The sequence below is a fragment of the Somniosus microcephalus genome, chromosome 13 (assembly GCF_052327205.1).
Source record: "Somniosus microcephalus isolate GS21.2 chromosome 13, FLI_Smic_1.0, whole genome shotgun sequence".
Lineage (NCBI taxonomy): Eukaryota > Metazoa > Chordata > Chondrichthyes > Squaliformes > Somniosidae > Somniosus > Somniosus microcephalus.
The window spans coordinates 120403517-120475605 of record NC_140999.1 but is presented as its reverse complement, the minus strand read 5'-3'; the positions used below and the strand labels follow the sequence as shown (position 1 = coordinate 120475605).

At 44.6% G+C, this 72089-nt stretch overlaps 2 protein-coding genes across 8 annotated transcripts in view; one reads left to right on the top strand and one right to left on the bottom strand.

The window, feature by feature from the left end:
- Positions 1 to 30517, top strand: part of snx21 (sorting nexin family member 21) — a 74262-nt gene extending 43745 nt beyond the window's left edge. For 2 of the 7 annotated variants that reach the window (XM_086005242.1, XM_086005238.1), the window contains exons 4-5: positions 20777 to 24397; positions 24738 to 30517. In XM_086005242.1, the coding sequence (XP_085861368.1) occupies positions 20777 to 21448 (672 nt within the window). In that variant the 3' untranslated portion in view covers positions 21449 to 24397; positions 24738 to 30517. The remainder of the gene's footprint in view (positions 1 to 20776; positions 24398 to 24737) is intronic. The other 5 variants (XM_086005243.1, XM_086005244.1, XM_086005241.1 and 2 more) reach the window with 5 other exon arrangements.
- A 4961-nt stretch (positions 30518 to 35478) lies between these two features.
- On the bottom strand, positions 35479 to 62426 carry acot8 (acyl-CoA thioesterase 8). Its single transcript, XM_086005237.1, has 6 exons — positions 61993 to 62426; positions 52279 to 52415; positions 47920 to 48145; positions 44249 to 44406; positions 36516 to 36707; positions 35479 to 35838 (listed from the first exon to the last, which is right to left on the bottom strand). The coding sequence occupies exons 1-6, from the start codon at positions 62385 to 62387 to the stop codon at positions 35720 to 35722; spliced, it is 1227 nt and encodes a 408-aa protein (XP_085861363.1). The 5' UTR covers positions 62388 to 62426; the 3' UTR covers positions 35479 to 35719.
- Positions 62427 to 72089: the final 9663 nt, after the last annotated feature.

Genomic DNA, 72089 nt, shown 5'->3' with positions numbered 1-72089 from the left:
AGTATCTGATCCACATGTCTGCATACTACCTGACCAGTTCCCAACAACAAAACTCTGTCCTTTGGAGCTGCACGGATAGGTGTACCTGGCAGTGGAAGACGGCTCAAGGCATCTGCGTTCCCATGGTACTTGCCCGCTTTGTAAAGGATGACATACTCATATGCCCTCAATGTCACTGCCCATCTCTGGATTCGGGGTGACACCATCTGTGGTACTGCTTGCATCTCATTAAAAAGAGATAGAAGAGGTTTATGATCTGTGCATATGGTGAATTTCCTGCCATATATGTACTTATGAAACCTCTGTAACCCAAACATTACTGCTAATCCCTCTTTGTCTAACTGGGAATAGTTTTTTCCGCTGGGGTCAGAATTCGAGACATAAACCCAATCGGTCGCTCTGTTCCATCTTCCATACAGTGTGAAAGAACTGCCCCCACCCCGTAAGGTGAAGCATCACAAGAGAGAATGATGTCTTTCTCTGCATTGTAGTGAACCAGCACATCCGAGGACAGCATCAGTTTCTTGGATTGTTCAAATGAAACCCTCTGTTCCTCTTCCCACTGCCACTGTGTCTCCTTGCGCAGTAGTTTGTGAAGAGGTGCTAACACTGTTGACAAGTTTGGCAAAAACCTGTTATAATAGTTTAGCAGTCCCAGGTAAGCTTTTAACTCAGTCACATTTGTAGGATCTGGTGCCTCCTGCAGTGCTTTTACGTTCTCCTTGATTGGATGGAGCCCGGTGGCGTCCACTCTGTGTCCCAGGAACATGGCCTCATTCCCCATGAAAGTATACTTACTCCTCTTGAGCTGTAACCTAGCCTTATCCAATCTTTGAAGTACCTCTCTCAGAGTGCTCATATGCTCCTGGTCGGTTCTTCCCGTCACCAGAATATCATCCAGATAGATGGAAACATGTGGAATCCCTTGCAGTACACCCTCGATTGTTCTCTGGAAGATAGCTGGACTAGATGAGACACCAAATGGCAAGCGGTTATAGGTAAACAAACCCTTGTGTGTGTTTATGGTTACATACTTCTTGGATTCCTCATCTAGCATAATCTGCAAGTATGCATGACTCATATCCAGCTTTGTGAATTTCTTCCCTCCAGCCAGGTTTGCAAAAAGATCCTCAGTTTTAGGAATAGGATACTGTTCTAGTTTAGACACCCTATTTACAGTCAATTTATAATCTCCACAGATTCTTACCGAATTGTCTGGTTTTAAAACAGGTACAATTGGAGCTGCCCATTCTGAACATTTCACGGGTTCCAGAATGTTCTCCCTCAAAAGACGATCAAGCTCAGCCTCTACCTTCGGTTTCATGGCATAAGGCACAGGTCGTTGTTTAAAAAATCTTGGCAGTGCCTCCTTGTCGACATAAATCTTAGCTGGGGGGCCATTAAATGTTCCAAGTTCTTCCTTGAACACGTTCTCATGTTCAATCAACACTTCTTGCAAAGACAACTGTTTGCCTCCCTCCATTTGATTTATTGCTCCCCAATCTAATTTAAGTTCTCGTATCCAGCCCCGACCTAACCAATTTGGTCCAGAACCCGATACTACAACTACAGGTAGCTGTTCCACGGTGTCCCTGTGTTTCACAGTTACAATAGCTGTACCCAATGTTGTCACTCGTTCACCAGTATAGGTTTTAAGCTTCATAGAGCAAGACTTCAACTCTGGAACTTTTGCACGGTTCCACAATTTTGAGTACTCTTCCCTGTTCATTATGGTAACACCACATCCAGTATCCACCTCAAAGTTGACAGTGTCATTTACTATCAGTTGCAAAGTGATAGGATCCACTTTTGGAATGTCCTCTACCATACTATGCATTATGAACACGTCGTCTTCTTCCTCAGCTTCTCCACTGATGTGATGTGCTCCCTGTTTTTTCTCTTCTCTTACCAGGTTTTGCTTTTCTCCCCCTTTAGGTTTGTATACCTCCAGGGTAGCTTTTGCTCTGCATGCATGTTTTATATGACCTTTTTTCCCACACTTGTGGCACTTTTCCTCCAGAAACCTGCATTCCCTTGCCAGGTGATCTCCATTGCATCTATAACATGCTTTTAAATGCGCACGTTGTGGTGTACGACTCATATTTAACTTGTGCAACATAAACTGACTTCCAACTTGCTTTGTAGTAGACCAGTCTGAACCTTGTATTTCTTTCACAACACGGTTAGCCGTCTCTCTGGCTTGAGCAAGTTCCAACGCTTTTTCATACGTAAGCCCAGTCTCGGACAATAATCTCCTCTGCATTCGAGCATCCATTATTCCGCAAACCAGCCTATCTCTCAGCATGTCTTTCAAGCTGTTCCCGTAATTGCAATCATGTGCCAGTTTTCTCAACACCGCTACATAATCCAACACAGTTTCTCCCGGTATCCTGTTCCGTGAATTAAATTTGAAACACTGTACAATCTCACTCGGTCTGGGATTGAAATGTTCCTTTAGCAAGTCCACTAATTCAGTAAATGATTTATCTCCAGGCTTTGCAGGACTGCATAAGTTTCTCAGTAAACTATACGTCAGACTTCCCACCGAAGTTAGCAAAATAGCCCTCCTTTTTCCAACATCGACAATATCATTTGCTACAAAGAAATGCTCCAATAACTCACAGTACTCTATCCATGTTTGATTTTGAACATCAAAAGCAGAAATCTCTCCTACTCGAGTAGCCATGATTCAGATGCAGTGATCTTGTATTTTCCCTTCAAGTTGAAACAGTTAATCCTCATCGCCAAATGTTATAACCGAGTAGTAAGGTCCAATTAATTGATATAAGTGAGACTTCAGGAACTCAAAACTTTACTTTTAATTTACACAGAATAAGGAGCGAACAGAGCTCTTACAAGCTACAGGCATTCACTCTGTATTTCTACTGCACGATGCATCCAAGATGGATGATCTTATGATGTCATTCTACCCATAATGCAACATTACCTGAAGACTAGTAATTATAATCCCTTTGCATTTGTCTCCCTCTGGTGGATAACTTAAGCATTACATCCGAGATTACTATAGGAATAGAAGGCGATGTTGATGGGGTGAGATGAAGTAAGGTGGGAGGAAGCTTGTGTGGAGCATAAACACCAGCACAGACCTGCTGGGCCAAATGGCCTGTTCCTATTCTGTAAAAAAAAAATTGTAATTCTACTTCCTCTTTAACTCTTCCAAAAAAAACCTTAAATCTGACATCACCACAACTCTGCTGATATTCAATCTAGAATCCACCAATGAAAGGCCTCTGAATTTGTTTTTTTTTAACTTGATAAGGTGGCAAACAGATGCATCGCACCCTCCGCCCAGGCATGTTGGAGCATGTATTAGGCAGCTGGGAATTGTTTTACAGATCTGTCCAGCTCAAACCAATTGATTCTTGACTTGATTGGATAGTAAATCTGCAACATGTTGTTGCAGACTCATTTGGGATTCAGTCTGAATCTAAATGAATGGAAGCGTCTGGACATTTTTAAAAGAGCACCAAAAGTCAGACTCGTTCTTTAAATTTCATCCATGTACTTGTTCCTGAACAGCAAAAACTGCAAGATAATCACATTTTACACCTTTTGATTGACTGATATCCATGAGCGGAAGTATTTTTGCAGCAGATTAAAGATTTAATGATTTTTCCAAGCAAATTTTCTTGGAGTCCATTTTATTCTTTTTAACATTCAGATTACATGCGCCTTCTTATAAACAATTGGACTCTTTTATAAAAAAAACAAAAAAAAAACAACAAAAAAAACTTGTATAAGTATATGTTCAAACAAGCATCAACTGTAGGGGATGTGTGTGAGCAAATATGTTTTCCCCCATGAGTCACCCAGTAACCTCGCAGTTGGCTTGTTGTAAAGAATCAGTTCAATCACAGAATCCTACACTTAACTTGTGATCCGTAATTACATATGGAGCTCCTGTCGACAGTTCTCTGAGCAGTTTCTTGTGCCAAAGTATAGGTCATGTTCTTTAGCGATCTAAACAACAGTACTAATTGTTGGTTGGGTCATGAATGGCACGTTACGTAATGCTGCATCAATTTATCCTCCCTTTTAAAAACACAAACAAGCTTCCTGCAGTTTCTGACAGTGCTAGATTTGCTCACTGAGGCAGGAAGAAAAACCACAGGAAGTGACTATACAGTGTTACTTTAATTGATCCACTGCCATTCAGCAGTACTGAGTCAGGAGCAGCTTAAAGTAGGATGCCTGCCAGTGCTACCAGTCATTCGGTTACTAAGATTCTAGATTTAGGTAAGGCTGACTTCAGCAGGATGAGACAGAGACTGCCCACAGTAAACTCGACAAATCTATTCATGGGTAAAAACGGCAGATCAGTGGGAGGTGTTCAAATTTTTTTTTAATGTGATACAGAACCACTTTATACCCCTAAGGGGCAAGAGCTTTACTTGCCAAAAAAACAGCCATGGATGACAAAAGAGGTAAGGGACAACATAAAACTAAAAGAAAAAGCATACATAAATGCAAAAAGGAGCACAGATCCTGGCAAATGGGAAAGATACAAAGAACAGTAAAGGATGACAAAACAGATAGAGCTACAAAAAGGGAGTATGAAAAGAAACTTGCAAGGGATATCAAAATCAACACACAATGTTTTGACAATTATATTAGGAAAACTGAAAGCGGTGATATTGTAAATGAAATTAAGGAAAGGGCAGACATGTTCATTAATTACTTTGCGTCGGTATTTACAGTAGAGGAAGAGGATAGCATGCCAGAAACCTCAAGGAAACTAATTTTGAATTAAGGACGGGGACTTACCATAATTAACGTAAGCAAAATAACAATAGTGAAGAAAATAATGGCACTGAAGAGTGACAAATCCCCAGGACCAGATGGTTTCCATCCCAGGGTTTTAAAGGAAGTAGGTGAGAACATTGCAGATGCCCGAACTATGATCTTCCAAAGTTCTCTCAATTCAGAACCTTTCCTTTAGATTGGAAAATTGCGCATGTCACTCCGCTATTTAAGAAAGGTGAAAGAGAGAAACCAGGGAATTATAGACCAGTTAGCCTAACATCTGTTGTCAGGAAATTACTAGAGTCTATAATTAAGGATAGAGTGACTGAACACCTTGAAATTTTCAGCAGGTCAGAGAGCCAGCATGGATTTGTGAAAGGTAGGCTATGCCTGAAAAACCTGATTTAATTTTTTGAAGAGATGACTGAAGTAGTGGACAGGGGAATGTCTATGGATGCTATTTATATGGACTTCTAGAAGCATTTAATAAAGTACCACATAAGAGACTGTTACCTAAGGTAGAAGCCCACGGAATTGAAGGCAAATTATTGACCTGGTTAGAAGATTGGTTGAGTGGCAGGAGACAGAGAGTAGGGATAATAGGCAGGTAGTCAACATGGCAGGATATGACTAGTGGTGTCCCACAGGGGTCTGTGTTGGGGCCTCTATTCACCGTATTTATTAACAAACTACGTCGCCTCCAGTCCAGATTCAAGGTTGTCCCATCCTCTGTCGTCGAGTTACAGTATGCAGAGGACGCTTGCGTCTGCGCTCACTCGTAGGTCGAACTCCAAACCATCGTCTACACCTTCACCGAAGTGTGCGAGAGCACGGGCCTTACACTAAACATCCATAAGACAAAGGTCCTCTACCAACCTGCCCCCACCACATAGTACTGCCCACTGATTATCAAAATCCACGACAAGGCCTTGGACAACGTGGACCACTTTCCATACCTCAGGAGCCTACTATCAACAAGGGCAGACGTCGACGATGAAGTCCAACACCACCTTCAGTGTGCCAGTGCAGCCTTCGCTCACCTGAGGAAGAGTGTGTTTGAAGACCAGGACCTCAAACCCAGCACCAAGCTCATGGTCTACAAAGCCGCAGTGATACCCGCCCTGCTGAATGCCTCAAAGACATGGACCATGTACAGCAGGCACGTCAAAGCACTGGAGAGGTACCACCAACGCTGCCTTCACAAGATCCTGCAAATCCATTGGCAGGATAGGTGCACCAACGTCAGTGTTCTCGCTCATGCCAACATCCCCAGCATCGAAGCTTTGACCACGCTCGATCAGCTCCGATGGACGGGCCACATCGTCCGCATGCCCGATACGAGACTCCCAAAACAAGCGCTCTACTCGGAGCTCCAACATGGCAAGAGAGCCCCAGGTGGTCAGAGGAAACGCTTCAAGGACACCCTCAGTCCTTGAAAAAGTGCAACGTCCCCACCGACACCTGGGAATCCCTGGCCCAAGACCGCACAAAGTGGAGGAGAATCATCCGGGACGGCGCCAAACACCTCGAGTCTCTTCACTGGGAGCAAGCGGAAGCCAAGCGCAAGCAGCGGAAGGAGCGCCTGTCAACCCAAGCACCCCACCCAACCGCCCCTTCAACCACCGTCTGTCCCACCTGTGACAGAGACTGTAGGTCTCGCATCGGACTCATTTTTAATGTGGAAGCAAGTCATCCTCAGTTCCGAGAGACTGCCTAAGAGAGAGAGAGATGACAGGATAGAGAGCCTCATATCCAAGTTTGCTGATGACACAAAGATAGGTGGCATTGCAAGCAGCATTGATGGAAGCATAAAATTACAAAGAAATATTAATAGAATAAGTGAATGGGCAAAACTGTGGCAAATGGATTTCAATGTAGGCAAGTGTGTGGTCGTCCACTTTGGACCAAAAAAGGATAGAACAGAGTACTTTTTAAATGATAAATCTAGGAGCAGTGGAGGTCCAAAGAGACTTGGGGGTCCATGTACATAGATCATTAAAATGTCATGGACAGGTACAAACAATAATCAAAATGTCTAACTGAATGCTGGCTTTCATATCTAGAGGACTAGAATACAAGGGGGTAGAAGTCATGCTACAGCCCTGGTTAGAACACACCTAGAGTAATATGTTCAGTTCTGGGCACCACAACTTAAGAAGGATAAATTGACCTTGGAGGGAGTGCAGCGTAGTTTTATTAGAATGATACCTGGACACAAAGGGTTAAATTATGAGGAGAGGTTACACAAATTAGGGTTGTATCATGGAATTCAGAAGATTAAGGGGTGATTTGATCAAATTTTTCAAAACATTAAGGAGAACTGAGAGAGAGAAACTATTTCAGCTGGTTCGGGATTCTAGGACTAGGGCAAATAGTCTAAAATCAGGACTAGGCTTTTCAGGAGTGAAGTCAGGAAACACTTCTACGCACAAAGGGTGGTAGAAGTTTGGAACTCTCTTCCACAAATGGCAGTTGATGCTGGGTCAATTGTTAATTTTAAATCTGAGATTTATAGATTTTTGTTAACCAAAGGTGTAAAGGGATTTGGGCCCAAGGCGGGTATATGGAGTTAGGCCACAGATCAGCCCTGATCTCATTGAATGGCAGCACAAGCTTGAGGGGCTAAATGGCCGCCTCCTGTGCCTATCAGGAGAACAAGGCAGTTCCTAAACTAGGCAGATAGAACGCTCCTCTGTTCCTTATTGCTATGTAGTCATTAACCTTTTGGTGGATTCAAAGGTCATTCATCCTTTCATCCTCCCAAATAAACTTTGGCAGATATTGTGGAAAAATATTTTCCCAATACCTGTATTAGATGATCTTTTGGTTGAATGTCTGTTTTCATCCATAATTAGTGAGCTGCTAACAAATTATATCCTCATACATTTCAAAGGCTGAAATTTCCTTCTTGAGCTGTACAACTTGCATTTATATAGCACCTTTAATGTATTAAATCGTCCCAAGGCGCTTCACATGAGCGTTGTCAGACAAAAACATGTTTTTGACACTGAGCTAAAGAAGGAGATACTGGGGCAGATGACCAAAAGCTTGGTCAAAGAGGTAGGTTCTGAATTTGGATGATCAGCCATGATCTCATTGAATGGCGGAGCAGGCTCGAGGGGCCGAATGGCCTGCTCCTGCTCCTATCTTCTATGTTTCTATGTTTAAAGGTGGAGAGAGAGGCGGAGGGAATTCCAGAGCTTAGGGCCTAGACAACTGAAGGCGTGGCCGCCAGTGGTGGGGTCAAGGAAGTCGGGGATGCAGAAAAGGCCAGAATTGGAGGAACGCAGAGGTCATGGAGGGTTGTAGGGCTATGTAGGGTTATAAAGGGAAAAGAACATCCTTTCATTTTTTTATTGAAAGAGGAATTTCATTCTTTTTAAAATTCTACCTAATTTTAGAGCACATGCAGTTTCTTGGACAAAGGCACAAATAGGCAACCCACTACTTTCCATTTGTTACAATGACTCTGTAAACAGGCTCTGAGAGGCGCTTGGGAGCCTGCCCGAGGTGGCCCATCTGCCAATATTTAGTCTTTTCTCCCTTCGGAGAAGTGCTTCCCCTGACAGCACAAGTTGAACTAATCTGAAGTGTTTGAGAATCTAGGGTCAGACTATCTCAACATTACTGCTGTTGAAGGTTCTGAGTATACTACATTCTTGGGATCAGAATTCTGGACTCTAATGGATAACAGCGCATTGCACAGATTGAGATGACCCTAATGTACACAGCAGTTCTGTTTGCTCTCTGGAGACTCCTGAACTGAATTGCACTGGACAGCCATGATCATATTGAATGGCGGAGCAGGCTCGAAGGGCCGAATGGCCTACTCCTGCTCCTATTTTTCTGTTTCTAACTTGTGTTGGTGGATATATAGAAGCCCAGTTCATGAACAGCACAGTCTGTGTGAAATCTGTTCCAAACACTTCACACTGATGCCAGGTATTTATTTTTTCTGTCTTTTGTCCTTAAATTCTTTTTCTTCCATCTGAATTTCCTGCAGGAAGTACAGGGGAGCGGCCAGTAGAATTCCCCTTAGCTTTGAATCACTGCCTTGTATAGATCAAGGGGTGAGAAGCACACTATTGAGCGCAAAATGTGTAGGGGGTGGCGTGTGTGGTGCCCAGTCAGCTTCGCCTCTGACTGTCCCTTGAGTGGTTCGAATCGCTCCCACACCCCTGGGTTCTAGACACCGGACTTAGGTACAGGCGGCGATGCAGAAAATCGAGTAGACAAGTGGTTTGGTGTAAGAAAACCAAGATTTTATTAAAAGCAGAATACAGTAATCTTATGAAAAATTACTGGTATGAAAATACAGGCAAAAACAATAATTATACTTATATGGGAATGGGGAACACACGGCACATCGAGGGAAAAACAACTACATTAACAATCCCCTTATCCTTATCCCACCCCTATACCTAACTAGATTAAGCTATGAGGGGCCAGGAATTCATGCTCACCAATCCAAAACCTGTTGCTTTAACGGTTGTGAGTTTTGAGGTTTGGTCCTGCTGTCCTTTGGGGTACCCAGTCGCCACGTAGTCTCAGGGCACAGCGCTGAAGTTGTTGCTGCGAAGCACCCTCCTTTCCTCAGCTACCGTTGTCGTCTCGTTGCGATGGGTTTTCTTCTTCTTCTCCCTCGGGCGGTCGTCGGCGGTAATATTGCGGTTGGGGGTCAGTTGGCGGTCCTCACCGCTTATTCGATTTTACTACCCATCCTTTGAACGCCAGTATATTCATTGCGGCGTGGACACCCGCGTCTAATGCCAGCTTATTCGCAGTGTTCAAAACGCCAACTTATTCTTGTGGTAAACCACTTTTATCGTTCACTATCGTTACACTATGGTTATCACTGTTATACCGTTACACTATGGTTATCACTGTTTACACTGTTGTATCACTACACGAGGTCGCCTCTTGTCACGCTGTTATACCTGGGCTGACCACTGCTGACTCCGCCCATGGCTCCACCTACCTGCCCAGGTATAAAGGTGGTCGACTGGCTGGTATTCCTCCTTGTTGGATCCGATCACCCACGAGGGTGGGCTCTGTTATTTAGCCAATAAAAACCTATAGTTACTTTCTTAACTCGTCGCTTTTCATTGGATGAATTGATAGGTATATCAATTTTATTGGCTAAATTTTAAAATGTCTAACGAACCGTCAGACCAGTCAGACACCCAGCTACAACAGCCACAGCAGCCGGCCTGGCTGCGAGCCCTCCGACCGCCGTACCTGGATCTAAACCCACAGGCAGCAAACTCAGCCCTCGACTTCAAACACTGGCTGAGCTGTTTCGAATCCTACCTGGGAGAATCCGGCGTGCCTCAGAGATCCAAACTAAGAGTTCTGACCGCCCAAGTGAGCCCTAAAGTATTCGCACTCATACAGGACCTTACTACATACGAGGCCGCCATCAACCTGCTGAAACAGCAGTACCGGAGCCCGGTAAATTCTATGTATGCCAGACATCTCCTAAGATCCCGCCCGCAACAGCCAGGAGAGTCTGTAGATGAATTTTTACGGGCGCTACAAACACTCGGCAGGGACTGTGACTTTAAAGCGGTAACGGCTGCAGAAAATACTGAAGAGAATATCCGCGATGCCTTCGTGAAAGGCCTTCGGTCCGACTACTCACGGCAAAGACTGCTCGAATCAAAGGACCTCGACCTGAACACAACTGCAGCCCTCGCTCGCTCTCTGGAAGTGGCCCATCGGGACCTCGAGGCGTATTTCAGGTACTGTACTGCGCGACCCTGGGACTCGGGCCCGACCCCGACCGCAATACGCCTCGCACCGCCGCCTCTGGGACCTACCTCAGCGTCGGCGTCCAGGACCCGATCGGGACTGCCACCCCCGGTACCGGCTGCGATATCGGAGCCCCGCGATCGGGCCGCCGGCTGCTTTTTCTGTGGCCAGGCGAAACACCCGAGGGCGCGCTGCACTGCAAGAAACGCGACCTGCTCCGACTGCCATAAGAAAGGCCACTTCGCGAAGGCCTGCAGGGGGAGAGCCACAGACGCAAGCAGTGCCTCATGTGAGTTGTGGGGGCGGCCATCTTTCATCAAGGCCACAGATGCCAGTATCCCCTCGTGTGAGTCGTGGGGGCGGCCATCTTTGATCAAGGCCACCGACGCCAGCAGTGCCTCGTGAGTTGTGGGGGCGGCCATCTTCTCCGCCATTTTATTCAACCTCGTGGGCGCCGCCATTTTGTCCACCACACTCGACCGCCACCTTGTCGCCAGACCCGACCACCGCCTCACCCGCAGACTACAGCAGCTCGCTCAACCATACACTAGCCTCCGTCACACTGGACCAAGCTCGCCCGCATCACCTGTCCAAGTCCATGATGGACATCAAAGTAAACGGCCACGCCACGACCTGCCTGTTCGACAGCGGAAGCACGGAGAGTTTCATACATCCAGACACGGTGAGCCACTACTCCCTCACTGTCCGGCCAACGCGCAACCGGATCTCGATGGCGTCGAGGTCCCACGCTACAGACATCAGCGGCTACTGTGTTGTGACCCTGTCGGTTAGGGGCACGGAGTATAAAGATTTTAAACTCCTCGTCCTGCCCCAGCTCTGCGCTGCCGTCCTACTAGGGCTGGACTTCCAATCCCACCTGCAAAGTGTCACTTTGGCATACGGTGGACCCCTCCCCCCCACTCACAGTCGACAACCAGCAGCCTTTAAACCGCCCACCGCATACCACCTGCGGCCTATCCACCCTCAAGGTCCCGCCCCCCTCCCTGTTCGCCAACCTCACCCACGACTGTAAACCCGTCGCCACCAAGAGCAGGCGGTACAGCACCGGGGACAGAGCTTTTATTAGCTCTGAGGTGCAGCGTCTCCTGAAGGAGGGCATCATCGAGAGGAGCAACAGCCCCTGGCGTGCCCAGGTCGTAGTCGTTAAGACCGGCGATAAAAACCGCCTAGTCATCGACTACAGCCAAACCATAAACCGGTACACCCAGCTGGACGCATACCCCCTCCCCCGCATATCTGATATGGTCAATCAGATTGCACAGTACCGGGTATTCTCCACCATCGACCTTAAGTCGGCCTATCACCAACTCCCTATCCGCCCTGAGGACCACCAGTATACAGCCTTCGAGGCGAATGGCCGCCTCTACCACTTCCTTAGGGTTCCCTTCGGCGTCACCAACGGGGTTTCGGTCTTCCAAAGGGAGATGGACCGGATGGTTGACCAGAACGGGCTGCACGCCACGTTCCCCTACCTAGATAACGTCACCATCTGCGGCTGCGACCGGCAGGACCACGATGTTAACCTGGAAAGATTCCTCCGTACGGCCCAACGGCTGAACCTTACCTACAATAAGGAGAAATGTGTGTTTAACACCTTGCGCCTTGCCATCCTCGGCTGCATAGTAGAGAACGGAGTCATCGGCCCCGACCCCGAAAGAATGCGCCCCCCTCATGGAGCTTCCCCTCCCCCACTGTCCAAAGGCGCTAAAGAGAACCCTGGGGCTCTTCGCCTACTATGCCCAATGGGTGCCAAATTATGCGGACAAAGCCAGACCCCTCATGAAGTCCACCTCCTTCCCCCTGACGGCAGAAGCGTGCGCAGCCTTCTCCCTCATTAAGGGAGACATTGCTAAGGCCACAATGCACGCGGTGGATGAGTCTATCCCTTTCCAAGTGGAGAGCGATGCATCCGACTTCGCCCTAGCTGCAACCCTCAACCAGGAGGGGAGACCAGTGGCCGCCTTCTCAAGGACCCTCCAGGGCCCTGAGATCCGACACTCTTCGGTCGAGAAGGAGGCCCAGGCGATCGTGGAGGCTGTACGACGCTGGAGGCATTACCTGGCAGGCAAACGATTTACCCTCCTCACCGACCAGCGTTCGGTCGCTTTTATGTTTAATAACAAACTGAGGGGCAAAATCAAGAATGACAAGATCTTGAGGTGGAGAATCGAGCTCTCCACCTATGATTATGATATCTTGTACCGGCCTGGTAAGCTGAACGAACCCCCAGATGCTCTATCACGAAGTACATGCGCCAACGTGCAAACTGATAGACTGCAGACCCTCCACAACGACCTCTGCCACCCCGGGATCACCAGACTTTACCACTTCATTAAAGCCCGCAACCTGCCCTACTCCATCGAGGAGGTCAGGACCATGACCAGGAACTGCCAAACCTGTGCCGAATGCAAACCGCATTTCTTTAGGCCGGACAGAGCAAGCCTGATCAAGGCCACCCGCCCCTTCGAGCGCTTGAGCATCGATTTTAAGGGGCCCCTCCCGTCCTCTGACCGTAATGTGTACTTCCTCAACATTATTGATGAGTATTCCCGTTTCCCCTTTGCCTTCCCCTGCCCAGACATGACCAGCACCACGGTCATCAAATGCCTGAACGACCTCTTCGCCTTGTTCGGGTTCCCGAACTATATGCATAGCGACCGGGGCTCCTCCTTCATGAGCGAGGAACTTCGCCAGTTCCTATTAGCGAGAGGTATCGCTGCAAGCAGGACCACCAGCTACAACCCCCGAGGGAACGGCCAGGTGGAAAGAGAGAACGCGACTGCCTGGAAGGCCGTTCTCTTAGCCTTAAAGTCTAAGGGCCTCCCAACCTCTCGCTGGCAGGAAGTCCTCCCGGCGGCGCTGCATTCCATCCGGTCACTGCTTTGCACTGCCATTAACGCCACCCCCCATGAACGAATGTTTGTTTTCCCCAGGAAGTCGACTACGGGAACCACGCTGCCAACTTGGCTGACTTCTCCGGGGCCCGTCTTGCTGCGAAAGCACATGAGGGCCCATAAAATGGACCCCCTGGTCGAGAGGGTGGACCTCCTGCACGTCAACCCCCAGTACGCCTATGTGGCATACCCAGACGGGCGGGAGGACACAGTCACCTTACGAGACCTTGCACCCTCGGGCACCCCTGAGACACCACCGTTACCCCCCACCACCCCCCCCAAATCCAGCCCAGGTAGACGGCATGCTGGAACCCCACGAGCCTTCGTCGACCACGCAGACACCAGCATTAACACCGGATACTGCACCACCGCCGCCGCTGCTGCGCCGATCAGAAAGACTTACGAGGCCTCCAGACAGACTGACATACCCGAACTGGTAGTACACTTCACCCCGCCGGACTCAAATCTAAACAAGGGGTGAATGTGGTAAACCACTTTTATCGTTCACTATCGTTACACTATGGTTATCACTGTTATACCGTTACACTATGGTTATCACTGTTTACACTGTTGTATCACTACACGAGGTCGCCTCTTGTCACGCTGTTATACCTGGGCTGACCACTGCTGACTCCGCCCATGGCTCCACCTACCTGCCCAGGTATAAAGGTGGTCGACTGGCTGGTATTCCTCCTTGTTGGATCCGATCACCCACGAGGGTGGGCTCTGTTATTTAGCCAATAAAAACCTATAGTTACTTTCTTAACTCGTCGCTTTTCATTGGATGAATTGATAGGTATATCAATTCTCACTGTCCATACATGCGTCACCACTTTTCTTCACCAAACGCCAGCTTATAACTAGGCATTTGGTTTTTACCAATGCGTCTTTCGCTGCCCTTCTCTGCTTTTATCGGTTACCTTCTTCTTTGCCTCGTCTCGTCTCGCCCCTTTGTGGCCTGTGTGTCCGGTGTGGTATTGAACTCGGGTCTCGTTCTCCTCCTGCGTTTGGCCCCGGTATAATGGGCGTCCTCGGTTGTTGAGCGGTGCGGGGAGCGAGAAGAGAGCCCACCACGAGGCCAGGGCGCGAGTACGAGCAGCAGCAGCCCAAGGCCACAGACAAAAGTCAAAGTCAAGAGCAAGAGAGCGATTGCTACTGATGGGCCTCCAATTATACCTGTTTCTTCAACTCCTTATCTGTGCGCCAAATCAGGTCAGTCCATTGTTTAACTTTTGGCGGGCTGTTTTAAATGATTACAACCATTTAATTTAACTACTTTTGGAGTGGTTGTCTCCGGGTCTAATGGCCCCGATGTCCTGGTTGTTTTGTCATGGATAAGACCTAATTGTCCCCATCCTGACTTAATGGCCACTGTGAGCTGTTACCCATTAAACATGCAGAAACTTAATGGCCACAATTATAGGCCCATTCTACTTTGATTCGATTCGAGTCGAATAAATGCGTATTCCTTGTTTACGTTGTCTGGCTGGCTCCACAGAGTCTCTGTTCACAGATTCCTGCATTTTAATGTTTCGTCTCCGGGCCTGCTTGTTGGCAGAGCCTTGCTTTTAACAATCCTGTCAGTATTGGTCACGAGGTTTACAGAAGCCATTTTGGGTACCCTGTTTTCAATAACTTGTCCAAAACAGGGTCTCTTGATCCATAACTTGGGGAGTGCGGGAATTTTGAGAACCCTGCACCTTACAGATGATTAAACTATTTACTTCCCCTCTGAGATGGGCTGTTCCACCCTTGATTTGTACCTGGTGACCTGACTCTAAACTGGAGCAACTTCCACAGTGTCAAGTGGCTGGAGGACTAAAGAATGGATACGAAGGGTGGTGCAATGGCATGGTGCATCAAGAGCTCCAACATTCTACTGGAATGGTAGAACATCCACTTTGACCCTCTGCTTCCTCCATGGTCAGTTCCTGATCTTCGCTGTGCTGTTGGAGGAGATGCTGAGTGGAAACCAGACAGTACTTCATGGAGTTAAAGAGAAACAATGGGAAGGTGATTCATCCTTGCACGCTTACAAGTGACATCCAATGATATTAGTAGCGGCCTGGGAGCTGGTTTGCTTCACGTACTCTTGACTGCGATCTTTCTATGAGACCCTAAGAGATCTAAACAAAAGGAAAATACAAGGTCACAGGTCACCAATATCTGGCACGGCCTGTCCCTGTGTTAAGTGGAAGAGCTGTTATTTGACAGGAGTACAAGCTGAACCAGTGACAGAGTCTGGTTATTTTTATCAGATGAGTGCAGCAGCCACATAAATGGCACGTACCCCTGTACAAACTGTACATCTCTAATACAGTCGAGGTAAAACTCAAAAGATAACAGTCCTACCATTGATACTTTCTATACAGTGCGTACTTTACCAGCACTATCAGGACATTGGACCTTGAACATTCAGAACAGCATTGTTTGACCCTGTCGTGCTTTGGGATTTCTCACCAAAAGAATCGTGGTATGATTTTTATTAACCGGTTACTGTTAAGTTAAAATTTAGCTCACAATGGAGTTAAATTCACAGAAACAGGCTGGAGCCATTGGGACAAAGAGTGGAGGTAGGTATGTTAATGAGCTCTGCCCATGGCTCTTCTCTGCACTGTCTTCAGTGCTTGGATTACATAGGATATACAGCACAGAAACAGGCCATTTGGCCCAACCAGTCCATGCCGGCGTTTATGCTCCACTCGAGCCTCCTTCTGTCTTTCCTCATCTAACTCTATCAGCATAACCCTCTATTCCCTTCTCCCTCATATGCTTGTTTAGCCTCCCCTTAAATGCATCTAAACTTTTTGCTTCAACCACTCCCTATGGTAGCGAGTTCCACATTCTCACCATTCTTTGGGTAAAGAAGCTTCTTCTGAATTCCCTATTTGATTTCTTGGTGACAATCTTATATTGATGGCTTCTAGTTTTGCTCTTCCCCACAAGTGGAAGCACTCCCTCTGTATCTACTCTAACAAAACCGTACATAATTTTAAAGACCTCTATTAGGTCACTGCTCAGCCTTCTCTTTTCAAGAGAAAAGAGACCCAGCTTGTTCATCCTTCCCTGATAGGTATTTCTGGTATCATCCTTGTACAGGAAACTTTTTTTTATCCGGCACGACGGGACCGACGTGGTGCTGGTTCATCATCAATTCCGGATAACCGAAAGCTATAGTAAAAGATATGGAGCTGAGAACTCCGTATAAAGCAACAAACCCTGTTGCTTAGCAACAGGTTCAGAACAATAGCCACAAGTTCCAAGCGTCTCTGTAGCTTAGCAACAGCTGCAGCCACGCCCTTGCACAGCAACAGATCGAGGAAGGCAAGTAATAAAACTTACCTGAACCTACTCCTGAATTTTGCCGGTTAACCGAGATTTCCGGTTATTTAGGTGTCAGTAAATCGAAAGTTTCCTGTAAATCTTTTTTACACCCTCTCCAGTGCCTCTATATACTTTTCATAATATGGCGACCAGAATTATACGCAGTGTATACCAAGTGTGGTCTAACCAAGGTTCAATACAGGTCTAGCATAACTTCTCTACTTTTCAATTCAGTCCCTCTAGAAATAAACCTTAGTGCTTGGTTTGCTTTTTTTATGGGCTTGTTAACCTGTGTCACTACTTTTCATGATTTGTGTATTTGTACACCAAGATCCCTTTGCTCCTCTACCCCATTTAGACTCTTATTTTCCAAGTAATATGTGACCTCCTTATTTTTCTTACCAAAATGTAATACCTCACATTTATATGCCCATTCTGCAAGTTTATTAATGCCTTGTAATTTGTTGCAGTCCCCCTCCGTATTTGGTACCATCTGCAAATTTAGAACTTGTGTTTTTGAGTCTAAAGTCTAAATCGTTAATATAAATTGTGAACAATAGTGGTCCCAGCACCAATCCCTGTGGAACACCACTTCCCACCGTCTGCCATTCTGAATAGCTAGCCTTTACCCCTATTCTCTGCTTTCTGTCTTGAAGCCAGCTAATTTTCCATTCTGCTACTTGTCCCCTGTTTCTGCATTCTCTGATCTTATTCATTAGTCTATTATGTGGTACCTTATCGAAGGCCTTTTGAAAATCTAGATAAATTACATCTTCTGCATTACCCTTGTCTACTCTCTCTGTTATCTCTTCATAAAATTCAGTGAGGTTGGTCAAGCAAGACTTTCCCTTTTGAAATCCATGCTGACTATTCAATATATTATTTTTGGTTTCTAGATGTTTTTCTATTAGTAGGAATTCTTTAGTAAGGATTCAATTATTTTTCCTACCACTGATGTTAAACTGACTGGTCTATAATTCTCTGGACATATTTTATCTCCCTCTTTCTCGGTGACCAGAACTGGACACAGTACTCGGGGTGTGGTTCAACCAAAGCAGTGAACATTTTGATTAAGACTTCCTCTGACTTATTTTCTATGGTTTTGACTGTGTAGTTCAATGTTCTATTGCCTTTGTTGATTGCTGCTCTTGGTTAAGCGTTGAGTCTACTAAGACTCCAAGGTCTTTCTCAACCTCATCCTCAGCTATTTCAACATATTCTCCATTTGTCACCCATTTTTCTTTCCTATCTGCTATACTTTACATTTGTTGCATTAAATTTAATTTCCCACTGTTCTGCCCATATTTTGTCCAACTCGTTCTGTAATTTCTGAGCTATCCTTCCATTTCACTTTCCCTCCTAGTTTGGCATCGTCTCCAAATTGGACTAATTTTTGTTGAGTTTCTGAATCCAAGTCATTGATGTAAATTGAAAGCAGTAGTGGTTCCAACTCTAATCCTGGGACATCCCATTCAGCATGCCCCCCCCCTCAATCTGACATTAGTCTTCTAACCAGTACCCATTATTTTCCATTCTTCAGCAAAGCTTTTTTTAGCTGAATTAGTAACCTTTTTCGTGGAAGTTGATGAAATGTCTTTTGGAAGTCTAAGTCCACAATGTTGTAGGGTTTACCACAGTTGACTTGGGTTGTCACTTCGTCAATAATATCAGAGGTTGGTCAAACTGAAGGGATAATTACCACTCCTAGCCCCTTTAGGGCTACCCCGGATCAGGCGTATTCCCCAGACGTTCACTTTCAACTAAAGTTTGAGATAGCCAAATCCTAAAGATGCTTAATTGGGTCTAAAGGTCTAGACTATCTCTCCCTAAAGGAAAGGAACAAGCTGAAGATGCTACCGTCCTCCAGATAGCACTTTTAATAAGTTTAGCTAGACTCTAACGTTCTGGATATTGTGAGGGTTCGGAAACCCCCCAGAATTCTGCAACTCCTCACCAAAGAGCGTACAGAGATTGAGTTTGTGAGTTTGATACAGAAGTATTATGTGAGACAATTCTAAAAATATATAGATTTATTAAAGAACCAACATGTAATTACAGTAGGTGTTTCAATCGTAACAGTAACAGTTCCAAAAAGAGAAAGCTTACAATTCTTATCAGATCTTAACTTCGCTACATTTTTACAGTTCTTAGTCTTTATTCCAGGATATCCACCAAAATCAAATACAGTACAATACCTTGATCCCCAAGGTACAAAGAGTTGTAGACTTACAGAGCTGCCTCTGAAGCCTGAGAATCGCTTTGCCCCTTTACAGTGAGACTATCATCCCATTTGAAAGTTCAATATTTATATCCTTTTTCAGTGGTATTTCCTTTGAGGTTTTCTGCTGATGTAAGCTAATTATCTCTGGTCATTTTTCTGCTGACCCCTGCTATTCTTACAGTCACCTCAGCTGGTAGCAATGCAGAATTATGTCTTTACCCCAGGTGTCCCAAGCCCACCATAAAAAATGGTATAACAGCAGGTGTATCTATTTGATGTCATTTTTACCAAGGTCTTCTCTTTGTGTCTTTTTATGAAGTGTAAATTAAAACGCCTCAACCAAGGGTGATCTATGCAATTCTTAGTCACCTCAGCTGGTTGTAACAGAATTATGTCTCTCTAGGTGTTCCAAGTTCAACACAAAAAACGATTTGACGGCAGGTGTTTCTTTTACTTGATGTAATTTTTACGAAGGCATATGTTTCTTAATTTTATGTGCCTGTTTACGAAGTGTAACTTAGAACACCTTAACAGGGTGTACCATTGTGTTCTTTCCAAAGCTTCAGACTTCAGGAGCCTCCAACCTCCTGTTTCAATAAGGTTATTGATTCAGTGTCAACAACTTATCTTATCCCAATAGCCTGAATACTGTTAACAATACAGCTTCTCCATTGTTAGGTTTTTAGATTTTCAAGCCCAGTTTGTCATGTTTTAATAAGGCCAGAATTCTTTCATAGAATGGTGTATTTTTCTGAATATGGCTTATTCCTTCACAAAGCAGAATCCTTCCTTGCAGAAACTATGCTGCTCACTAGGTTGCTGTTTAATCCTGATAATCAATTCCATTATTTTACATGGAATGCAGTTAAATCTAATGGGTCTGTGGTTGCCTATATCTGTTTTTTCCCTCTTTTTGAATATGGCACCACACTGTTTCCAGTCTACTGGTACCTCCCCCCACTGTCTATTAACTCCCATCTAACAATAATTTTTGTCTTGTTTTGTGTGAAAGTGGACAATTTGGAGCAGTGTCCGTTGATGGCTGGAAAACAGCATAAACTGCTCTTCTCTGGAGCGAAACAGTGACAGAACTCCAGAATCAATGGCGATCCACACTCTGAATCACATTAAAAAGCACATTTAAAATGTATTAGGCCATGCCCTATTTTTCACCATAGCCTATCAGGCCCAATGTGCCATAAGTGCCTGGTGCCACTTCATGGTACCAAATACTCGAGGGAAAAGAAAGAAAGGCTTGCGTTTATAAAGCACCTTTCATGATGCTCCAATGTGCTATACAGCCAATGAAGTACTTTTGAGGTGTGGCATGTTTGGTGTGAAATCTGGCAGCCAATTTGCACACATTGTCCTACGAACAGCAATGCAATATCGGCCAGATAAACTGTTTTAGGTGTTGATTGAGGGATAAAAGTTGGCCAAGACACCAGGGAGAAACTCACCTGCTCGTCTTCGAAATAGTGCCATGGGATCTTTTACATCCAATTGAGAGGGCAGAAGGTTTAACACCTCATTTGGAAGATGGCACCTCCGATAGTGCAGCACTCACTCAGTACTGCACTGGAGTGTCAGCCTAGATTTTGTGCTCAAGTTCCTGGAGAGGGACTTCAACCTACAATCTTCTGACTCAGATGCGAGAGTGCTACCAATAGTAATGAGGAGTGGTCATAGTTGCCTGTGTGCTGAGGTCAGGGGTCATCGCAAACGTACCTTATGCAGTGTTAAAGATTGCAGTGAGTGTCTTTTAGGAATCCAGTTAACCGGTTTCCTCCCTTTCCCACAGGCTTATACCATACATGTAATAAAGTCGGGCAGCTTCGATGATGACAAGGCACTGATTATTCGGCGTTACACCGATTTTGCAAAATTGAATGAAGCACTCCACAAACATTTCAGAGAGGACATGGGCAATGTGGTGTTTCCAAAAAAGAAAATCCGGAAAAACTTCACACACGAAACCATAGCCAAACGCAGCCGGGCTTTTGAACAGTATCTGCAGCACATTCACTCGATCGCGAACATTCGCAGGTCCAAAGTATTCCTGGAGTTCTTTTATCTCCGAGGTTTGAAAGCGGGTCAGGGATTATTGCGGGGTGGAATGTGTGAGGACGCTATGGAGGCACTGATCAATGCTCTTCACTTGCAACAGAAGCTGTGCTCCTGGGATATGGAGCACTTACTTTTCACCCTAGCTTCTATTTCTCTGTGTTACAATGAACTGGATCGCTTGGAAGAGGCCCAGGCCTACTGCGAGCGGGCCTTACAGACAATAGCCAACCAGGAAAATCATCCGCTACTCGTGCCTTTACTTCAGTCCAACATCAGGCTGTCCTGGAAAATAGCTAAAGACAAACGTCAGTCCGAAGCCAAACTCCAGCAAGTCCAAGAAGCAGGAATAGATGTTTTAAATCAACCTAGTCTTAAAGAACATCTTATTAAAGAGCTTTTAGAGTGAATTAGACACAGCTTGATACTACATGAGGGCTGGAGGGGGTTTCTCTGGACAAATTTCAGTAGTTTCATTAAAATGTATAGTTTTATATCTGTAAGAACCTTAAAATGGACCAAAGTTTAGTAAAACAAGCTTCACTTTCCTGTGTATTGTATTCAGCATCTCTGAACCGTATCATTGCAAATAATTGTGTCTTTCCTAGTATCAGAAGAGCAAAGATTTACGAGAGTCATGACATAATGTGTGTAATACAAAACTGGGCAGTGCGTGCGTGGGCCTACAGAGAAGATTTACTGGTGACTCACCATATAGTATTGTGATTCTAAACTTAAATCTCTCCTGCTTCAAAAGACATATTTTACACTGCACCCCAGGCTGATGTAGACATGATGTCTGTGTTCTTTAGAAACCAATCAGGTTACAGTTGCAATACTGGGTGAATTCCTGGTACAATAGCTTTAGAATTATTGCAAGATTGTCCTTGGGAGCTGTCCAGTAACATATATTGCACCTTTTTTACAGTGACTTTGGAGGTCAGAGTCCATCTGTTGATGTGCCTTCTGTCTAAACTTTGCCTCCAGTTCTCAGAGCAGTTGCTGTACATTCTTTGCTCCTCGCAGTAAGCAAAAGTACCCCAGGGTAACACTTGAACAAAGTCTAATTTGGCTGGCTGGGCAGTGGGGAGAGTAGAGTGCAATGTGCTCGGATACTGGCGCATTTGCAGCTATAGAGGGAAGTAAACACTAGTTCTGGTACTGAGCTATACTGACCAGGATGGCACAGGGTTTGATCTTTCACCTGTATGGAAGTAGCTGATCTCAGCTGGGGCCATAATTGGCCTCGGTGACATTGGGCAAGGGCAGGATTGGACTCTGGTGATACCCTCGTTGCTGAATAGCCTGTCAACACTCAATGTCAAGGCTCAGACATGAAAAATTTCCCCTTGAGTGAGGTAGAAGAGCTGTTGGCCTATGGGACTATACCCCAGCATGAGATGTTGGCCTTCAGGGCAAGAAAAAAGGCAAGTGCTTTTGGAGCTTGTTTCAGTTGACCCTGACAAATGTGAGTTACGATCTGCTAAGTGCAGTAAAAAGGCACCCTCATGCATGTTTAAATGTGAGTAGCTCTGCAGTCAGAAAGAAAAGGGACAAGCTCTTCACCATGGAAGGGCCAACAGTGACCGTAAATAGGAGCAGCTCCACTCCGACATCACGCATTCGACTGCTGAACCTGAACTTTCTGTCAACAGGGTAACAGAAAGAGGATGTTTTCTTTGAGGGCAATCAACGTATGGTGTTTTTATATTGGAGGCCATGGTACAGTATATCAAAGTGTTTATAGTGAGAGGCCAGTGAATTGAATGATGGACAAGCACTTATAAATATTTACGTGTTGAGTATTACTATGTATATATTAGCTTCTTCCATTCACTGCTGATGCACCATAAAGCTGTAGTGGTCCCCACGTTTGTTGCATTTTTTGAATGTACACGTATTGCTAAAGAGTTAAAAATTATTATTCCTGATGCCATCTGTTGGTGGTTTTAGCAATGCAGGCTGGATTCAGGAACACAGACTGGTACAAATGGACTTTCTTCACCACTTCCTGATTGGTGGGAACCAAGAGGGTGGGCAGGCAAGCTATTCTCAGCCCTGTGCCAGTGTTGCTTGTCAGCCAAGTGTATGAAACAGCAACTTCAGGCCTACTCATTCTCTGCTACTCTTTTCTTCTCCCTCAATATTCTCCCCTCCTGTCTGAAAGATGTTGACTTGTGCTGAGATATGACTCCACTTATACTGGCCACTTTCTCACCCAATTGGCTATAATTCAGTGACTGTCGGAAGGCTATTTAACAATGGGTGGCATCAGAACCAAGTCTGATTCTGTCCTCCATTCATGATGCTTTTCAACAGGAGCCACTAGGTAGCGATCAGTAGTAGGGACCCGAGCTGATTTTATTCTTTAACTCTTTCCCCAGCCTGAGAGAATGTGTTCAATTTGCAGTATCCCAACAACTGCAGAACTGATTGAATTCAGCAAAGTCAGTACAGAGCAGCGACTGAGCTGGGATCCTCCTGGCCTATATGTTTCAGTACTGCATCAGGCCATTCATTTGCATAGAGCAATTTGGGAAGCCACTTTCTGATCATCTTTCCCTTCCTAGTGCTGAAGTGCTTGGCTCTGATCTGTACCTTCCATTGATGACAAAGCTGCAATCTGGAGATCGCTGTGTGGGAAATCTTTGGATATTGTGCTCCATTCATCAGCAACAGGTTGTGCATTTCTGAAATTGACTTTCTTCGTGAAACTGAATATATTCAAAATTTGGGGCATTGCTTAATAAATTGCTGTTAAACTCCCAGTAGAAATACTATCAGCCAACTGTATAAATAGTATTTACTTCCAGGATATTCAAAACAATATAAGGTCAGTTTAGAAGTTATAAACCATTCTGTTGTTATATCAAATTCTCACTAGAAAAAGTTCTTGAAATCATGAAACCCTGAGTTAAGATTGTTAAACTACAGTAGTGTTTATGCAGTGTTAAAGGGGATTGGTATTAATTGAGATCTGGGGTCTGAGCCACAAGTGCACATGGCATAAATCTGGCTCTTGCACAGGGAGTTGGATTTAATGAGAAAATAATGTAAATGTTTGGCATTAAAACAGTAACTTAAAGGCAGCTGGCCATTACATTTCAAAAAATTGTCATCGATTCAAATCCTTTGTTTTTGGGGGGAGATTTTTCACTTTCCCCACCCAAAAGACTTCCAACATCTGCACTAGTTTTGTTGTGGAGACTGGATGGTGTACGATGAAGAACGTGCCATAAACACCTAGTTCTTTATCTCTGCAATGTTCTGTTTTTGTACTCAAATTCAGGGATGTTAGTACTGGGAAATGGAACTCTTCTGATTTAAAGCAGCCAATGCCAGCATCACTCACTCCCAGGTTAGTAAACACAGCTTAGGTGTAGCGTTAAGTCTATTGTTTGGCAAATAGGTGAGCTCTGGCCCGTGCTCCTTTTTGACCAACTCACTGCCTCCACAGTGCTCTGCTAATTTTATCTTTCTGCTCAGACAGGAGCCACATCCACTTAAATTCTGAGACACTGCCCATCATTGTAGCCAACTCGGCACTTAAGTGTTCCATGGATCTCAGGATGAACTATAATATTAAATTCTTTGGTGTAGCAAGCTCATACTAGTAACTTATTTCAATTGTTTGAGGTATGATTGCTCTACCATGCTGCTTATTATATTTAGAGGGATTTTTTTCTTGCTTCCTCCAGTTTTCATCCTTTTGCTGATGCTGAGATGCCTTCGGTGCTGCGAGCCCTCTGACTTCTGCGTGTGAAACTCTACAGCGAGCTCAATATGACTGGGTGGGGGTCATTACAGTTGAGCAGATCATGGCCCTGGCTACTGCCCGTGGACAGGCATTTCCAGCAGCGGTGACTAGAAGGTGATTAGAATCAGGAACCTTGGCTGCTTTCCCTTGTCCCAATTATAGAGCTTGCACTCCTGCCATTGCTGAGATTAGCTTAATTCACTACAGACCAGAGATTGAAGTCCAGACTTATTTAAGTCTGTAGTCCATTGGTGGGAGAAGGGAGGGAAGCTTTTTTTGACCGTATCAATTTTTGGTTTTGCTCCTGGAAATGTTTGAGGTGCCTGAAAAATATAAGGGGTGGGGCTGATAACTTTTCAGAAGCAAAGTGTTGGCTACCAGAAGCCTTTGGTTTATTACACTTGACAACAGCACCGCGCCCCCCCCCCCCCCCCACCCCAACATTTCACTGTTGTGGCGAGTAAAATTGCTCAGTGCAAAATAGCTGCAGGTGGCAATAAGGCAACATGTGAAGTAGTGACCTAACCCCGGCATGACTGCAGGGAACCCAAACCTAAACACTGCAGGTCCAAAACTGACCATTATCATGAAATATACAGTACAACCAGTCTAAAACTGTAGCTCATTTATTAATTATTAAAACTAGTGACTCCAATGTATGTGAAGATTGTAACTGCACTTTATTTCAGGGCCATTTCATGATTCTTGTCTGTATGTCTATCTGTGGAAAGATGCTTTTACAGACTAAACTTTAAATGGCTATCCTTTGAAATGAATCATATTTGTCAGTCAGAAAATACCAAATGCATGTGCCGTGAGAAGTGAATATTAGAATGTGAAATGATTGTGCATCAGTGAGAGTAGTTAAGGAGTATAAGCAGTGACATATTGAGATCACAGATTCACAATTGGCATTGTCACACATGCTCAGTTACCTCTACACATTGAGGACTGACGGTTATAGTCTGAACAACCTGTTTGTATGTTTAGTTAAACCCTTTCACTTTTTTTAAGAAAAGGAGAGTGGAGAACTAGACAACAGGAGAGAATCAAATTCTGTGGATGAATTGCATAGCAACAATCAGTGGTTGGGATCATGCAATACTAAATAATTGGGTGGGACTTTTGATAATATGGTGCTGTGCTGGTCAACGCCTTTGTGATACTGAGGGTAATAGACTTCTCTGTTGTGTTGTCCACTGAGGTCAGTCACTATTTTACAAATTACTCTGCTCCTCAGACCAGTCCAGTCCAGTGTAAAGGATAAATAAATGCTCATGTGAATGTGTGACGGTTCAACCCTTCAGTGCCTAAACACCACTGCCCATCTTCTGCTTGAAACAGTGTTTGGCCCCAATTGCTGCATTCAGTATTTATTACTAGCTTTGCTTTAGTTAAAACCCCTTTATAATGAATAGTTTTAAAACGACTGATGCAGTTCCAGTCTCTCAGATAGCTCCTGACATTGTAAAAACCCTGTTATAATGAAAATGTGACCTGAAAAATCATTTGAGGCAATTCTATTGTACTAAAAAGCCAAATTGGATTTCAGAGTAAGAGATGATCTTAATATAAAACACCAAACTCCTTGAATGAAATATGGTCACATTCGAGGCCTTCCAAGCACGCATCATTCCACGTTCTTAATTCAACTATAAAGTTAGGACTGCCATCCTAACAAGCTTTTATGTGCAATTCAGAGAACCTCCTGTCTCCTTTTCATTTAAAGAAACAGACATATATCACTGTGATACATTCTTGGGGTGGGGGCAGAAGAAAGTTGTATTTTGGCAGTTGAATTTTTTGTTGAGAATTGCCAATTTTTTTTTTTAAATTTAAGTTTCTGATACTGACACCGAAGCCCAAGATTAGCAGGCAGTCAGAGCTAGTTAAACGTATCCTGAAAGAAGGAAGTGCAATAAGGCTTTAAAAGGCAAATTTAGTGGTTTTCCACTGCACCATATTATCAGACTGACTTGTTCAAGGGGTCCGATTACGGCCTGGAGCCACCGTGAAGTTGAGTGGCAGAGGTCAAGCTGTGACTGCACTGAACTGAATGGCTGATTTGTGCGGATCTATCATAAGCCAGGGTATATTACTTTCTAGTGAAATACTACATTTTCTATTGAAGTCCCTTAGTTTGTCATTCTGATTTTGTGTTTTTTTATTTTTAAACTTGCATAAAGCCACAAGAGAACACCCTCCCTTAATGGCAGTAACAATGTACTGTCTGCAATTGTAAAAACTTAACAGTAAAGTTGGATCTTGCAGTATATACCAACACTAAACCCTTGTCTTACTGCCTTGTAACACAGACCCAGCCATCTATTCCAAACAAGAGTTTCTAATGAGCTATAGTTTTAAAGTGATTTTGGATTTTCACTTTCTTGTCACCATTATTCCAATAGCCTGGGTGATCAACTGATGAAAATCATCAAAGGGGGTCAGTGGGATGAGTTTTAAAATGCATCAAGACTGGGAATTAACCCCTTTGCGTAGGGGTCCAGTGATCTGCCTGCCAGTAGGGTTAACTTCAGAACTGCACTTGATTTGATTTCTTAACCCTTTTACAACGTTCCCTTTCTTGTATTTCAGCTACATTAGGTTCAATAAATGTACCAGAGGCAGGTTACCTCGCTTTTAAAGCCAAAGTCCTTAAGGTGACATGCTGAAATAGTCAATTATTAAAGAACATACTTTTTAAATGCACGGCCAGTAGTCATTTACTTCAAAATATGTTAAAGCAAAGTTATTTCTGTTGTTATTTCAGATTTCCAGCGTCCGCAGTATTTTGCTATTGTTATACTGCAGCTACTTGTCTCTAACATTATTTGAGGAATGTGATACTCATAAGCAGACGAGTTATACTAACTGGGCATTGTTTCAGGTCACACTGAGGTCAGTGACAATGCATCTCTTAATAATATACATGTTTAGATGAGTGTGCAACATTCCACACCCCAAGTGGCTAACTTTTCATGCCAGATGTGCACAGGTGAAGTTCTAAATGATTATAAACGTGCTTTTCAAACTTCCCACAAGGTGCAACAAACCACCTGGGCACTTTTTAAATGTGGCTTTGGACTGAGTTGGAATTATTGCTATAGTTAATGCGAACTCAAAGTGCTGTGAGTTAGCCTCTTGGAGAGGGCCTCTCAATTATTGGCTATAGTGCTTTCATAAATCAGATCAGGACTTGGCAGCCACTTTTGCTTTGATGTGCACCCACACCACTTTTCATTAATGCAAAACTAGCAGAACTACACTCAGAATATACAGGCCCATCAAATATCCACCCTGCTAATTGAAAATAGGTCTCCAAATTTTCATAACTTGTTGCATTACTTGATGTAATACACAGTAATTGCTATTTTACTGACCTTTAAAATAAAAAAGATGGCAACAGGAGTGTAGAGCAGTGTTCTACTTTTCTGTCCATTGTTTAGATCATTTGATTCATTTTTATTTTGAACTTTGTCTTCCCACCTTTACTGTTTCTTTTAAAGAATTGTTGGCACACACTTTTTTCTCTTTCCTATATTCCACTTCATGTTCTATCTACATTTTCTGTGCTATCAATTTTATGTCACCTGGATGCATTGCCCTGTTTAAGACTCTATTCCAAGTGTATAATGCTAGTGTTAAACTGTATATAAAGTACAATAGGCTTTTAATTTATTCTAGCTGAAAATACTTGTTCTTGTAACATTAGATGTTGAATGTTTCTCCATAATCACATTCACTAGTTTTTCTTTTAATGGCAAAAAGCCAAATTTGTCTTGTTTATCAGTTTAGTAACTAAGAAACCAGTTTGCTTTGGATGAAACGCTTGCTTCAGTCCAATAATGAAGTTAATATTCCGTGAAAACATGTGGGTTTCTGATGACAACGTGATTGTGAGTAGTTACACAACTTTCTTCAGAAGTAGGAACAACTACTGGGATTTTCTTATAGGAACAGGAGTCGGCCATTCCTCGAGCCTGTCCCACCATTCAATTAGATCATGGCTGATTTGTATCTTAACTCCATCTACCTGCCTTGGTTCCATATCCATTAATACCCTTGTCTGACAAAAATCTATCAATCTCAGTTGTGAAATTTTCAATTGACCCCCCAGCCTCAACAGCTTTTTGGGGGACAGAGTTCCAGATTTCCATTACCCTTTGTGTGAAGACGTGCTTCCTAACATCACCCCTGAATGGCCTAGCTCTAATTTTAAGGTTATGCCCCTCGTTATATACTCCCCCACCAGAACAAATAGTTTCTATCTGCCCAACAAATCTTGTTATTCTTCTCATTGAAACCATACACTTCCTTACATAATCAGATGAAAGATGAGCCCTGTATTGACTGATGCATCATTTGTTTTTAAATCATTAAAATAAATGTGACCTACTGGAAGATTAAGGATTCATAGCTGAATTGACCATCATTTGGAATATCTATTGTTCCCTGATCAAACAAAGCTCAGTTATACTGAATGAATTGTGTGCAAGTTTACATAGTATTTGTACTCACATTGAGCTGTTGTTGCACCTTTTCTTAATTTAAGGTTTTCATGATTATATTGTCCCAATAGGAGTTAAAACTCATCTCCAGAAATGTCGTCTTCCTAACATAACTATATAACCTGTTGCCGTATGGTTGCTACGTGACACTTGTGATCCGGATATTTTGGTTTAGTGGCCAGCTGGCCATTTGGAGCCGAGACACTTTTTCAGCATAGCCAACGTTTGTAGATTGTGGATCCAAGGATAAATATCATTCCCAGCAATCATAAAAGGAATCGGACTTATTAACAGCAGCTATGATCTTTGTGTTCCTTAAAACTCTCTGCTGGTTCAAAAAATGCAACACTCCAGCTTGCTGCTGGAGGTGGACATAAAAGGTCCCATCGCACTATTCGAAGAGGAGCAGGGGAGGTGTCCTAGCCAACATTTATCCCTCAATCAAAAAATAGATGATTTGGTCATTTATATCATTGCAGTTTGTGGGATTTGCTGCGTTTCCCTACAATTTGTAAAGCATTTGGGACATTCTGAGGGGGTAAGAGACAATCTATATATAAATGCAAGTTCTTTCTTTCTATACTTAGACATACTTTGGGGTGCCCTGGTGAGTGACTTTTAAACACCTGTGTATTCTACTCCTGTCTGCCTTTAGCTTTTTCCAGACATTTTACCCAAAATCTGATCAGGTCTATCCTATGTTAAGGGAAAATTATATAATACTGAAAACTATTTTTGAAGGGCACTTTGATGAAAGTTTAGATTGTCTCAAAAGTATGATAGCAGATTTGAATGCTTTATACCAAGGATCTCTTAAAATGAAATATTTTGCTATATTACATTAGATATCAAATAACCCTATGTTTTTTATCAGTCATTGTTAGTGATAATTACAGTTCACTTATGAAATATAAGGAATTGCATGCGTCTGGGAGCTTAGCAAAACACCTAGAAAACTTTAGAAGCAGAGCTGAACTGAGATACAAATCGGAAATACCTCAGAAAGCAGTGCATGTTGATCTTCTGTTCTTCAGTGTAAATTATGTTTGGTCTCTTTGACTAAGTACCATGTATCCAGCATTTGCTGTGTGTCCAGTTAGCAGTTGTTGGTCTACTTGGAGTTTTACTTTTCTACAACCCATTAGTGTCTCTCTGATGTATCTTCATTTTGTATAAATAGATTTATGTACTATTAAATATTCTTTGTGCTTTACTTTATTTTTTGCTACCTTTATACATTAATGTGGAGGAAGAAAAGTTCTAGGTAGTTATTTGATACATGAATGAACATTTAGTTTAAATTTGGTTGGTTGTTCTGCGCTTTAGAGCCAATCAAGATCAAGTCAGATCATTTTGTGCCAGCTGAATATTTTTCCATTTGTTAATGCTGAATTTGGTTATCTACAGCATAGCAATTATTAAAAACTTGTCCCGTCACAATTTTAAAACACCTCTAGCCAATCACCCTGTAATCTCTGATCTAAATGAAAACCGCCTCATTTTTTCCAAGCCTTTTTTTCCATTTATGCTTCCTCATACAAAGGATAGCAAAGGGAGAGGAAAATGTAAATATTGACTTTTTGGGTTAGAGAGTAGAGGCACAGAAAATAAACACTACAGTACAGAAATTCAATTTTCCAGCCCCAATGGAAAACAAAATGGTGGGGAAGAAGCAGATTTGTCAACAGCAAAAAAAAATCAGCAAAAAGTTGTGCCAGAACTGGAATATAACCATAGAAGATGGGTGTTGAGCATGAAACCACCCTGAACAAATAGTATAGTAGAACTAAAAGAAAAACAGTGGTGGAAGCAGATTAGTTAGTAATTTTCAAAAGAGAATTGGATATATACTTAAAAGGAAGCATGTGCATGGCTGGGGGTAAAGAGCGGCGAAGTGGGACTGGGACTAATTGGATAGCTCTTACAAAGAGCTGGCACGATGGGCCGAATGGCCTCCTTCTGTGCTGTATGATTCTCTGATAATGGAATGGAGGATAATGTTTAGACAAGTTTCTCTTCCCCTTCCCCCCCCCCCACCATGGAACACAGGTTAAAGAGGGGAGAATTTAATAGTAAATATCCAAACACTTAACGTGCTCCTACAAGATACACTTAAAAATCCTAGTGCCATGGAAAATATGAATGAGAGGCTTTAGTTAAAGCTAAAAATAAATGTGTCCCCACAACACAGAAGGTTAAGGACAGGAAAATTTAATAGAAGTTTTCAGAATTCTGAAAGGTTTTGAGAGGGTAAACAGCAAAAGCTTGCTTCCACTGGTTGGCAAATTGGTAACAAGGGAGCATAGACTGAGCATTATCACAAGAGCAAAAGGAGAAGGCAGAAGAATTATCCCTCTCCCCCAATTATTTGAAGTGGAATTGGATAATTATTTTAAAGTAATATAAAAGGATATAGGAAAATAGTTTGTTAAAGAGCTAGCATATACAAGATGGGCTGAATGCCCTTCTGTGCTGTAATTTCAAAACACATAGCGCTAAAACAGCAATGTATTTCATGCTAAAAACAAGTTTGTGAAAGGAATCCCATTTAATTTTTTTTTATATCTTACACATCACTTGCACAAAACGGTTTGTGTGGAAAACAGGAATTGTTCTGTACCAACAACTGATTACCCTGTAGTAGGAACTACACACAGCCAGAAACAGGCTGTATACTAGATTTGAAAGGTTTAGATCATTTATGACAATGGACATTGTTTTTGTAAATCAATGCAATAAAAGCACAGCAGCAACCACAGGTATGACTAACGGAGAAATATATTACTTATGAAAATCAGTTGCATTTTGTCTTGCAGTGGGATTCTTTACACTGGGCAGCATGTACATTCCAAACGATTTAATGAGACTTGGCACTATGCACTTGAATTCATATGCTAGATTTAACATTTGTTGCTGAATTCTTTTTGAAAGAACCCTTGAACCAGAGCCAAACCTTGACCATCACTGCATTAACGTGAAATAAATATTCTATAAAATAGAGTACCTCAGTAGCGTAGTGGGTGAAGGCCTTTGGTGCATTACTAAGTTATGCAGACTGAGGTTCAAGATTCAATTCTTGGCCTGTGTAAAATTAGCTGATCTCAGCCAAGGCCAGTTTGGGCGTTACCGTGTCAATGGTCCTGGTCATAGGAGGCAGCATGAAGAAACAACTGATGCAGGATTCCTACTCCGTCTTGTGACTCTGGCTGGAAAGTGTGTGTGTTGACATTGCAAACAGGATTGGGTTTGGACATGACATTCTCCACAGTCAAATAGCCTGCAGACACTCACTGCCCAAGCGCACACTGGTCATTTAAGAGAGCTACTGGAGGACAGCTGTGGCCCAGCACCTTCAAGAGAGGATGGAAGTGTAGGAGGAATTTGACTGGCTATGATTTCACACAACACTTTGTATATTAACTATATAATAAAAACAGAAACTTCTGGAAATACTCAGGTCAGGCAGCATCTGTGGAGAGAAACAGGGTTAACGTTTCAGGTCGATGACCTTTCGTCAGAACTGAAAAAAGTTAAGAGATGTAACAGGTTTTATCAAGTACAGAGGCAGAGAAAGGAGGGGAGGAAAGAACATAAGGGAAGGTCTGCAATAGGGTGGAAGGCAGGAGAGATTAAAAGACAAGAGGTGGCAATGGGGACATGTAAAGGAACAAAAGATGGGTCGAGAAGAGGTGTAAATGGGAACTGCAGAATCATCAACAGCTGCCATCTGAAAAAATAGTTATGATCTGAAATTGTTGAACTCAATGTTCAGCCCGGAAGGCTGTAAAGTGCCTAATTGAAAGAGGAGGTGCTGTTCCTAAAGCTTACATTGCGATTCATTGGAACAGTGTAGGAGGCTGACGACAGAGAGGTCAGTGGGAGTGGAGCAGAGAATTAAAGTGACAGGTGACCGGAAGCTTGGGTCACACTTGCGGACTGAACGGAAGTGTTCCACAAAGCGGTTACCCTATCTACGTTTTGGTCTCCCCAATGTAGAGGAGACAGTGAATACAGTATACTAAATTGAAAGTAGTACAAGTAAATCGCTGTTTCACCTGGAAGTGTTTGGGGCCCAGGACGGTAGGAAGTAAAAGGGCAGGCGTTGTATATCCTACGCTTGCACGAGGTGGTGATGATTGAGGAGTGTCGCAGAGGGAACGGTCCCTTCGGAATGCTGGGAGGGGAGAAGATGTGTTTGGTGGTGGGATCACACTGGAGGTGGCAGAAATGGCAGAGGCTGGTGGGGTGGAAGGTGAGGACAAGGGGAACCCTGTGGTTCTGGGAGAGAAAGTGGAGGGGTGCGGGAAATGGAACAGACACGGTTGAGGGCCCTGTCACCAGGGTGGAAGGGAGTCCTCCGTTGAGGAAAAAGGAAGGGGGCAGCACGGTGGCATAGTGGTTAGCACTGTTGCCTCACAGCGCCAGGGACCCGGGTTCGAATCCGGCCTCGGGTGACTGTCTGTGTGGAGTTTGCACATTCTCCCCGTGTTTGCGTGGGTTTTCTCCGGGTGCTCCGGTTTCCTCCCACAGTCCAAAGATGTGCGGGTTAGGTTGATTGGCTATGATAAATTGACCCTTAGTGTTAGGGGATTAAATACGTGGGGTTACGGGGATAGGGTGGGACATGTGTTGGTGTAGGGGTTACGGGGATCGGGTGGGATATGTGTCGGTGCAGGCTCGATGGGCCAAAATGGCCTCTATCTGCACTGTGGGGTTTCTGTGATTTTGGAAGCACTAGTGAGGAAGGTGGCATCGTTTGAACAGATGCGATGCAGACTGAGAAACTGGGAGGATGGAATAGAGTCCTTACAGGAAGGGTGGGAGGAAGTGGGCTTTTAGTGACTATTGGTCAATAGCCTCGCCCCAGAAATAGAGACAGAGAAGTCAGGGAAGGGAAGGGAAGAGTCAGAGATGCACCATGTGAAGGCGAGGAAAGGGTGAAAATTGGAAGCAAAGTGATTGAAATTTTCCAGTTCAGGGCGAGAGCAGGAAATGGCACCGATAGTCATCAATGTACCAGGAAAAAAAAGGGAGGGGGCCGGAGTAGGACTGGAACAAAGAATGTTCCACATATCCCACAAAAAGGCAGGCATAGCTAGGGCCCATGTGGGTTCCCACTGTAACAACTTTTATTAACTAGTTGACTTTTCATGACAATGCATGTGGGGAATCACAGCCAAGTGTAGCCTGCAGGTGATGTGGGAAGGGAGGGATGGGTTTGCACAGATATAATTAGTATTTTATTTTAAAGTCATATTAAAATCTGCATATCTTTGATCCCAGAGTAAATGCTGGAAGTGCGGTCAGGGGAAGGGTCCCCAATTTATACAACATTGGTGCCCGAGCCACTATGGGCCCATTTTAGTGTTTCTTACATTACAACAGTGACTACACTTCAAAAGTACTTCATTGGATGTAAAATGCTTTGATGCGTCCCGAGGTCATGAAAGGCACTATATAAATGCAAGTCTTTTTCTTTCAGTCTCCCGCAAGAGCAAAGTGTGGGAGAAGTGGCAGTGACCAGCCACTTGTGGAGTCTGCGGAAGCTCCAGCTGCAATTACATATTGGAGGGGCTGATTGCCCCCTTGGAACAGGGCCTGATTGGACAGGACAACAGGCACAAGTCTTCAGGGGGCTACGGCAAGATCCCAAGTGGACCCTGCATGTCAGCTGAGAAGTCGGTTTGCCATAATTTTACAGTGTACTGACCACCTGCGGAACACAGGCTTGAGCCAAAGAAATTCTAGTCATCCCCTCCCTGGCCATGATCCTTCAGATGCAGGGGACCATGTTTCAGGTGGATAGAAGTTATTCTCCAAACAAGCTCCCTAGAAGGCAGGACTTGGCAGGAAAGTGGAGTTGAGGTCAAAGATCAGCCATGATCTTATTGAATGGCGGAGCAGGCTCGAGGAGCCTTATGGCCTACGCCTGCTCCTATTTCTTTATGTTGTTATATTGGGTCGTAGCCTAATTCAAATGCTTTCAGCTGCACCCCTAGCACTAGTGTTGGAATGCACCAGAAGCCCCACAGTTTTTGTGCCCTCTATCTTTACTTTTATGTAATACTTTAATTTTATATCAAATAGCAAAACTTAATTTAGGAAGCAAAGGAGTTTATCTGCAGTACAGGCTGAAGAGCTGGGAGGAACAAAATGGAGGCACTACAACACCACCACTGGTGAAAGGGTGTAATTACAATGTAATTTTTTTTTTTTAAAACATAGGCACTTTCCATTGTATATGTGGGCCTAGGAATTTATAATGGAAAAGCTTCACAGGAAGTGCACGCACATGTAAGATTTTTAATATATTACAGATAATGTTATATTACCTCTTGACAAATTACACAGTGCATTAGACTGAAGACATGCTACAAACACACGAGGTAGGTTAATTGGCAAATAGCTTTTGTTGTCACAACTTGCTTCCATTGGGCGTTGGTTTCACATAAAATACTCCTTCTTGAGCACATGAAACTGCCAAGACTCCATTTTGCTTCCAGAGACGACCCTGTACCAGACCTCTGCAGCCACCTACAGACAGTAGTGAGAAGATCATGAGCTAGGCAGAAATCACCTGCTGTCACTTATTAGAATTTCTGAGCACCAAGCGACTAATCCTCTTTCCCCAAATATCCTGTTCTCTCCATGAGGGAGCCCAGGTGGTTCACAAAGCATCAAATTTCTGCATTCTTGTGTTGATTGATTTATAAAACTGTTCTTTCTGTTGCTGGAAATTAATATAAAACATGTTCTACATTTCCCTTTGGGTAGTGGACACTGATAATTAGAAGTTAGGAAGGGGCTCCCTGGGAGTGTCTCCATATTTGCAACACACACAACACCCAGCTAACAGGATGTGCAAGCACCTGCTCCTGTATCTTGCCAATGCTATTAGTGAACCAATTGCTATGAGAGGCATGAGAATTGCTCAGCTTTCAATCTTTATGTGGCAAGGGAACTTATCTGGCCTCCGTCTAGCACTTTTCTTAATGGCATGGCTGAGATCAAGAACTCATCCTGTAGGGAATCGAGTGTGCAAAGCCAGGTCCCACCACTCTTAAAGCAGAGAGCATCTGTGCACAGATGTGTAGTGCCGCCCGCTGATACATTTTTTCAAAGGTTGCTTTGACATCAACTTTAAATAGTTAATAAATCATGCATGTTAGTTCTGTGCAAATGGCAATATAAAGTAAAAGATGTAAACTCACCAGACCAGGGACTCTCACATTCATATAACATCCACTCATCTGACCGGAATGGGGCATGGAACCACATGGAGTGGTCCAGGGATGCCATGAACTTTACCCTGTACTGCAAGTGAGGCAGTAATGCAGTTCTTAGCAAGGTGTAGTCCGAGATATAGGCAGCAACACAGCAATGCAACTTCATGTTCCCTTCGCCTACAAAACACAGTTTAAATAGAAACATTTATGTACTGCTGTATCAGGAAGTTGGCATCTCAATGTTGTCACCGTAACTTCAACAAAGTATAAATGAAAAGAAAGAGCTTTACAGCATCTTTCACATCCTCGGGACATCTCAAAACACCTGACAGCCAACAAATTATTTTTGAAGTGCAGTCACTTGTTATGTAGGCAAAGTGGCAGCCAATTTGCACACAGCATGGTCCCACAAACAAAACGAGAGGAACGACCAGTTAATCTGTTTCGTTGGCTTTGGTTGAGGGGAGAATGTTGGCCAGGACACCAGGAGACCTCTCCTGCTCTTTGAATAGTTCTTTGGGATCTTTTACATTCACCTGAGCAGGCAGGCAGATGGTCTCAATTTAACAGCTCATCTAAAAGAAGGCACCTCCAACAATGCAACACTCCCTCAGTATTGCATTGGTCAGCCTAGATTATATGCTCAAATCTCTGGAGTGGGGCTCCAGGGAGTGCTGCATGTCGGAGGTGCCATCTTTGATGACACAGTAAACTGAGGCCCCATCTGCTCTCAGGTGCTGTAAAAGATCTCATGGCATTATTCGAAGATGATCAGAGGAGTGCTTCCAGTGTCCTGGCTAACATTTATCCCTCAACCAACATCACACACACATTATCTGTTCATTTCTATCTTGTTTGAAGGAGTTTGCTGTGTGCAAATTGGCTGCCACGTTTCTCCACATTACAACAGTGACTACACTTCAAAAAGTACTTCCTTGGTTGTAAAGTGCTTTGGGACGTCCTGAAGTTGTGAAAGATGCTATGTTTAGGAAAGATCAAATGTGCTTTAGACACTTCCAAAGTGGTGTAGGAGGCCCTGTCCTTGTTTGTCCAGTCTATGAAGAATTTGGTTTAAGCAGTTTGTAGAAACAATCTACAAGTAACTTTTGTTGGTGAAAAGTTAACTCTTATGACTAAATAATACCGCACACTAAATGGAAGTTATTTTCATTCTAGCCCTGTATCTTTCTCTGCTTGAAATGTTTATCCAAGTTTTCTACTAAATTTTCTGTTTACTGCAACTATTCCAAACAGATAACCGCAACGAATTTGAATGCAGTCACTGTAATTGTGCAAAACCAAAATCAGAAAATAGAGTGAGTTTTAAACTAGTCATAGAATGATGCAGCACAGAATGAGGCCATTTGGCCCATCGTGCCTGTGCCAGTTCTTTGGTAGAGCTATCCAATTAGTTCCACTCCCCCCTATTCTTTCCCCATAACCCGGTAAATCTTTTCCCTTCAACTATTTATTTAATTTCCTTTTGAATGTTACTACTTAATCTGCTTCCACCACCCTTTCAGGCAGTGAATTTCAGATCACAACAACTCGCTGATAAAAAAAAGTTTCCTCATGTCACCTCTGCGCAAATAGAGGTAAACAAATATGATATGATTGGGATTACGGAAACATGGCTCCAGGGTGGCCAAGGCTGGGAACTCAACATCCAGGGGTATTCAATATTCAGGAAAGATAGGCAAAAAGGAAAAGGAGGTGGGGTAGCATTGCTGGTTAAAGAGGGGATTAACACAATTGAAAGGAAGGATATTAGCTCTGATGATGTGGAATCTGTATGGGTAGAACTGAGAAATACCAAGGGGCAGAAAACATTAGTGGGAGTGGTATATAGACCTCCAAACAGTAATGCGGAGGTCGGGGATGGCATTAAACGGGAAATTAGAGAAGCGTGCAATAAGGGCACAGCAGTTATCATGGGTGACTTTAATCTACATATAGATTGGGCTACCCAAATTAGTAACAATACTGTGGAAGAGGAATTCCTGGAGTGTATACGGGATGGTTTCCTGCACCAATATGTCGAGGAACCAACTAGAGATCAGGCCATCTTAGACTGGGTATTATGTAATGAGAAAGGATTAATTAGCAATCTTGTTGTGCGAGGCCCCTTGGGCCAGAGCAATCATAATATGATAGAATTCTTCATTAAGATGGAGTGTGAAATAGTTGACTCAGAGACTAGGGTCCTGAATTTAAATAAAGGAGACTACGATGGTGAGGTGCGAGTTGGGTAGGATTGATTGGGGAATGTCACTCAAAGGGTTGACGGTGGATGGACAATGGCAAACATTCAAAGATCGCATGGATGAACTACAGAATTTGTTCATCCCAGCTTGGCATAAAAATAAAACAAAGGTGGTGACTCAACCGTGGCTAACAAGGGAAATTAGGGATAGCATAAGATCCAAGGAGAGGACATATAAATTGGCCAGAAAAAGCAGTAAACCTGAGGATTGGGAGCAGTTTAGGATTCAACAAAGGAGGACAAAGGGATTAATTAAGAGGGGGAAAATAGAGTATGAGAGTAAGCTAGCAGGGAACATAAAAACTGACTGTAAAAGCATTTATAGATATGTGAAGAGAAAAAGATTGGTGAATCAAGCATAGCTCCCTTGCAGTCAGAATCAGGAGAATTAATAATGGGGAACAAAGAAATGGCAGACCAATTAAATACATACTTTGGTTCTGTCTTCACAAAGGAGGACACAAATAACCTCCCAAAGATGTCGGGGAACATAGGGTCTAATGAAAGGGAGGAACTGATAGAAATCAGTATTTGTAGGGAAATGGTGTTAGGGAAATTGATGGGATTGAGGGCCGATAAATCCCCAGGGCCTGATAATATACATCCTAGGGTACTTAAGGAAGTGGCCCTAGAAGTAGTAGATGCATTGCTGGTCATCTTCCAAAATTCGATAGACTCTGGAACAGTACCCATGGATTGGCGGGTAGCTAATGTTACCCCACTATTCAAAAAGGATGGTAGAGAGAAAACGGGGAATTACAGACCGGTAAGCCTGACATCGGTAGTGGGGAAAATGCTAGAGTCCATTATAAAGGATGTAATAGCAGAGCACTTGGAAAAAAGTGACCGGATCGGACAAAGTCAACATGGATTTACAAAAGGTAAATCGTGCTTGACTAATTTACTGGAATTTTTTGAGGATGTAACTGGTAAAATAGATAAGGGAGAACCAGTGGATGTGGTGTATTTGGATTTCAAAAGGCTTTCGATAAGGTCCCGCATAAGAGATTAGTGTGTAAAATTAAGGCACATGGGATTGGGGGCAAGGTATTGACTTGGATAGAGAACTGGTCGGCAGACAGAAAGCAAAGAGTTGGAATAAACGGCTCTTTTTCAGCGTGGCAGGCAGTGACTAGTGGGGTACCGCAGGGATCGGTCCTTGGACCCCAGCTATTCACAATATATATTAATGATCTACACGAGGGAACTAGATGTAATATCTCCAAGTTTGCAGACGACACAAAGCTAGGTAGGCATGTGTGCTGTGAGGAGGATGCCGAGAAACTCCAGTATGATTTGGACAGGTTGGGTGATTGGGCAGAAGCATGGCAGTTGCAATAGAATGTGGATAAATGCGAGGTTATCCACTTTGGTGTCAAAAACAGGAAGGCAGATTATTATCTGAATGGCAATAGATTGGGAGAAGGGGAAGTGCAACGAGACCTGGACGTCCTTGTGCACCAGTCGCTGAAAGTAAGCATGCAGGTGCAGCAGGCGGTTATGAAGGCAAATGGTATGTTGGCCTTCGTAGAGAGAGGGTTTGAGTACAGGAACAAGGATGTCTTGCTGCAGTTGTACAGTGCCTTGATGAGACCACATCTTGAGTATTGTGTGCAGTTTTGGTCGCCTTATGTGAGGAAGGATGTTCTTGCCATGGAAGGAGTGCAGCGAAGATTCACCAGGCTGATACCTGGGATGGCAGGAATGACGTATGAGGAGAGATTGGGTCGATTGGGCTTGTACTCGCTGGAGTTTAGAAGAATGAGAGGGGATCTCATCGAAAACTTATAAAATTCTAACAGGACTAGACAGACTAGATGCTGGAAGGCTGTTCCCGATGGTCGGGGAGTCCAGAACCAGGGGTCACAGTCTAAGGATAAGGGGTAAGCCATTTAGGACAGAGATGAGGAGGAATTTCTTCACCCAGAGACTGGTGAACCTGTGGAATTCTCTACCACAGAAGGCAGTAGAGGCCAATTCATTAAATATATTCAAGAAGGAGTTGGATATATTTCTTAAGGCTAAAGGGATCAAGGGATATGGAGAGAAGGCAGGAACAGGGTACTGAATTTGGATGATCAGCCATGATCTCATTGAATGGAGGAGCTGGCTAGAGGAGCCGAATGGCCTACTCCTGCTCCTATCTTCTATGTTTCTATGTTCTTTTGCCAATCACTTTAAATCAGTGTCCTCTGGTCATCGATCCTTCTGCCACTGGAAACTGTCTCTTGGTATTTACTCTATAATAATAATAATCATAATCAACTTTATTGTCATTGTTAGTACACAAGTGCAGTACAACGAAATGTAGGCTTGCGGCTCCCGAGAGTGTACATTTAGATTAAGACATTTAAACATTCAACATTCATTTGACTTGTAATACATTAACATAAACATAATAAAGTGCATTGGCAGATGTGCAGGCTTTAGAGTTTATTTGTGGAGTTCAGTAGGATGACAGCCCTGGGAAAGAAGCTGTTCCTAAATCTGGTCGTTCGGGTGCGAATGCATCTGTAGCGTCTCCCAGATGGCAGGAGGGCGAACAGACTGTGGCTGGGGTGGGTAGGGTCTTTGATGATGGTCCGTGACCTCCGTAAGCAGCGTTTCTGGTATATGTGCTCTATGGTCGGTAGCCGGGTGCCGGAAATGCGTTGGGCAGTTTTGACTACCCGCTGCAGGGCTTTCCGGTCATAGTAGCTACAGCTGCCATACCATACTGTGATACAGTTCGTCAGGATGCTCTCTATTGTGCAGCGGTAAAAGTTAGAGAGGATCAGGGGAGACAGGTTACATCCCTTCAGCCTCCTTAGGAAATATAGGCGGTGCTGGGCCTTCTTCACCAGAGAGGAGGTATTGAGGGACCAGGAGAGGTCTTCCGTGATGTGGACTCCGAGGAACTTAAAGCTGTCCACTCTTTCCACCACAGCCCCATGGATGTGGATGGGGGTGTGACTTCCGCCTTTATCTACACCCTACATGGTTTTGAACACCTCTATCAAATCTCCTCTTAACCTTCTCTGCTCTAAGGAGAACAACCCCAGCTTCTCCAGTCTCTCCACATAACTGAAGTCCCTCATCCCTCTCAAGGCCTTGACAGCCTTCCTAAAGTGTGGTGCCCAGAAGTGAACACAATACTTGAGGCCTAACCAGTGTGTTAGGCATAAAGGTTTAGCATAACTTCCTTGCTGTTGTACTCGATTCCTCTATTAATAAAGCCAAGTATCCCACTTGCTTCAAAAAAAAAACAGCCTTTTCAACTTGTCCTGCCGCCTTCAAAGATTGTGTAGATACACCCCCAGGTGTCTCTGTTCTTGCACCCCCTTTAAAATTGTACCTTTTAATTCATATTGCCTCTCTCATTCTTCCTACCAAAATGCATCACTTCACACTTCTCTGCGTTAAATTTAATCTGCCATGCGTCTGCCCATTTTACCAGTCTGTATGTTCTTCTCACTCTTTACTACATTTCAGTTTTGTATCGTCTGCAAACTTTGAAATTATGCTCTGTACACCCAAGTCCAGGTTATTAATATATATCAAGAGGCAATGGTCCTAACACCGACCCTTAGGTGTCCTTCCCTCCGGTCTGAAAAATAACCGCTCACCACTACTCTCTGCTTTCTGTCCCGTAACTAATTTTGTATCCATGCTGTCACTGTCCCTTTAATCCCACGGGCTTTACTTTTGCTAACAAGTCTATTATGTGGTATTATTAAAACAAAACTGGATGAATAGATCCATGAACTTACAACATCAAACTGTTCCATCTGGTATAGTAAAGCGGAAGTACTGAGTTTCCCCATAAGTGTTCTTCAATAAGCCAAGAACTATGGCTCCCCCTCATGGCAAAATCAGTTTTGCAATGATCACACAGTTCTGCACAACACAGTACAAATTCAGTTTTTTTTTTTTTTTTAAATTGTCAAAAGTACATTTCCACCTACTCTTCCCACAGGCCAAGGGTGAGGCCAGGTAAATGATGGTGGATGCAGAGGTCTAGGAGTGAGACAGGTGTTGGAAACAATTTAGGGCCTTCATATCTGATGAACTGGCTATGGATATTGAAATGGGTAACCGTCATAGCTGCACCTCTGCTAAAAAAATGTTCTTAGAGAAACAGTGGAAATGCTGACTCGGGAGACAGCTCAGCCATGACTCTACACTGAACCAATCAGAAAGCCAAGACATCGGTCTAGACAAAAATAAACATTCTATATGGATCTTCAAAGGTGATTCTCAAACTTGTTTGAGCCACATTACATCTAAAAGTTGTTATAGTCTCTTGCATCCCAATAGTCATTGATACTGGCAACCGTGCTGGGGAGGTGGGGAGCAGAAGGCAGTGAAGCTGCCAGACTCCAATCAGGGAAGAAATCAAGGATAACCTAGCATTAGGACCAACCGATTCTGAAGACAGATAGAACTTCTGTCCACCAATAACAGGATGGAGCCTTGAAATTCCTGGGGCCAGCACTAATGCAGCAGAGCAAAATCCCCATCCGTCCATGTCCAAAGAGGAAGATAGGGTCACCTGCATGGGCAAAGTCAATGAATCAGTGGCGCCCAACCCCAAACCGCTGGTAGCAGCGCCATGCTGGTCTAACAGTAGAGGCGGCCCTGGAAGTACCATACCAAAATTCTTCAGATCATTTGCTCCCAATGGAGCATCAGGTCTTGAAGAAGGTAATCGATCCCCTCTGGTATCAATTGCATTTCCCTAGTAAAGGATTGAGGCCTATGTAAGGGTCCTCAAGAGTTCTTATGGCCTTATGAAGAATTAAAGTGTTAGAATTTCCTTGTTTAGCTATGGAAATGCCTGCTTGATCTGGGGGGAAAAATGAATGCAAAAACTTGGTGCTGCCCTAAATCTGAGTGGAAATCTTTTCTGCCCTCCTTAAAGGCTAGAGTAGTTAAACTAAGAGTGAACCTACTCATTTCTCGGCTTAAAAGACTTCAATGCACTTTGCAAGGTGTTTGAGCACCTTTTCTGTTTATTTGGTTCATTATTTTGTAATAAGCCTTACCATCTTTGGATTTTTCATATGAATTTGGTGGAAGTGGATGATTAATTGGAAGCGGACTCATTTACAAGCAGCATATACATTTGAGGGATTTATGATCAAACCACAGTTCCTGACTATCTTGATTTTCCATGGTGGATAACTTTTGTGGGAATATCACGTTGCATACCGGCCAATTCATGCTCTGCCTGATTTTTTTTCACTTATTTTTTCATTACCCCTCCCTGCACCTCAGAGGTAGACCTCATGACACAACAGTGAGATACATCCCACAATCTCATCGCCTCGTCTCCACTCAAACTTGGTGTCCAGCAGAATGGGATTTTCTTTGGAAATTTGCTCATATTCAGCCTGTTTCTAAAGAGAAGGGATCCCTCTTTACTCTCAACTCACGCAAATCAGAAATAATCCAGAAAGCAAGTTCTGAATCCTACCTATGTAACCATGTGCTCGGACCCAGAAACGCTGTAGAGGCTCCGTGGGAATATGCCTGTAGTAATCTGGTGGATTTATGGGTTTGATTTCAATTGGAACCTCCTCAGCCAATATTTTCGTCAGGCCCATTTTACAATTCTCTGTTAAATCAGGATCTCTAAAAATAAGGAAAGAAAGCAGAACAAAAAAAATGTAAATTATGGAACAATGATGCAATGACAGACATATTTCTGAAACAGGAAGGAGCTGGGGGGTGGGGGGAAGATAATTCAGTTTGCACTTTTTTCATCAAAAAATAAAGAGTCTGCAAAGCGTAATAACCCCTGGCAGCAATACTGCACAATAACTGGCTTATCATACAAATACAGCCTTGGCTCAGTGGTAGCATCCTCACCTTCAAGTCAGAAGGTTGTTGGTTCAAGTCCAACTCCAGAGACTAGAGCACCTAACCTAAGCTGATAGTTCAGAGTGCTGCACCGTTGGAGGTGCTGTCTTTCAGATCTGATAGAAACATAGAAGATAGGAGCAGGAGTAGGCCATTCAGCCCCTCGAGCCTGCTCCGCCATTCAATGAGATCATGGCTGATCATCCAAATTCAGTACCCCGTTCCTGCCTTCTCTCCATATCCCTTGATCCCTTTAGCCTTAAGAAATATATCCAACTCCTTCTTGAATATATTTAATGAATTGGCCTCTACTGCCTTCTGTGGTAGAGAATTCCACAGGTTCACCACTCTCTGGGTGAAGAAATTCCTCCTCATCTCTGTCCTAAATGGCTTACCCCTTATCTTTAGACTGTGACCCCTGGTTCTGGACTCCCCGACCATTGGGAACATCCTTCCTGCATCTAGCCTGTCTAGTCCTGTTAGAATTTTATAAGTTTCAATGAGATCCCCGCTCATTCTTCTAAACTCCAGCGAGTATAAGCCCAATCGACCCAATCTCTCCTCATACGTCATTCCTGCCATCCCAGGTATCAGCCTGGTGAATCTTTGCTGCACTCCCTCCATGGCAAGAACATCCTTCCTCAGATAAGGCGACCAAAACTGCACACAATACTCAAGGTGTGGTCTTACCAAGGCCCTGTACAACTGCAGCAAGACATCCTTGTTCCTGTACTCAAACCCTCTCGCTACGAAGGCCAACATACCATTTGCCTTCTTAACCACCTGCTGCACCTGCATGCTTACCTTCAGCGACTGGTGCACAAGGACACCCAGGTCTCGTTGCACTTCCCCTTCTCCCAATCTATTGCCATTCAGATAATAATCTGCCTTCCTGTTTTTGACACCAAAGTGGATAACCTCGCATTTATCCACGTTATATTGCATCTGCTATGCTTCTGCCCAATCACCCAACCTGTCGAAAGCATGCTGGAGTTTCTCGGCATCCTCCTCACAGCACACACGCCCACCCAGCTTTGTGTCATCTGCAAACTTGGAGATATTACATCTAGTTCCCTCGTCTAGATCATTAATATATATTGTGAATAGCTGGGGTCCAAGGACCGATCCCTGCGGTATCCCACTAGTCACTGCCTGCCACTCGGAAAAAGAGCCGTTTATTCCAACTCTTTGCTTTCTGTCTGCCAACCAGTTCTCTATCCAAGTCAATACCATGCCCCCAATCCCATGTGCCTTAACTTTACACGCTAATCTCTTATGCGCGGGACCTTATTGAAAGCCTTTTGAAAGCCCAAATACACCACATCCACTGGTTCTCCCTTATCTATTTTACCAGTTACATCCTCAAAACATTCCAGTAGATTAGTCAAGCACGATTTACCTTTTGTAAATCCATGTTGACTTTGTCTGATCCTGTCACTGTTTTCCAAGTGCTCTGCTATTACATCTTTCATTGAATAGTGGGGTAACATTAGCTACCCTCCAATCTATCGAATGTCGGAAGGTGACCAGCAATGCATCTACTATTTCTAGGGCCACTTCCTTAAGTACCCTAGGATGTAGATTATCAGGCCCTGGGGATTTATCGGCCTTCAATCCCGTCAATTTCCCTAACACCGTTTCCCCACAAATGTTAAACCAAGGCTCACCTCTGTCCTCTCAAGTGGACGTACAAGATCCCATGGCACTTTTTGAAGAGCAGGGAGTTCTCCTGATGTCCTGGCCAACATGTATCCCTCAACCACAACCAAAAAGAGATAATCTGGTCATTTATCTCATTGCTGTTTTTAGAAGTTCTTTCTTTATGTACTTCTACCAAATTCCCTTATCTGCTATTTAAATGGAGGAGTTAACCTGTTTAAAGTAAATTGGTACAATATGTACACATTCGTGCAGCAACATTTCAGACAGCAATTTCTATCCTCCACTCAATGTAAGCATCTTGTGCAGGATGGAAACCCTGGCTTTTTGCTTTTGCTTCTATTTCTTTCTCTTCCCACCCCATCCCAATTGCTGACTCATTTGGCGTCAAAAGCCATGACATTTCTGATTTACTTTTACTTTATATAAAAAAAAAACCAGGAACAACGATATAAGGACTAGGACAAGGAGCTGCATTTATACAGCACCTTATCATAACTCTCAAACATCCCAACGCACTTCATATACAGCAAATTACTCTGAAATGCAGTGATTCACCAAGCAAATATGGTAGCTATTGTATGTTGAGCAATATTTCATTAATAGTTACGAGATGAATGTTTTTTGGTGGTGTTAGCCGAGGGAGGAATATTGACCAGGACATCAGGAAATCTTCCTGATCGTCAAGTAGTGTCATGGAATCAACTGAACCATTGAGGAAGACAGTGCTTCAGTTTCTCATCTCAACAATATAGTACGGCACTAGATTATGAGCTGAAGTCGTGAGAAAATTTCAGTTCACAAGGGAAGTAACCCACTTATGGAAACTGTCTCTGGAACATTTGAGTGAGACAGTGTGTTGCAAAAGCCAGAACTGCAACAAAGGGGTTATGGTTCCATAGTGCCAATAGCCCTCAAGTATCTCACCAAGTGAGCATTGTTCTTGTGAGCAACCAGGGAAAGTGTTGGCAACCTATTCGAGTATGCAGGCAATGCAACCAAACATGGTTTTGTTCTCACTGGACATTGACACACACGTACATTCCAGCAGGAGTAATTGAATAGAAGTCAGGAGAAAGAACCTTGGATGCTTTTACCCCTCCTTAGCTCACAGCATTGAGGCCAATTGAAAGTACACCCGACTGCTGTCCCAGCCGATATCAGCTAATTCAACACAGACCAGGAATTGAGCCTGGAACCTGCTGGTCTGCATTGCTTTGTACTACACCAGCAATGTCTTTACTCATTGAGGATCAGGGGAGCTAACTCATAACGATTTGTAAAAGTTTTTTGAAACATTACAATGCCTACCAAGAACTAATAAATTGCACCCAACTAAGCAAAGATAATTGCAGTAAACTAGCATTATTTGTGAAAATATGACTACTTTATGTACAAAAAAAGGAAGTTACTTTTAGAACTGCTCTCTGTGCAGATAGCAGTTAAGGAAAAAGCTAAAGATGTTGTCTACTTAAAAATACAGCAATTTCCCTTTATACCACTGTCTTTTGGAATCATACAAAATATATTATAAAAGAGGTATGATATTTGAAAGGGTCTATATGGTGTGTGCATTAGCACATAAAGCTATACATGTCTTATCTCAGTGCGAGTTAACTGCTATACCTCAAGTATTTCTCAATTAGTTCCCCTTGAGTCAATACGTTTTCAGGGGCAGGAACCACAGGCATGGTAAACTGGTGCTGAATTGGGCTCTCCATTTTCTTCTGGAAAGAGGCCTGGCAGATTAGTATTGGATGCCCATGCTGGATGGCTTTCACAGAACGGACAGAAAAGCTCTTACCATCCCGAGTACGATCCACTTGGTACAGAACTGGCACACTGGGATCACCTGCCATAACAGCAAAACACAATGTCAAGGGCTAGGGTCAAAAAGTAATGATGGACTATAACAAAACATAGCTGGTTAAAAAGACAATCCTCTTAAAACTCTGTGCTTTCTATAATTGGGAGTGATTTGTAGTGAACAGATCATTGGCAACATGTTATAAAGCAACCAAATTTTACACAATAAGTTAAAAGATTGTAAATACAGTACTGCAAATATACAGCAGCTTTGATAGAAATACAAGAGGGGAACGTTTTGGGAGAACATTCAGCAATCAGCCGAGGAACAGTCGCCACCTGAAACACTAGCCTGTATTTTCCCTTTCGGACATCGACAGACTTGCAGTGCATTTCCAAAACCATCTGCTTTTATGTTAACTGCACAACAATGTTTATTAACAAAGTCTTCAAATGAAATGTGGGGTATTATTTAGTCATGAGCTAACTTTTCACCACCAAAAGTTACTTACAGATTGCTTCTGCAAACTGCTTAAACCAAATGTTCTTAGTAGACTGGACAGACAAGGACAGGGCCTCCTACACCAACTTGGAAATGTGTAAACACATTTAATCTTTCCTGATCATAGCATGAAAGTAATTAGAAACATAGAAAAATAGGAGCAGTAGGCCATTCGAGCCTGCTGCCATTCAATATCATGGCTGATCCTCTATCTCAATACCATATTCTCGCTCTTTCCCCATACCCCTTGATGCCTTTTGTGTCTAGAAATCTATCTATCTCCTTCTTAAATGTATTCAATGACTTGGCCTCCACAGCCTTCTGTGGTAGAGAATTCCACAGGTTCACCACCCTCTGAGTGAAGAAATTTCTCATCTCAGTCCTAAATGTCCTACCCCTTATCCTGAGACTGTGACCCCTCGTTCTAGACCCACCAGCCAGGGGAAACATCCTCCTTGCATCCAGTCTGTCTAGCCGTCAGAATTTTATACATTTCAATGAGAGCCCCTCTCATTCTTCTAAACTCTAGTGAATACAGGCCTAGTCGACCCAATCTCTCCTCATACGACAGTCCTGCCAACCCAGGAATCAGTCTGGTGAACCTTCGCTGCACTCCCTCTATGGCAAGTATTTTTTTCTTAGGTAAGGATTATAACTCGCAACAAATAAACCGGATTCAAAATAGCCAATCTAAATGTTTTTGACCATCTGACTGGATAATCGGAGTAAAACTATGAATTGCAGTAGAGAGCACATTTCAGACAGACAACTAATGTTAATTTCAACTGCTAGACTGCATAGCTGTCACATGCAAAGCAGGAAGGTGAGAATTTCCATTTTTTTCCCCCCTGTCCAGTGTTATCCCCTTGTAAGCTGTTTGGCACTACATGTAAATCCCCTCTTTAAAAGGACCAATGTGAAGCAAAATTTGTAATAGGTGATCAAGGTATGTAGCATATTAATTTGCACATCACAAAAAATGAAGCTTCCATTTTAGCAAGTTCTCTACTGGATTTTAAACTTCGGGACACTGTTGGATGGCAGCACTTCCAAGAATACACAAAACATGCAAACTGCAGGCAGCAGATGCAGAGTCCAGCAATTCTCTGAAGAAAAACTCACTGCAGGCCGACAGCAGCTCTCCATCTTTACTGTTCAGATTTATTTCTGGGATCGGCAAATACTTCCACTTATATTGCGACTTTAATGTAAAAACAGCCCAAGGCACGCCACTGAAAGCTTATGGAAAATGGACACAGCCAGGAACGGTGATGTTAGTTGAAGAGATGAGCTTTAAAGAGGGAGAAAGAGGTGATCACCGCATGCTGTGTAGACATAAGCACATGTGTACACACTGGTGAACTAGACAGTGTCAGACAGACAGAATCAGCTGAAGGAGTCACCACAGAATATGCAGCATCAATACATAGTGGAAAGGACAAAGCAAAAGTCCTGCCACAAAATGAGAAACATTTTTGTGAGGAGACACATTCTGCACTGTGGATTATCTCACCTTCAAGTGCCTTTGTACCTTTGCCTGGAATTTGCTCAGGGGGGTTCTGCAACTATCTGGGGTTTTAACCGATCTTCTGTTATGGCGGTCAATTGGGATAGAGCCCCAGAGGAAATTCCCGGCACTTGTTTCTCTCCGTCTCTCTCCAGCCCCCTCCCCCCACCCCCCCCCAAAAATTGAGCGCTCCAGGAATGCATTCATGACCCTCTGATTGGCGTGGAAGTATTAATTAAACCAGTTGATCTGCTGAGCCAGTCAATATAGCTGTTCTTTATTTACTGAGTGTCACAAATATTACATTTTTTGCTGTTTCATTTCAATTTATATTAAAAAAATACCAGAAGTATCCTTTCCCCCCACCCCCCAAAAAGTGACTGTCCTCCCTTCCATCCACCCCCCCCCCCCCGCATCAAAAAGGATTGCTCAGCTTTGTTCCTCCTGTGAAAGTAGATCAGAGAGCTAGTTTTAAAGTGTTAAATGGAATATTCATTTATGGAGCACTCCAGTCAATTTAGCTACCTGGTGTGTAGTGTGAAACTGTTTCCCTATAACAAAGGAATGTTGCCCAACTGCAGTAGATTACAGATTGACTTTCCAAACCCAAGCTATGTTGCAGTATGTTTTCAGCTGTACAACACTACAGCTGTACAGCCCTTTGGTGTTTATCCTGCACACAAGCAGGAATCCTGAACCCATGTGTCTGCCCTTTTCCCATTTCTTTTTGTTCTCCTATCCTTTGCCACCTATCTAACCTATTGTGGTATTGGCTACAAATTTGGGCACCATTCCCTCTAGCCCTGTATCAAAAGGGTGAAATATGAGTGATTACTTCACTAAAGGTATATATTAATGACTTGGACGTGGGTGTACAGGGCACAATTTCAGAATTTACAGATGACACAAAACTTGGAAGTATAGTGAACAGTGTGGAGGAGAGTGATAGACTTTAGGAAGACACAGAAATGGGCAGGCACATGGCAGATGAAATTTAACAGAAAAGTGTGAAGTGATACATTTTGGTAGAAAGAATGAGGAGAGGACATATAAACTCAATGGTACAATCCTGAAGGAGGTGCACGAACAGAGAGACCTGGGGGTATGTGTGCACAAATTGTTGAAGGTGGCAGGGCAGGTTGAGAAAGCAGTTAAAAGGTTTACATGATCCTGGGCTTCGTGAAGAGAGGTATAGAGTACAAAAGTGTGGAAATTATGATGAACCTGTATAAAACACTGGTTCGGCCCCAATTGGAGTACTGTATCCAATTCTGGGCACCACAGTTTAGGAAGGATGTGAAGGTCTTAGAGAGGGTGCAGAAAAGATTTACGAAAATGATTCCAGAGATGAGGGACTTCAGTTACGTTGATAGACTGGAGAAACTGGGGTTGTTCTCCTTGGAGCAGAGAAGATCGAGAGAAGATTTGACAGAGGTGTTCAAAATCATGAGGGGTCTGGACAGAGCAGATAGGGAGAAACTGTTCCCATTGGCAGAAGGGTCGAGAACCAGAGGACACAGATTAAGGTAATTGGCAAAAGAACCAAAGGCAACGTAAGAAAAAACTTTTTTACGCAGTGAATGGTTAAGATCTGGAATGCACTGCCTGAAAGGGTGGTGGAGGCAGATTCAATCAAGGCTTTCAAAAGGGAGTTGGATAAGTATCTGAAGGAAAGAAATTTGCAGGGCTACGGGGAAAAGGCAGGGGAGTGGGACTAGCTGAAATGCTCTTGCTGAGAGCCGGCACGGGCTCGACGGGCCTTCTTCCGTGCTGTGCCCATTCTAATGATAAGGGTGATTATAACTATAGCACTTCTGCTGCTAATGGGAAGGTTGGGGGGGGGGGGGGGGGGGAGGCAATTTGAAGTTTTGAAATAGCAGCATCACACAAGAAGCATATTTAGCACAACAGTATTAATTGAAGTGCAATTTTTTTTCTTCCACTGGTGAATTGGTACCAATATGCTAAATATGTCAATGCTAAAGCAGACGTTGCTTTCTGCTATAATGATGCAGACAGAGAAATCCTCATGTCTGTTCAAAGTCCAATAGAGAATTTTCCTGTGAATGTAGCCAATAATTGTTCTGAACTTCTGGTGCAACATACAGTTCAGTTTGCATAGCTGCTTGAGGGGAAAAGAAACCAACCAGTGGACAAGCTCACGTCTTACCTGCTCGTACAAAGTAACAATGCAGTGAATGGGCAAAAACATTCTCGGATACAGACGTTGCAGCTGCTACTAGTGCCTGGCCAACAATCTGCCCGCCAAATAACATGCGACTCCTCGGGATCCAGTGATGCGTTCCTCTAAAAAATAACAGCAAATAGAATGTGATGCAATCAAAATTTAAAATGTAAAATCTATAAACATCCTTTCATCAATTTTTTGTTGTTGAAAGGATCGCAGAGTACCTCGTTTTTATATTGTTCACACTAACATACATTATTTTGCCAAAACCATGATAGAATGTGTAGATAATTGTGTCTGGTTGTCTTTATTGCGTGATCAAGGATGTTTCCACAAACTACCTTCACTTGATTTGGAAATTCAATTATAGCTCAAATTGTATTAATCTACCAGCCTCAAAAATGATTTAATTGTCAGGCCAGTATATATCTATGTAAAAAAATTACACTATTCTCAACGTCAACTGTAATTTCCTTTACTAGATTCTTCACTTTCATTCCCCACCTATTTTAATTCTGCCATTCTTCCCCAGATTTTAAATTTATCCTTGTTTTTATTCCCTCTAGTTCAAAAACATACATCTGCAATACTTAACCTACTTGTTTTTTCCTCCTCCTCTCCTGAATACACTGTCTTGCTGGGGTGCCAGCTCTCGCTAGTAGCCTAACCAAGTGGCTGTTCTTCATGTATAACCCTACGTCGTCAGTTTCAGCAGGTGTTCAAAAGTGGTGGCATCATTAATGCATTCTAGTTTCTCTATAGTTCACAGCTGCTTGTTTCTCTCCTATCTCCCCTCATGCCCTCCGAGCTCATCTTGTCCATGAGACTGACTTCCTGCTCCCTCGATCCTATTCCCACTAAACAGCTGACCACCCAACTTCCCTTCCTGACTTCCATGTTAGCGGTTCTCTCCTCAGGTACTGTTCCCCTCTCCTTCAAATCTGGCATCATCACCCCCCTCTTCAAAAATCCAACCCCTGACCCCTCTGTCATCGCAAACTACCACCCCATCTCCAACCTTCCTTTCCTTGAACACGTTGTCACCTCCCAAATCCATGCCCATCAATTCCTGGAACTCCATACTGAATCCCTCTAATCAGGTTTCCACCCCTGCCACAGTACCAAAACGGCTCTCAGTGACAAATGACATCCTTTGTGACTGTGACAACAGTAAACTATTCCCCCTCGTCCTTTTCGACTTGTCTACAGCCTTCGACACGGTTGACCACACCATCCTTCTCCAAAGCCTCTCCACCGTCGTCCAGCTGGTTGGGACTGCATTCGCCTAATTGTAGCATGAGAATCACCTGAAATGGCTTCTCTTCCCGTTCCCACACCGTTACCTCTGGTGTCCCCTTAGGATCTATCCATTGCCCCCTCCTATTTCTCATTTACATGCCGTGCCTCAGCGACATCATCCGAAAACACAGCATCAGTTTCCACATGTACACTGACGACAAGCTCGACCTCACCACCACCTCTTTCAACCCCCCACTGTCTCTAAATTGTCAGACTGCTTGTCCGACATCCAATGCTGGATAAGCAGAAATTTCCTCCAACTAAATGTTGGAAAGCCCAAAGCCATTATCTTCGGTTCACGCCACAAACTCTGTTCCCTAGCCACCGACTCCATCCCTCCCCCTGGCAACTATCTGAGGCTGAACCAGATTGTTCGCAACCTTGGGGTCGTATCTCACCCAGAGAGGAGCTTCCAACCATACATCCGCTTATTTCCACCTCCGTAACATTGTCCGTCTCTGCCTCTGCCCATGTGCTGCTGAAACCCTCATCTATACCTTTGTTCCCTCGAGACTTGACTATTCCAACGCACACCTGGCTGGCCTCCCACATTCTACCTTCCGTAAACATGAGGTCATCCAAAACTGCTGCCCGTGTCCTAACTCGCACCAAGTCCCGCTCACCCGTCACCCCTGAGCTCGCTGACCTCCATTGGCTCCCAAGTTAAGCAAAGCTAGAATTCTCATCCTTGGCCTCACCCCTCCCTATCTCTGCAATCTTCTCCCAGCCCCACAACCCACGAGATATCTTCACTCCTCTAATTCTGGCCTCTTGAGCATCCCCGATTTCAATCGCTGCACCATTGGCGGCTGTGCCTTCAGTTGCCAAGGACCTAGGCTCTAGAATTCCCTCCCTAAACTGCTTCTACTGGTTTTTCAGCTCTACTGGCTTGTAGGTAGCAGCTGTTGCTCCACCAGCTGTCCAGTGACTCTTTCTACCGGTTTTCAGCTTTTTTGGTCACTGGTTTATGCTTTTACTTTTTCTCCGCCGCTTTGATCTATGGCGACTTCCAACTTGCGTCGACTTAGCCATCATCTCTCTGCACTGCTACCGACTCTCATTCCTACTGCAACAACCTCCATCCTCGAACTCTCTACCCTGCAAATAGCTTTTGGACTTCACTCACCGGCTTTGGACAGTGGTTCATCAATGCTCCATACCGGCCCCATCCTGCTTACGTCGGATTTGTCCTTCCATGGGACCTCTGACTTTGACCCTGGTCTCCCTACTATTGTCCCCAACCTATCCCCTGCTACCAGGAATATGTATTCATTAATTATTACATTTAAACAGGCCTATGTACCGAGCTTTTCCCGTGTCCATTCGTGTGTGCACTTTGGCTGCCGCTCTGGACCCGAGCCATTCCACTTTTTCCCCCTATTTTCCTTTTCTCTCTATCCCTCCCTGACCGCTCTCTCCTGTCGGTATGCCTCCTTTCCTCTCTCCGACACACTGCCCTCCTAAATCCCTTCATTACTCTTTGACCTTCCTACTCTCCTGCCGCCGTCCCAGGCTTGACTCCCTCTTAGATAAGCCTACAGCTTCCCTCTGTGCCTCACTTGGCATCCTACGAAGGGCCCATCATAGAAATTTACAGCACAGGAGGCCGCCATTCGGCCCATCTTGTCTGTGCCGGCCAACAAAGTGCTAGCCACACTAATCCCACTTTCCAGCACTTGGTCCATAGCCTTGTAGGTTATGGCACTTCAAGTGCATATCCAAGTACTTTTTAAATGTGATGAGGGTCTCTGCCTCTACCACCCTTTCAGGCAGTGAGTTCCAGACCCCCACCATCCTCTGGGTGAAAACATTTCTCCTCAAATCCCCTCTAAACTTGCAGCCAATTACTTTTATCTATGCCCCCCGGTTATTGACCCTTCTAAGGGAAATAGATCCTTCCTATCCACTCTATCTAGGCCCCTCATAATTTTATACACCTCAATTAGGTCTCCCCTCAACCTCCTCTGTTCCAAAGAAAACAACCCCAGCCTATCCAATCTTTCCTCATAGCTAAAATTCCCCAGCCCAGGCAACATCCTCATAAATCTCCTCTGCACCCCTTCTAGTGCAATCACATCCTTCCTGTAATGTGACCAGAACTGCACGCAGTACTCTAGCTGCAGCCTAACTAGTGTTTTATACAGTTCAAGCATAACCTCCCTGCTCTTATATTCTATGCCTCAGCTAATAAATGCAAGTATCCCGTATGCCTTCTTAACCACCTTATCTACCTGTCCTGCTACCTTCAGGGACCTGTGGACATGCACGCCAAGGTCCCTCTGATCTTCTGCACTTCAGTGTCCTACCATTTATAGTGTATTCCCTTACCTTGTTAGTCCTCCCCACTTCTCCAGATTGAATTCCATTTGACACTGTTCTGCCCACCTGACCAGGCCATGGATATCTTCCTGCAGTCTGCAGCTTTCTTCTTCATAATCAACCACACGGATAATTTTTGTATCATCTGCAAACTTCTTAATCACACTCATCGCTGCTGCCTTATGAGCAGCAACCCCAACTGTCCCAACCTACTCTCTCGCCAACCTTCCCGCCCAGCGTGCCCACAGGGGGGCAAATCTTGCCAAGCTCCTCCCCATCTAACTCATCTCTCCCCCCCCCCGCCCAGCGTGCCCACAGGGGGGCAAATCTTGCCAAGCTCCTCCCCATCTAACTCATCTCTCCCCCCCCCCCAAACCCAGTGCTGACCCTGTGGCACTGCCATCACCGACCCTCTCCGCATCTCCCTCCACAATGTCCGTTCAATTGCGAACAAGGCCCTTGCCATCCATGAGCTTATTGTGGATGATTGCATCGACATCATAGCCCGGATGGAAACTTGGTTGAGGGGTGATGACACCTTATCCTTAAATGAAGCCTCCCCACCTGGCTATACCTTCCACCACTTGCCCCGCTCAGACCGCCATGGTGGCGGTGTGGCTCTCATTACCAAATCACACCTTGGTCTGTCCCCCTAATCCTCCGGCAGTTTCTCCTTCTTTCAGCATCTCACCTTATTCCACCCTTCTCACCTCTCATTTAAAATTCTTGTCCTCCACCACCCACCCAAGTACCAAAAAAATGTTATTACTGAGATATCTTGTGAAGGAATAAGCTATATTTCAGAAAAATACACAATCATATGAACAGAATTCTGATTTTATTAATACATGATATACTGGGTTTAAAAATCTAAAGTCTCAAGCTGTGTCAATACAGGCTTCTGAGATAAGATGAAGTGTAAACACCACAAGCTTTTGAAATGGGAATTGGTTAAAAATACTAAAACAATGGCCCTATTGAAATAGCAGTTTGGCGCTTCCAGAAGGTCTGGAGTTTGGGAGAAACACAATGGAATGACCCAAGTAAAGTGGTAAAAACTAACACTTCGAACAGGAACACAGAATATTAAAAAACCATGTGCCTTTGTAAAAGTAACATCAAATGAAACAGGAAACACGATATAATATAACCAACTAAGATGGCTAGGAAAACAAACACCCTAGTTGAAGTGTCTTTAATTTACATGTTGTAAATATGATACCAACAGAACACTTTGAAGATACAGGAAACTCTTTTTTATCCGGCACCGACGGGACCAGCGTGGTGCCGGTTTATCAAAAAGTCCGGATTACACAGAGGTATAGTAAAAGGTACGAAAGCCCCGTACACGGCCAAAGATCCAGCATCTCTGTTGCATGGCAACAGGTGCAGGAACCCCGGTTACACGGCCACAGATCCAGGAACGGCCACTAATATGAAGTAAAACTTACCTGAACCTACTCCTGAATTTTGCCGGTTAACAGAGATTTCCGGTTATTTAGGTGCTGGTAAATCGAGAGTTTCCTGTATGACTTCAATAGATGCACCAAGCAATCACAATGGCCCAGAAATTCGGGTCTCCACGGGCGAGTACACGCTGGGTACTCACCCGTAAGCCCGCGCTGGGTACTCACCCGTAAGCCCGATGGAAGTGCCGGTTTCCTGCATGCACTGTGCATGCGTGGGAAACCGGCACTTCCGTTCCTCTGAATGAAGGGGTTCAGAGGTCGAACGCGTGCGCAGGGGAGTCTGCGCGTGCGCTTTGAACTTACGTTTTTTTTTTAAACCAGGCTTTTCCGTGAGGGTAAGTCTTTAGAATTTAGAAATTTAAAAAGCAGGCGTAAGACCTGCTTTTTACAAGGTAAGTGGTCAATTAATTAAAATTAAAACATTTTTTCCACAGGTTTATTATTTTTAAATGTTTTAAAGCAAGGTAAGTTTATTTTTAGCCCCGTTAGAATATAAAATTACTTTTTTCAAAAATTTAAATTGTTTAAAATAGTTATTTAATGTAATTTAAAGTTTATTTTTAAAAATGTGATTTAAAAAAAAATGTATTTGAAGGTTTACTGCTATTTTGGGGCCGTAGCATTTATAAGTCTTGACAGCTCTTCCTGTCAAGACTTATGAATGGGCTTTTCCCTCCTCCGATTGGCTGCCCATGGCCCACGTGATCCCAGGGGACGCATCGAACTAACTGCGCCCCTGGGACACGCAAGCACTGCGTGCCGGCAGCTGGGCCAGACCCCGGATCGGAATTCCACGGGGCTCTACAACTCAACTGCCGGCGCGCAAGGTAAGTGCAGGTCGGGGGCTTGCACCCGCGGGAAGCCCCCGACCCGAATTTCTGGGCCAGTGTTTGTATTGAACGTGGAACACCATGGAGACAGGAGTCTGTGGTTGTAACCAGTTAAGGTGGTTTTAGAATTGAATGGAAGGCCTTCGATAAGAATGGCATCAAATAAATACTACTGTCATAGTGTTTTATGATAAGTTTTTGAAACACCTAAACAAGACAGAAGTCTGCAAGCTAACAGTTGAATTAGCAGTAAGTATAAAGGTCAACAGGAAGATGACTAGAGATAACTAGCTTACATCAGCAGAAAACTTCAAAGGATAAACCGCTAAAAAAAGGTATAAAAGTAGAGCTTTTCAGATAAACAGTCAGAAGTCGCTGGAAAGGGGCAAAGCGATTCTCTCAACTTCAGAGGCACGCTATAAGTTTTTTACTCTGAGTCTCAGGGATCAAGGTACTTATAATTTAATTTTGGTGGATATTCTGGATTAGAATTAAGAATAAAGAAATGTAAAATGTACGAAGTTAAGATTTGAGAATAAGGATCTCCGGGGATAAGAAATGTAAGCTATTTATTTTTGAACTGTTACAGTTAACAGCTTGTGAGTCAATCGCAACTTTATGTTGGCTCTTAAATAAATCTATATATTTTTAGAATTGTCTCAGTATTTCTGTATCAAACTTGCAAACTCAATTTCTGTACACTCTTTTGGAAGGAGTTGCAGAATTCTGGGGGGGGGGGGGGGGGGGCGCGGTTTCCGGACCCTCATAATATCCGGAAGGTTACAGTCTAGTTAAACTTATTAAAAGTGCTATCCGGAGGACAGTAACATCTTCAGTCGTTCCTTTCCTTTAGGGAGAGATAGCCTGGACCTTTAGACCCAATTAAGCGTCTTATAAAATTCAGCTATCTCTAACTTTAGTTGAAGGTGAACGTCTGGGGAATATGCCTGATCTGGGGTAGCCCGAAAAGGGCTAGGACTAGTAATTATCCCTTCAATCTTCACTGCTCTCCTCCCTCAGCCTCTGCACCGAACGAATTCTCATCCTCGGTGATTTCAACCTCCATCTCAATTCATCATGCTCTCTCTCCTCTGAGTTCACTATCCTCCCTTAATCTCTCCATCCATGTAAACTCCCCAACCCACATTCACAGCCACCCCCTCGACCTTGCCATCTCACTTGGCCTCGCTACTCCCATCGTGTCAATCGCAGATAAGGCCATTTCTGATCACTTCCTCGTATCGCTCTCCATCCACATCCCCCTTCCACCCCACCTCAACTCTACTTCCTTCTGTGTCCGCTCCTGGAAAAACTCTCCCAACTCTCTTACAACTGCACTTATGAAATCCCAACTGTCCAGCCTTTGGCCCTCCATTTACCATGACATTTCTGCAGCTACCGAACTGCTCAAACACCCCCTCACCACCACCTTGATGCCCTAGTCCCTACTAAAACAATTACTCTCTCTCACCTTGGCCATTCCTCCTGGTATGGCTCTCATCTTGGCTCCCTTAAGTCCAAGGGACGCAGACTTGAATGGATATGGCGGACAACTGGTTTAGCCATTCACTGTCAGATCTGGCTGGACCACATAAAGCATTATCGGGTCCTGCTTGTCTGCCAAAATGGCTCACTATTCCAGAATCATTCTGGAATGCAAAGATAAACCCTGGCTCCTATTCTCTACTGCTAACCGTCTTCTTAAACCCCTCTCCCCTGTCTCCTCCACCCTCGCCTCTGATAACAAGTGAGAGGAGCTCATGGACTACTTTGTCCCTAAGATTGAGGCCATCCGTTCAGCTGCCTCTGCCACTTCCCTTCCTTCCCCTAACCCACCGGGCCAAACTTCCTTTAAGGTTCCTCCCTGCTCTAGCCCTGAACTTACATCTTTCTCCAGTTTCTCTCCGATCTCCCCTCATGACCTCTCCGCGCTCATCTTGTCCATGAGACCTACCTCCTGCTCCCTCGACTCTATTCCCACCAAACTGCTGACCAATCAACTTCCTTTTCTGGCTCCCATGTTAGCTGGCATTGTTAACGGTTCTCTCCGGTACTGTCCCCCTCAAATCTGTCTTCATCACCTCTCTCCTCAAAAACCCAACCCTGGACCCCTCCGTCCTTGCAAACTACCGCCCCATCTCCAACCTCTCTTCGGCTCCACTCCATCCTTCTCCAATGCCTCTCCACCGTCGTCCAGCTGGGTGGGACTGCACTCACCTGGTTCCATTCTTATCTATCTAATTGTAGCCAGAGAATCACCTGCAACGGCTTCTCTTCCCGCTCCTGCATTGTTACCTCTGGTGTCCCCCAAGGATCTATTTCTCATCTACATGTTGCCCCTTGGCAACATAATCGAAAACACAGCTTCAGTTTCCACATGTACACTGATGACACCCAGCTCTAACTCACTACCTCTTCTCTCGACCCCTTCACAGTCTCTAAATTGTCAGACTGCTTGTCCGACATACAATTCTGGATGAGCAGAAATTTTCTCCAATTAAATATTGGGAAGACCGAAGCCATTGTTTTCGGTCCCCGCCACAAACTCCGTTCCCTAGCCACTGACTCCATCCCTCTCCCTAACATCTGTCTGAGGCTGAACCGCACTGTTCGCAATCTTGAGTGTCATATTTGACCCTGAAATTAGCTTCCGACCACATACCCGCAGCATAACAAAGACCGCCTATTTCCACCTCCGTAACATCACCCATCTCCGCCCTTGCCTCAGCTCATCTGCTGCTGAAACCCTCATCCATGCCTTGGTTACCTCTAGACTTGACTATTCCAACGTACTCCTGGCTGGCCTCCCACATTCTACCCTACGTAAACTTGAGGTCATCCAAAACTCGTCTGCCCGTGTCCCAACTCACACCAAGTCCCACTTGCCCATCACCCCTGTGCTCGCTGACCTACATTGGCTCCCAGTTAAGCAGCATCTCGATTTTAAAACTCATTGTTGTTTTCAAATCCCTCCATGGCCTCGCCCCTCCTTATCTCTGTAACCTCCTTCAGCCCCCCCAACCGCGAGATATCTGCGCTCCTCTAATTCTGCCCTCGAGCATTCCTGATTATAATCACTCAACCATTGGTGGCCGTGCCTTCTGTTGCCTAGGCCCTAAGCTATGGAATTCCCGGTCTAAACCTTTCCGCCTCACTACCTCTCTTTCCTCCTTTAAGACGCTCCTTAAAACCTACCTCTTTGACCAAGCTTTTAGTCACCTACCCTAATTTCTCCTTATGTGGCTCGATGTCAAATTTTTTGTCTTATAATACTCCTGTGCAGAGCCTTGGGTCGTTTTACTACGTTAAAGGCGCTATATAAATACAAGTTGTTGTTGTAACCCTCTCCACCTCTCTATCCTTCTTTAAGGTGTTCCTTAAAACCTACCTTTTTAACCAAGCATTTGGTCATATGCCCTAACATTTCGTGTGGCTCGGTGTCAAATTTTGTTTGATAACACTGAATTCCATGTGTCACTTTTTTGGGCATCTTTATCAGTACCCAGTTGCAGTTTCCTTTAGTCTACTAAAAAATTAACTAAACCTCCTTTTTTGTCATCATCCAAAAGACGGCACACAGCCCTCATTTAGAGATCATCCCAATCTTGGCACACAACAGCTCTCACCGTGAAGCCACTGAGCTGCCCACACTGTACAGTCGTGAGTGGCACAGACTGCAAACCCATCGACAGGTAATTTGCTACCAGTGCCTGGAATGGCTCCCCCTGATGAGAGGCAGATCACAGGTTACTCCACAACACAGTCACCGCCTGCCCTACCTGTACAGGTCCACCTCCAGCCTCTCCAGGTTCAGCACACTGGTCACCAGCACGCTGCGCAAATCCCCATTGGGAGAGGAGGAGGAGGAGGAGGTCCGGCCGCCGCTGGTGAAGATAGCACCTGAGGCCGGACTGTCGGACCAGTGCCTCCGGACACTGGACTCTGAGGCCGGACTGTCCGAGCGGTCCCCCGGGGCCCGAGACTCGGAGGCCGGACTGTCCGAGCGGTCCCCCGGGGCCCGAGACTCGGAGGCCGGACTGTCCGAGCGGTCCCCCGGGGCCCGAGACTCGGAGGCCGGACTGTCCGAGCGGTCCCCCGGGGCCCGAGAGGCCGGACTCTGTGGCCGGCTTCCCCCCTCTTCCGGCCCTTCTCCTCGCTTGAAAGCCGCCGCCATTTGCTGACAACAATCAGAAGGACTCGCCAACAGCCGAGTTTCTGAGTGACATCCCCATCAACAAATCAGAAGCTGGACCGCGATGCCGTCACAAAGCCCACTTATTCCACCGAATCATCGTTATGCGAAGGCGGGCCTAGCTGGGTAGGAGCTCCGCCCCGGGGACTGGTGGGGTGGGGACAGGGGCGGGGATCACACCAACAAATAGCAGGTCAGGATTTATCAAGCGCGTGGACGGGGCTGCCCAGTACTCCATCCTGATTGGACAATTAATTTATCAGCAGGCGGTTGATTGGTTGCTATTCAGTGTGATTGATGGGCGATCCTGGCGGGTTCAGCTCGGCTGGGTTTACAATGTTGGCTGCGCTTATTTGCACCACAAGTGGGCAGGCCTTCCGAGATCGGTGGGCGCCTAGGGGAGTGGAGTGCATCGTCACCCCGGCAAACCAAGTTTTAGTTTAATTTGTTAAGTTTTAGTTAAAGTTTTATTAAGTTACAGTTAATTAGGTTCAACAAAAAGAGGGCCACAGGTGGGTAGTCACAGTCTACAAACAAGGTTTCCAATGTGCACGGATTCTTAAACTAAGTTAAAATGAACGCAAGGGCTTAAAAATAACCATAAAAATTTGCACCCTGCAATATAACAATGTAGCTTGTTATTACTGAAATAGTTCATGTTCACAAAGATGGGGTAAAACCAGACTATGACTACTTAATTGAACCAAAAAGAGTGGCACTGGGTTAATCGTCACTACAAGTGCCCCCTCAGTCTGAGGAGTGTACCATTAATAAAACAGACTTACACAAGGTTCAGTCAAACTCAAAGAAGAAAGTAAAACAAAATCAGGAGCTTACTGTCATGATCAATTGTACTGTTTACATCCTGCAGTGCCCAACAGTCATAGATAGAGTCATAGATGTCATAGAGTTATACAGCATAGAAAGAGGCCCTTCGGCCCATCGTATCTGCACCGGCCATCAAGCCCTATCTATTCTAATCCCATTTTTCAGCTCTTGGTCCGTAGCCTTGTATGCTATGGCGTTTCAAGTGCTCGTCTAAATGCTTCTTGAATGTTGTGAGGGTTCCTGACTCTACCACCCTTTCAGGCAGTGAGTTCCAGATTCCAACCACCCTCTGGGTGAAAAAGTTTTTCCTCAAATCCCCTCTAAACCTCCTGTCCCTTACCTTGAAACTATGCCCCTGGTTATTGACCCCTCTACTAAGGGGAAAGGTTCCTTTCTATCTACCCTATCTATGCCCCTCATAATTTTGTACACCTCAATCAGGTCCCCCCACAGCCTTCTCTGCTCTAAGGAAAACAACCCCAGCCTGTCCAGTCTCTCTTCATAGCTGAAACGCTCCAGCCCAGGTAACATCCTGGTGAATCTCCCCTGCACCCTCTCTAATACAATCACATCCTTCCTATAGTGTGGCGACCAGAACTGCACACAGTGTTCCAGCTGTGGCCTAACTAGTGTTTTGTACAGCTCCATCCCTGCTCTTATATTCTATGCCTTGGCTAATGAAGGCAAGTATCCCATATGCCTTCTTAACCACCTTATCTACCTGTCCTGCTGCCTTCAGGGATCTATGTACATGCACACCAAGGTTCCTCTGTCCTTCCTAGGGTCCTACCATTCATTGTGTATTCCCTTGCCTTGTTAGTCCTCCCAAAATGCATCACCTCACACTTTTCAGGGTTAAATTCCATTTGCCACTGTTCTGCCCATCTGACCAACCCGTCTATATCGTCCTGTAGCCTGAGGCTTCCCTCCTCGCTATTTACTACTCCACCAATTTTTGTGTCACCTGCGAACTTACTGATCATACCTCCTACATTCATATCTAAATCATTAATATACACTACAAACAGCAAGGGACCCAGCACCGATCCCTGTGGTACACCACTGGACACAGGCTTCCAGTCACAAAAACAACCTTCGACCATCACCCTTTGCCTTCTGCCACTAAGCAATGTGCCAAATTGCCCTGGATCCCATGGGCTCTTACCTTCTTGACCTGTCTCCCATGCGGGACTTTGTCAAAGCCTTACTGAAGTCCATGTAGACTACATCAACTGCACTACCCACATCCACACACCTAGTCACCCCCTTGAAAAATTCAATCAAATTGGTTAGACATGATCTCCCCCTGACAAAACCATGCTGACTATCCTTGATTAATCCTTGCCTCTCCAAATGGAGACTAATTCTGTCCCTCAGAATTTTTTCCAATAATTTCCCTACCACTGATGTTAGGCTCAGTGGCCTGTAATTCCTTGGTTTATCCCTACTACCCTTCTTAATAATGGTACTATGTTAGCTGTCCGCTGGTACCTCCCCTGTGGCCAGAGAGGTTCTCAAAATTTGTGTCAGAGCCCCTGCAATCTCCTCCCTTGCCTCACACAGCAGCCTGGGATACATCTCGTCTGGTCCTCGGGATTTATCCACTTTTAAGCCTGCTAAAACTGCTAGTACCTCCTCCCTCTCAATGCTAATTTGTTCAAGTATATCACAATCCCCCTGCCTGATTTCTATGCCTACATCACCCTTCTCCATAGTGAACACAGATGCAAAATATTCATTTAACACCTCACCTACATCTTCCGGCTCTACACACAGATTGCAATTTTGGTCCCTAATGGGCCCTACGCTTTCCCTGGTTATCCTCTTGCCCTTAATATACTTATAAAACACCTTGGGGTTTTCCTTTATTTTGCCCGCTGGTGTTTTTTCATGCCTCCTCTTCGCTCTCCTAATTTCTTTTTTAAGTACCCCCCTGCACTTTCTGTACTCCTCTAGGGCTTCCACTGTTTTTAGTCCTTTGTATCTGCCAAAAGCCTCCCTTTTTTTCCTAATCCATTCTTGTATATTCCTTGACATCCAGGGTTCCCTGGACTTGTTGGTCCCACCCTTGACCTTTACAGGAACATGTTGGCACTGTACTCTCTCTATTTCCTTTCTGAATGACTCCCACTGCTCTGATGTGGATTTTCCTACAAGTAACTGATCCCAGTCCACTTTGACCAGATCCTGCCTTATCATATTAAAATCGGCCTTCCCCCCAATTTAGAACCTTTATTTCCGGTCCATCTTTGTCCTTTTCCATGACTACCTTAAATCTCACCGAATTATGGTCACTGTCACCAAAATGCTCTCCTACTGACACTTCTACCACTTGCCCGGCTACATTCCCTAGAATTAGGTCAAGTACTGCCCCCTCTCTTGTAGGACTTTCTACATGCTGACTCAAAAAGCTCTCCTGGATGCACTTTAAGAATTCCGCACCCTCTAAGTCTTTCACACTCTGACTATCCCAGTTAATATCGGGGAAGTTGAAATCCCCTACTATTATTACCCTATTATTTCTACACTTCTCTGAGATTTGCCTACATATCTGTTCCTCTACCTCCCCCTGACTGTTTGGGAGCCTATAGTACACTCCCGGCAAAGTGCTTGCCTCCTTTTTGTTTTTAAGTTCTACCCATATGGCCTCATTAGAGGAACCTGCTAAGATATCATCCCTCCTTACTGCAGTAATTGACTCCTTGATTAATATTGCAACACCCCCCTCCTCTTTTACACCCCCCTCTGTCTAGCCTGAAGATTCTATCGCCGGAATATTGAGCTGCCAGTCCTGCCCCTCCCTCAACCATGTCTCTGTGATAGCAACAATAGCATACTCCCATGCGTGCATCAACACCTTCAATTCATCTGCCTTACTCACAAGACTCCTTGCATTAAAATAAATGCCATCCAGCCTTACCATACTCCCTTGTGCCATTACATATTTGCTCTGGCTTCCAGACTGACTTGTTTTTTCCTCTATATTTGGCTGTGCATCACCCCCTACTAAAGCTCCACTCCGTTTCCCATCTCCCTGCCAAGTTAGTTTAAAACCCCACCAACTGCACTAGCAAACCTCCCCGCAAGGATGTTGGTCCCGTTCCGGTTCAGGTGCAACCCGTCCGACTTGTACAGGTCCCACCTTCCCCAGAATTAGACCCAGTGATCCAGGAAACTAAAGCCCTCCCTCCTGCACCAACTCTTTAGCCATGCATTCATCTGCTCTATCCTCCTATTCCTATACTCACTAGCACGTGGCACCGGGAGTAATTCAGAGACTACAACCTTTGCGGTCCTGCTTTTTAATCTGCTACCTAGCTCCCTAAATTCTTGTTGCAGGACCTCATCCCTCTTTCTACCTATGTCGTTGGTACCAATGTGAACCACGACCTCTGACTGTTCGCCCTCCCCCTTCAGAATGCCCTGCAGCCATTCAGTGACATCCTTGACCCTGGCACCAGGGAGGCAATATACCATCCTGGAGTCACATCTGCGGCCGCAGAAACTCCTGTCTGCACCCCTCACTATTGAGTCTCCCACCACTATTGCCCTTCCACTCTTACTCCTCCCCCCTTGTGCAGCTGAACCACCCACAGTGCCGTGAACTCTGGCTGCACTCCCCAGAGGAACTGTCACTTTCACTGTTTTCCAACACAGAAAAACAGTTTTTGATTGAGAAGCACTCTGGGGCTTTCCTGACTACCTGCCTGCCCCCCCTTCTTCCATCTTGTTGTACGAGGCCCCTTGGGTCGGAGCGATCATAATATGATTGAATTCTTCATTAAGATGGAGAATGAAGTAGTTGACTCAGAGACTAGGGTCCTCAATTTAAATAAAGGAAACTACGATGGTCTGAGGAGCGAGTTGGGTAGGATTGATTTGGGAATGGTGCTCAAAGGGTTGACGGTGGATAGGCAATGGCAAACATTCAAAGACTGAATGGATGAGCTACAGAATTTGTTCATCCCAGTTTGGCATAAAAATAAAACAAAAAAGGTGATTCAACTGTGGCTAACAAGGGAAATTAAGGATAGCATAAGATCCAAGGAGAGGACATATAAATTGGCTAGAAAAAGCAATAATCCTGAGGATTGGGAGCAGTTTAGAAGTCAACAAAGGAGGACAAAGGGATTAATTAAGAAAGGGAAAATAGAATATGAGAGTAAGCTATCAGGGAACATAAAAACTGACTGTAAAAGCTTTTATAGATATGTGAAGAGAAAAAGATTGGTGAAGTCAAGCATAGGTCCCTTACAGTCAGAATCAGGGGAATTTATAATGGGAAACAAGGATATGGCAGACCAACTAAATACATACTTTGGTTCTGTCTTCACAAAGGAGGACACAAATAACCTCCCAGAGATGCCGGGGAACATAGGGTCTGATGAAAGAGAGGAACTGAAAGAAATCAGTATTTGTAGGAAAATGGCGTTGGGAAAATTGATGGGACTGAAGGCCGATAAATCCCCAGGGCCTGATGGTCTACATCCCAGGGTACTTAAGGAAGTGGCCCTAGAGATAGTAGATGCATTACTGGTCATTTTCCAGCACTCGATAGACTCTGGAACGGTACCCATGGATTGGAGGGTAGCTAATGTTACCCCACTATTCAAAAAAGGTGGTAGAGAAAAAGTGGGGAATTATAGACCGGTAAGCCTGACATCGGTAGTGGGGAAAATGCTAGAGTCTATTATAAAAGATGTAATAGCAGAGCACTTGGAAAGCAGTGACAGGATCGGACAAAGTCAACATGGATTTACAAAAGGTAAATCATGCTTGACTAATCTACTGGAATTTTTTGAGGATGTAACTGGTAAAATAGATAAGGGAGAACCAGTCGATGTGGTGTATTTGGACTTTCAGAAGGCTTTCGATAAGGTCCCATATAAGAGGTTAGCATGCAAAATTAAGGCACCTGGGATTGGGGGCAAGGTATTGACTTGGATAGAGAACTGGTTGGCGGACAGAAAGCAAAGAGTTGGAATAAACGGGTTGTTTTCCGAGTGGCAGGCAGTGACTAGTGGGGTACCGCAGGGATCGGTCCTAGGACCCCAGCTGTTCACAGTATATATTAATGATCTGGACGAGGGAATTGGATGTAATATCTCCAAATTTGCAGACGACACAAAGCTGGGTGGGAGGGTAAGCTGCGAGGAGGATGTCGGGAAACTCCAGTACGATTTGGACAGGTTGGGTGATTGGGCAGAAACATGGCAAATGCAGTATAATGTGGATAAATGTGAGGTTATCCACTTTGGTGGCAAAAACAGGAAGGCAGATTATTATTTGAATGGCAATAGATTGGGAGAAGGGGAAGTGCAAAGAGACCTGGGTGTCCTTGTGCACCAGTCGCTGAAGGTAAGCATGCAGGTGCAGCGGGCGGTTAAGAAGGCAAATGGTATGTTGGCCTTCGTAACAAGAGGGTTCGAGTACAGGAACAAGGATGTCTTGCTACAGTTGTACAGGGCCTTGGTGAGACCACACCTTGAGTATTGTGTGCAGTTTTGGTCACCTTACCTGAGGAAGGACGTTCTTGCCATGGAGGGAGTGCAGCGAAGATTCACCAGGCTGATACCTGGGATGGCAGGAACGACGTACGAGGAGAGATTGTGTCGATTGGGATTATACTCACTGGAGTTTAGAAGATTGAGAGGGGATCTCATCGAAACCTATAAAATTCTGTCAGGTCTTAACAGACTAGATGCTGGAAGGATGTTTCTGATGGCCGGCGAGTCCAGAACCAGGGGTCATAGTCTAAGGATAAGGGGTAAGCCATTTAGGACTGAAATGAGGAGGAATTTCTTCACCCAGAGAGTGGTGAACCTGTGGAATTCTCTGCCACAGAGGGCGGTGGAGGCCAGTTCATTAAATATATTCAAGAAAGAGTTGGATATATTTCTTGAGGCTAAAGGGATCAAGGGATATGGGGAAAAGGCAGGGACAGGGTACTGAATTTGGATGATCAGCCATGATCTCATTGAATGGCGGAGCAGGCTCGAAGGGCCGAATGGCCTACTCCTGCTCCTATCTTCTATGTTTCTATGACTGATGGTCTCCCATTCACTATCTGACTGCAGTTTTTTAAGCTGCGGAGTGACTACGTCTAAAAATGTGCTATCCTCGAAATTCTCAGCATCGCGGATACACTGCAGTGCCTCCAGCTGACGCTTGAGCTCTGAAAACCGGATCTCAAGTTGGCCAAACCGTTGGCACCTACTGCACATGTAGTCATCCTGACTGTAAGAAGCATCTAGGAACTCCCACATGCTGCAGGCTGTGCAACGTACGGGACTGAGGTCCCCTGCCGTACATTTAATTAAAAAACTCTGACCTCAAATTTAAACTCTCGGATTCTCGCTCTCCCGAACTACCTTAAATATGAACTACCTTAAAAGAAATATACTTAAAATTGAAGAAAAAATAAAGCACTCACCCACTACTCACCAATCAGCTTCTTCCCCTGCGCCGGCGTCACTTTCTGTACTGTAACATCAGTCTCGAATTCTGCCGCCGCTCCCGCTGCTCAACTGGACCTGAAAATCACCGACCTTTATTTTCTCCCACAGCCGCCACTCCCTCGCAGGTCCGCCACTCATGCTGCTGCTGCCGCCGCTCTGTTCACTCTCAGAATCTCCCGCCCTGTTTACTCACAGAATCTCCCGCCCTGTTTACTCACAGAATCTCCCGCTCTGTTTACTCACAGAATCTCCCGCTCTGTTTACTCACAGAATCTCCCGCTCTGTTTGCTCACAGAATCTCCCGCTGTTTATACTCATAGAATCTCCCGCTCTGTTTACTCACAGAATCGCCCACAGTGTTTACTCACAGAATCGCCCGCTCTGTTTACTCACAGAATCTCCCGCTCTTTATACTCACAGAATCTCCCGCTCTTTATACTCACAGAATCCCCCGCTCTGTTTACTCACAGAATCTCCCGATTTGTTTACTCACAGAATCTCCCGATTTGTTTACTCACAGAATCTCCCACTCTTTATACTCACAGAATCTCCCGCTCTTTATACTCACAGAATCTCCCGCTCTTTTACTCACAGAATCACCTGCTCTGTTTACTCACCGAATCTCCTGCTCTGTTTACTCACAGAATCACCCGCTGTGTTTACTCAGAATCTCCCGCTCTTTATACTCACAGAATCTCCCGCCCTGTTTACTCACAGAATCTCCCGCTCTTTATACTCCCACAAACTCCCGCTCTGTTTACTCACAGAACCTCCTGCTCTGTTTACTCACAGAATCGCCCGCTCTGTTTACTCACAGAACCTCCTGCTCTGTTACTCACAGAACCACCAGCTCTGTTTACTCACAGAATCGCTCGCTCTTTATACTCACATAATCGCCCGCTCTGCTTACTCACACAATCTCCCACTCTTTATACCCACAGAATTTCCTGCTCTTTATACTCACAGAATCTCCCGCTCTTTATACTCACAGAATCCCCCGCTCTGTTTACTCACAGAATCTCCCGATTTGTTTACTCACAGAATCTCCCACTCTTTATACTCACAGAATCTCCCGATTTGCTTACTCACAGAATCTCCCACTCTTTATACTCACAGAATCTCCCGCTCTGTTTACTCACCGAATCTCCTGCTCTGTTTACTCACAGAATCACCTGCTCTGTTTACTCACCGAATCTCCCACTCTTTATATCCACAGAATTTCCTGCTCTTTATACTCACAGAATCTCCCGCTCTGTTTACTCACAGAATCTCCCACTCTTTATACTCACAGAATCTCCCACTCTTTATACTCACAGAATCTCCCGCTCTGTTTACTCACAGAATCTCCCGCTCTGTTTACTCACAGAATCTCCCACTCTGTTTACTCACAGAATCTCCCGCTGTTTACTCACAGAATCTCCCGCTCTGTTTACTCACAGAATCTCCCGCTCTTTATACTCACAGAATCTCCCGCTCTTCATACTCACAGAATCTCCCGCTCTTTATACTCACAGAATCTACCGTTCTGTTTACTCACAGAATCTCCCGCTCTTTATACTCACAGAATCTCCCGCTCTGTTTACTCACAGAATCTCCCACTCTGTTTACTCACAGAATCTCCCGCTCTTTATACTCACAGAATCTCCCGCTCTTCATACTTGATGTGCCTCAATAATTCCGAGACTCGAAGGTAGCAGAACAAAACAAGGCTTTTATTAACTTAGAACGAAACACATAAGCGAGAGAGATGTCGTCCTTCTGGAGATTGGGGCTAGACTGAAGCTAGCTTACAAACGGGGCCAGGTATGGGCGGAGCCCTACACACAGCACATTGCAGTACACAATACAATGAGGTCTGGGGGAAGGGAAATGACACTGAAACCGATCTCAGTCACAGGCAGTGATGAATGGAAATATTTCATCACATTCACCCCTTCTATAGATTTAGTCTGTTCGGGGGTTTGATAGTCCTCTGCGACCGACGTGGCTGTTGCGGTGCCGCGGGTGTCGGCTGGGTGTCCCCGGTAGCCTCCTGTGTCTCTGCCGGGGGTGCCGCCAGGGTTGTTGAAGGGGTAGTTGGTGGGGGTGCCATTGGTCGGTGTTCTTCCGGGGGTGATGAAAGAGTAGTGGGTGGGTAAGAGTTGCTGTGATCGTCGTTGCCACTATTGCCATGGTTGTTGTCGATGCCGGCTGGGGCGACGTCTTTTATGGACACGGTGTCCTCCCTTCCGTCGGCGTGCCGGACATATGCGTATTGGGGGTTGGCGTGGAGTAGGTGTACTGGCTCCATGAGAGGGTCCGTCTTGTGGCCCCTCACATGCCTTCGCACGAGTACCGGACCTGGGGTGGAGAGCCATGACGGCATGGATACGCCTGAGGTGGATTTCCGGGGAAAGAC

Bases quoted from the DNA above. Each gene is read 5' to 3' on its own strand.
- acot8 (XM_086005237.1), bottom strand. From the start codon at position 62,387: ATGGCGGCGGCTTTCAAGCGAGGAGAAGGGCCGGAAGAGGGGGGAAGC. The intron at 44,407-47,919 runs GTATAGCAGTTA...CCTTATTTTTAG, and splicing joins CTAATTGAGAAATACTTGAG to AGATCCTGATTTAACAGAGA. The intron at 35,839-36,515 runs GTGAGTTTACAT...TACTGTCTGTAG, and splicing joins ATGTGAGAGTCCCTGGTCTG to GTGGCTGCAGAGGTCTGGTA.